The 72,089-nt window shown below is 38.9% G+C and overlaps 4 protein-coding genes across 5 annotated transcripts; all 4 read right to left on the reverse strand.

Annotated features, from left to right (window-relative positions):
• Positions 1–11,164: 11,164 nt before the first annotated feature.
• Positions 11,165–12,357, reverse strand: LOC122724548 (serine/threonine-protein phosphatase 7 long form homolog). The gene is made up of 6 exons (XM_043959804.1): positions 12,321–12,357; positions 12,131–12,275; positions 11,965–12,052; positions 11,614–11,885; positions 11,487–11,538; positions 11,165–11,401 (listed from the first exon to the last, which is right to left on the reverse strand). Exons 1-6 carry the CDS (start codon positions 12,355–12,357, stop codon positions 11,165–11,167), a joined length of 831 nt encoding a protein of 276 aa, XP_043815739.1.
• Positions 12,358–18,372: 6,015 nt separating this feature from the next.
• Positions 18,373–20,770, reverse strand: LOC110623705 (zinc finger protein ZAT3). 2 transcript variants are annotated; one of them, XM_043959502.1, is made up of 2 exons: positions 20,644–20,770; positions 18,373–19,453 (listed from the first exon to the last, which is right to left on the reverse strand). In XM_043959502.1, the coding sequence occupies exon 2, from the start codon at positions 19,416–19,418 to the stop codon at positions 18,516–18,518; it is 903 nt and encodes a 300-aa protein (XP_043815437.1). In that variant the 5' UTR covers positions 19,419–19,453; positions 20,644–20,770; the 3' UTR covers positions 18,373–18,515. The 2 variants fall into 2 exon arrangements, with proteins under 2 accessions (XP_043815437.1, XP_021624415.1); XM_021768723.2 differs by lacking the exon at positions 20,644–20,770 and having other exon boundaries at positions 18,373–20,414.
• A 77-nt stretch (positions 20,771–20,847) lies between these two features.
• On the reverse strand, positions 20,848–25,389 carry LOC110622175 (haloacid dehalogenase-like hydrolase domain-containing protein 3). The gene is made up of 6 exons (XM_021766597.2): positions 24,977–25,389; positions 24,271–24,377; positions 22,731–22,839; positions 22,480–22,641; positions 21,664–21,837; positions 20,848–21,067 (listed from the first exon to the last, which is right to left on the reverse strand). The coding sequence occupies exons 1-6, from the start codon at positions 25,277–25,279 to the stop codon at positions 21,038–21,040; spliced, it is 885 nt and encodes a 294-aa protein (XP_021622289.1). The 5' UTR covers positions 25,280–25,389; the 3' UTR covers positions 20,848–21,037.
• A 4,237-nt stretch (positions 25,390–29,626) lies between these two features.
• LOC110623081 (pentatricopeptide repeat-containing protein At3g59040) lies at positions 29,627–47,254 on the reverse strand. Its single transcript, XM_021767947.2, has 6 exons — positions 46,802–47,254; positions 46,327–46,617; positions 44,632–44,880; positions 43,577–43,701; positions 42,761–42,859; positions 29,627–30,411 (listed from the first exon to the last, which is right to left on the reverse strand). Exons 1-6 carry the CDS (start codon positions 47,168–47,170, stop codon positions 29,796–29,798), a joined length of 1,749 nt encoding a protein of 582 aa, XP_021623639.1. The 5' UTR covers positions 47,171–47,254; the 3' UTR covers positions 29,627–29,795.
• Positions 47,255–72,089: the final 24,835 nt, after the last annotated feature.

Genomic DNA, 72,089 nt, shown 5'->3' on the forward strand with positions numbered 1-72,089 from the left:
GTAGCTAACTGGTCCAGACCCACTACGGTGACAGAGATTAAAAGTTTTTTGGATTTGGCAGGTTACTACAGGAGATCTGTTCAGGATTTCTTCAAAATAGCTGCTCCTATGATTAGGTTGACCCAGAAGAATAAAAAATTTATTTGGTATGAACAGTGTGAAGATTGTTTTTAAGAGTTAAAGAGAAGATTGATGTAAGCACCAGTGTTACCTCTGCTTACAACTAGTGAGGATTTCACAATGTTTTGTGATGCATCCCGAGCGGGACTAGGTTGTGTGTTGATGTAGAATGATAAGGTAATAGCTTATACTTCTAGACATTTGAAAAAGCACAAGTTAAATTATCCTAATCTAGAGATGGCACTTGTGATCTTAGCACTTAAGACGTGGAGGCACTACCTGTACGGAGTGAAATGTGAGATCTTTACAGATTATACAAGTTTGCAATACATCTTGAGTTAGAGAAAGTTGAACTTGAGGCAAAGGAGATGGGTAGAACTGGTTAGTGATTATGATTGCAAAATCCAATATCGTTCGGGTAAAGTAAATGTAGTGGTAGATGCTCTTAGCCGAAAATCACTTGACAGTTTATCCCATGTCTCAATGGAAAGGAGAAAAGTGGTGAAAGATTTTTACAAGCTTGTTAATGAAGGCTTATAGCTGGAGTTGTCTAGTATAGTTGCTTTGATAGCCGAAAATCACTTGGCAGTTTATCCCATGTCTCAATGGAAAGGAGAAAAGTGGTGAAAGATTTTTACAAGCTTGTTAATGAAGGCTTACAGCTGGAGTTGTCTAGTATAGTTGTTTTGATGGCATATATAAAAGTGACACATGTGTTTCTGGAACAAGTGGCACAGAAACAACACAAGGACCCAGAGTTGGTAAAAATAGCAAGAGCAGTCTAGCAAAGTAAGAATGGTGATTTCAAGTTTGACAATAGAGGGATTCTTCATTATGGAAACACATTATGTGTACTAGATGACATAGGATTGAAAGGAGACATTAAGAGAGAGGCTAATAATGCGAGATACATTGTCCATCCTACAGCCACCAAGATGTATCAGGATTTAAATAAAGTGTATTGGTGGCCTTCTATGAAGAGAGAAGTGGCTAAGTTTGTGTCCGCTTGTGAGATGAGTCAAATGGTGGATTTGGAACATCATAAGCCAGCTGGAATACTCAACCCACTATCACTTCCAGAATAAAAATGGAAAAACATGGCAATGGATTTTATAGTGAGGTTACCAGTGACGTTCAATAAACACGACTCTATATGGGTAATAATGGATAGATTGACCAAATCTTCTCACTTTATCCCTGTTAGGAGTGGTTACTTTGTGAAAAAATTGGCACAGATCTATGTGGAAGAATTCATCAAGTTGCATGGGGCTCCAGTTTCTACAATGTCAGATAGGGGACCTCAGTTTACCTCCAAGTTTTGGTAGAGTCTGCAAAATGATATAGGCACAAGGTTAGATTTTAGCACTACTTTCCACCCACAGACCGATGAACAGTTAGAAAGAACTATCCAAACCATAGAGGACATATTAAGGATGCATGTGCTAGACTTTGGTGGTTCCATTGGTGGAGTTTGCTTACAATAACAATTACCATGCTAGCATTGGAATGGCTCTCTATGAAACTTTATATAGAAGGAAGTGCATGTCACCTATCTGTTGAGAAGAAGTAGGAGAAATGGCTTTAGAAGGGGTAGAATTAGTGGAGATCACCAACAAGGTGGTGCCCATCATCAAAGAAAGAATAAGAACAGTTGTGAGTAGGCAAAAGAGCTATGTAGTCATCCGTAGAAAGCAAGTTGTTTTTCAGGAGGGAGATAAAGTATTGCTTAAGGTGTCTCCTATGAAATGGGTGATTCATTTTGGAAAAAAATGTAAACTAGCTCCAAGGTACATTAGACCCTTCGAAATCTTGCAAAAGATTGGGAATATATATTACAAGTTAGATTTATCTGCTTCTATGGAGAGACTCCATTCGATTTTTCGTGTTTCTATGTTACAAACATTCGTATTAGATCCGGACAAATTTCTTAGTGAGCTTGATGTAGAGATCCTAGGAGATCTCACCTATGTGTAGCAGTCATTACGGATTATAGACATGCTGATCAAAAAGCTGAGAAATAAGGAAATCGCTATGGTGAAAGTTTTATGAAATCACCATAATATGAAAGAGTATACATGAGAGATCAAAGAGTCGATATTTAGACAGTACCCTCATTTCTTTTGAAATAAGTTATTAGATGATTTTATGTGTTTTCTTGATATGTATGCTATGTGTTAATATGTATGGTTAAACATTTGAGAACAAATGTTTTTAAGGAGAAAGAATGTAATACCTGACTAAATTTTAACTTTTCAACAAAATTTTCGTTAGAATTTAAAATTTTAAAATAAAAAATTTTAGGAGTAAAATGGATTTTTATAAAATAAATTTTAAATATTTTATAATGTGTTTAAAAAATTTATTTTAAAAAAATTTTAAATTTCGCCCGCTAAACTTTCGGTTCAACTGCAAGTGGCTTCTCAAGCTATTATAATGTTTTAGAAAAAAATATAATGATGAAGTATATTTTAATATGAGATCACATTAATAAATGAAAATTTTATTTTAGTTATATGCCAATAATTAATTAGAAGCGTGTGGTCAACGGGAGAAGTTCTCTTGCGATACTTCGCGGCCCAACACAACCGCTAGTCGGCACAACATACAATTCAAACGGTAATCATATGCTTAGAAAATTGAGTAGTAGATTCAACCAACAACCTTTACTAGAGTTATTTAAGAAGGCTGTGATTCACAGTAGTCAATGCCCTTCTAAGTCAAGGCCACGTATGAATTGGAAGAGGAAGATTGTGACCACGGCTTGATGGCATTTTGTTGAGATTGACCCTGCAGAGAAAATTGCAGAATTTATCATATCTTTTAGAAATTCTAGTTTTATATTAGCTTAAAAACATTGAGACCAAGTATTCTCCTTGAGTAATTTTAATATTACTTCTGAATATTTTAAAATAAAATTGAATATTAATTAATAAGATTTAGAAATTTTGAAGTTCAAAAGTAAGCTTCACGTGCTAACGACTTTGATCATAAAATGTTTTGTTGTGAAAGGTTTTGGATGTCTCTGGCCGTCTTGCTATTTATTATGGTGTTTATTGATTTGTGGTAGATTTTGATGGAAATGCATTATGATTTTGGAGATTACTTTGACTCGAAAAAGTGATTACGTTGGAATTAAATTGATATAAATGTTTTTTAAATTTATATAAAAATTCTTTTAGAATATTTAAATTCAAATCACGCGTACAGTTTAATTGAGAATAAATCGGACGATTTGTATGTGCTAATATAAACTTAATCCATTTAAATTGATATGATGAATTGAAGTTTAATATTAAAATTATATGAACAAAAACTAACTTTAACTGAAAGTAACATTTTAATATGAAATTACTTGCAACCAATAAATTAATCAGACTGTTGACTTTTGTATCATGAATTCAGTGGACTAAATTGAAAGCCCAATAGACTCTCGGTTCGACTCAAAGTAGAAAAAAAAAAAAAAAATTTAAAGAATTTGTTTTGAAAATAGAAGGCAAGGGCTCCAGTACTCCAGTATAGACTGCTTATTTTTTTGCTTACAAGACTCAAATTTATTTGGGCAGGAAACACTTAAGTTGTAGGGTTTGGAATTCTAGAGACGATTTTTTTTATGTATTAACCTCTTGTATAGTAAAAGGTATTGCTCTTTGTCATAACACCAACATTCTCTTTCACCCTAACTTACATGCATTTAGTTCGTTCAAATTAAAAATCTCTCAATTAATAAATGTCGTTAATAATATATAAAATGACTATATTATTTTTAATTAAATTAATGACATTTAAATTAAAACTAAATACCTAACTAAACTCCTTCTCCTCTCTCTCTCTAATCAATATTAGACAAAATACTAGGCAGGATTGCAAGAAAAATAAAATTTAAAAGAAAATGCATTATCAACATTCTAGAAAAGCAAAGTTAAAATCAAAATAGTTATTGCATGAGTTAATAACATGAAGTTATCAGATAGTTGGATCTCAAAAGGATTCAACATTCTAGGAATTTTGTTATGTGCTGTTGTGGGTAAAACTTGAAAACATGAGAAAATGATTTGTCTTTTATTGAATTTGCATATAATAGATCCATTCATTCTTCCACAGGTTATTCTCCCTTTGAAATTGTTTATGGTTTTAACCCAATTATATTGGATTTGTCACCTCTTCCTTTGAGTGAAATATCTAACTTACAATGGAAGGTAAAGGCAGTACGTCCTAGACATCTAAAAGCGAAATAGTACATTGAAGCAAATAATAAGGTGTATGCTGAGAAAGCTAATCGTGAAAGGCGCCAAGTGATCTTTGAACCTGGTGATTGAGTATGGATATATCTTTGCAAAGCAATAAAAATCTAAGTTAGATCTACGAGGAGATGGTCCATTCTAAGTATTAGAGCACATAGCCAATAACGTTGACCGTATCGACATACCTGGTGAGTATTCTATTGCTGCTACATTCAATATTTCTGATTTATCTCCTTTTGATGTTTCAAATTCGAGGTCGAATCCTTTTAAGGAGGGAGGAGATTATGGGAACATGGGAGATAAGCACGTAAGCAATGGAATAGACACAAATATCAAATTACCTCCTAGATCAATAATAAGGGCACGCACAAAGAAAATTAAAGCATCACTTCAACACTTAACACAACAAGTTGTTCGCGAAGGAATGAAGGCATGCGAGGAAAAGCCCAAGTTCACGACATATAAAAATCCACGAGATAAAGTATTTGTGAATATGATTGAAGCAAAAGGAGTAATAAAGCTGGAAAAAGAAGCCACATGGGCTAGTTGCAGCACACTTGTGGCCACATAGCATGTTGAGCCCGAATTGCACTTAGGCTCATTTTATTATTTTGGTATTTTAATAGATTTATTTTAAGTTAAATAGGCCCAAGCTAGGTGGCTAAATTCGTGCAGCCCATAAGGAAAAAGAGTTATCCTAGTCCAACTAGTAAAAGGATCTTTATTGTAATCTTTATTGAGAAAGGTTTGACTGTTTGACTAAGAATTCTTCCTACATTGGATTTAATCCTTTTACCACTAGGATTAAGGTTTTATAAGACTATAAAAATCCCTCTAAGTAGCAGTCATGAATTTCAAGACATATTTTGTGAACAATATTATTTTATTTGGTTAATAAAATTCTAGAGAAAATTTTATTTAACTTTGTGTTCCATCAAGAATTGGCATCTTATTGAAGTTAGTAATTTCGTGGCGATTTCATTCTTATTTTCTTGTTCGATTATTGATCAAGCATAATTTAGCCACATTTTTATTATATTTATTACTGTTTATTTACACATTTTTCTAGCTTAATTTGTGTTTTTGTCATGTTTTTACAGAAAAGGAAGAAATTGGAAAGTTAGAGAAAAAGTGAAGAAAAAGCTGGAAAAGTGATTGGGTCAAAGTGATTTGCCCAAATCACTCGCAGAAACTGGCCAAATCACTCGCAGAGACAAAGACAGAAACTGGACTGAACCCCAGGAAGCGATTGGGGCAAATTGAGCAAGTGATTTGCCCAAATCACTCGCAGAATCTGCCCAAATCACTTTGATAGCAAAAAATACAGCAGAGGCGGGAAAAGAGCAGAAAATCCAAATTCAAAGGAAAGAAGTCCAAACCCACTTCAAACACTACAAGATCAATCCCAAGAGCCACGCCCCTCATTTAGAGAGTTCCATTCTCAATCAAACACAAAATTCAAAGAGGAATCAAAGACTACAAAGAAGACCAAATCAAATTGAGATTACAAAACCCTAATCAAATTGGACTTGGGACTCTCCAGCTATAAAAGGGCAGCATCAAAGGCATCTCAGCATCTTTTTCAGCATCTGCCATCCTCGGAAATTCTCCAGCAACACAGCAGAAACTTTCCTTCTTTCTTTTCTTCTTTATTTTTGTATTTTAGTCACCATGAGTGGCTAAATTCATTATTTTCTAGTTGAAGTTGAGAATATTTAGATTTGTGATGAATTGGGAGGTTTAATACTCCATTGTTGAACTCTTGCTTGTTTCAATATTTATGCAATATGATCTTTTCCATAATTATTACTTTGCTTTTAGAATCAATAAGGGCCCATTGCTTTTAAATTGCTTAAGTGATAAATTGTTTGAATGATTTAGGTCCGTAATTGCTTAAATTGTTTGAACATAAATATAATCAGTTGCATAACCTAGCCTTGACCACGCGGTTGGCAAGGATAGAATTGGGTTTCTCTAAGTCTTAATGCGATCAACGGTTGTTCGATACTAAATGCCCCAAGGACGTTCCTTGGCAACTTGTTGATCAGTGTTTGATTAGCGAACGTTTCCTAATCAAACTAGAACTAAGGAGGAATTTGGATTGTGAGAAGCGTCTTCCACAACCAAAACTGATTTATTGAAATCAAATAGGAGTCTTTAATAATCAATGATCAATTCTGAACAAACTGAATTAGGCTCACACTTCAGCTAGAATCTCTTTCCCATTGATATTCTCACTTATTTAAATTATTCTTCTCTTTTGCTTTTAGCTTTTAACTCATCAAAACAAACCCCCCCTCTTTTACTTATTTGTTATTACTTGCCTTAGTCATTATTAGGAAGATACTTAGTGTCAATTTCCTGTGGTTCGACCCTATTGCCACTATCTGCAAATTTATTTGTTGATTGATAATAGATTATTTTTGACGGCTTCGACAACCGCTTATCAATTATCTACGTTCTTGTTTATTCATTATTCAAAAGTGTAGTAAAACGCTTAAGAATTAATTTTGGCATGTGATTTGATATTATTGTGTATTGGAGTTTTAAATTGCATTGTTAATATGGCGTTCTACATCAGTAAAATTATGGCTCATACATACTTTCTCCGTGAAAGACTTAGGATGAGAAACCTATACTTTTAAAATTTGACACTATAAAGATAGATAAAAAAGAATAATGGGTCTCTCTCAAAGTCTATTTGGAAAAGGTGTTGAATCAATCCAACATCCTTTGATTCCAAGACAGGATTGTTATTAGTTAGGCATGGTATCCATCTCTCTAAGCAAATGTCTCCCAAGATGCATGAAGAAATAGAGATGACCAAGATTCCATATGCTTAAGCTATTTGAAGTCTTATATACAATATGTTGTGTACTCAATCAGATATAGCCTAGCGGATGTTAATCTAATCCTAGTATGGAACGCTGGAGTGTCTTCAATACTATCTTCAAGTACTTAAGAAGGATTAAAGATTTGATCTTGACTTATGGAGGAAGCGACCTACAGGTTGATGATTTTACAAATTATGATTTTTAATTAGATGTAGATGATAGAAAGTGCAGGCAATGATAGCAGACTCCACTAGAACTTGAATATGTTGCTTCATCGAATGCTGCAAAGGAAGCAGTTTGAATAAAAATTTTCATCATTAAACTAGGTGCGGTTCTTATTATTGAGTCACTAATTCTCTCTTATGTGATAATAGTGATGTTATAGCTCAAGAAAATAAACTAAGATCTCACCAAAAAGTCTAAACACATTGAGAGGCACTTCCACGATGTAGTCATGCAGAAAGTAGCTTTAGCAGACAATGTTGCTGATCCACTTACCAAAGCTATAAGCCAACAACAACTAGAGAGGCAACTAGAAAGAATAGGCCTTAGATAATGTAGGGATTAGTATAAACGAGAGATTTTTGTGTATATATATGCCTTAGAGCCATATATTTTCACTTTCCTTAAGGCAATAAAATATATTTTTTATTTATATATTAAAAGTTGTTTAATTTAACAAAGAACCTATTTCCATTAGTATTTGGAAGATATTTCATTCCAAAAAAAGTTAGAAATAAGAATGACACAATAGTCTTATATAAATGATTGTAAAATAGTTCAAAGTCGTAGGATATTTCACTAATCATGATTCATCCAAATTAGATTGCCACTTTGTCTATCTTTGCTAATTTGCATAGTAATATTAGTGATAGTAGACTAGTGAGTCATTTGCTATAGGACATAAGATGTATAGATAGACATGTAAGCTCTTGTGGTATTAAGTGGTCCGAACACATGAAAATATGATGAGGAACACATGGAATTTTCTCTTATCAATGTTCGCTAGTCAAGATCATAATAATGCATATGATCCTTACACCCGACAAAAGACTTATCTCACATATAGGTAATTTAAATTTAATACCACTTATATATTTATACTATGTATGGGTATATGGTGAATATTGGCTCAAGTTATTAATATGTGGATATAAGAGGTTAATCAAAATGAGTTTTGTTACTTTGGGTAAACAGGTGATATGACCATATTAATTATTTTTCATAAAAAAAATTCCTAGCCAGGATAATTAGATTTAATTGAAAAATGTGCCTTCTATGTAAGTTTTGTTAATGAAGAATTTGAATTAAGTGTTGGTCATATGATTCAAAGTAATAAGTTGTAACATAACTATGACATTAGTTTGAATCAAGATTCTGTAATAAAAGGTAGATGCATGATAAATTATGATTGAGATTTTTTAAAAAAAATAGCTTGTATATATTCATTGTTAATTGGATAGACATGACGTGTTATACTAGATGCTAACCATGATTTATGAGAGTTTAGAATATTAAAGGAATGTCATTCTAGGTTAATAGAAAAAAAATTTCATTTTCATTGTCAATTAACTGTGAACCCAAGTAGTCATACACATAAGAATCGATCTCCACAAGTTTATATATTTTTATTAATTAATTAAGGAGTTAATTAATTAATTTGATTAACAATTTGATTGCAAAGTCCTTATCATAACTTGAACTAAATTCAACTTGGATGGTGTTACTCAAGATTATAGTGAAAATAATTAATTTCATATGTGATATGAAGTTAAGAGAGGCAAAATCTCCCCAAATATTTTGAGACAATTTTCAAGTGTTGATGGAACCAAAATTAATTAATGTGATTAATGAAGTAATATGTTGATTAATTAATTTTATGGTGATTAAATTAATTTATTCAATGATTTTTTTTATTAAATTATAATTTATGTAGGATATACATTATTGTCCAAAAAAATTATTAAAAGAAATAATCCTAAGATTCTCCAAAATACTATCTAGGGGTAATTTAGAGATTTGGAATCCTTAATACTCTTTAGGAGTATTTTAGCAGAAATTTGAAGTTTATGAACCCCTAACGACTTTTAGAGTAGTTTAGAGGTTGTGAATCCCTAAACTCAGTTTAATGGTAATTTAAGGATTAGAGAATTGTCGAGAAATGTTAGGGACACTTTAGAGGTTAGAGATTTGAGATCTCTAAACAGTAAAGTCAACTTTTAAGGTGGACTAATGGGAGATGGGCAACTCAAAAAGTATACCCAATGAAAACTTAACAACTCAAATGGTGAGTAGTGATAGTTGTTAGTTGACCATGTCTCTCTACAAAATTGTCAATGGAAGACACTTCCTCTCTCTAGTAGCTGAACTTGTTGTCTTCCAATTTTCTCTTCTCCTTATCTTTCACTTGAGAGGATTCTTCCATCATTAATTGTTTAGTAATTTTGAGAGCTTTTATTCTTCAAGAACAAAAGTCTTGTGTTTTTCAAAATTTTTATACCATAACCAAGCAAGAAGAAAAAGTCTTTTGTTCCTTTCATCAAGTGGTTCGACCAAGGCTTCTTGAAGGGCAAAGGAGTTTGATTCTAAAGCTTGGAGCTTGTGGACAATCGATTCATATAGATGAATCAGAGGGTCCACATTTAATGGCCTAGAATTGATAATCTAAAGCTTAGGGAGTTACAAGAGTAATTATCTTTAATTTCTTCTTTAGGATAATTTTAATAGCTCTTATATCATTTCAAATGGCTAATGGGATTCTAATTGATTTAAACATATGAGATATATTAGTTTGTGTTCCCTCTTGATATGAAATTTCAGTTATACTTCTTGATTCCTGTAGAGTACTTCATTAGTTTCATAAAAATTAGTTTGATTGCGGGGTTTTTGCAAATTTAGGGGCGGGGCAATTTAATTTTGCGGATTTGGGGTTATGAAATTATAATTTGCCGATTTGGGGTTCGCCCGCCACGTGGCGGGCGAAAAGAGAGTCTAGCGCTTCTTTGAGAAGCGCCAAACCCTGGCGCCTCTCAAAGAAACGCCAGAATGTCCTGACGCCCTGGCGCTTCTTTGAGAGGCGCCAGGGCCGCCACTCTGGCGCCTCTTAAAGAGGCGCCAAGCATGTCCTAGCGCCTCTTGAGAGGTGCCATGCATGCCATGCCTGGCGCCTCTCAAAGAGGCGCCATGCATGTCCCATGCATGGCCTAACGCCAGATGTGGCCTTGAGCTAAAAAATAAATATATAATAATATATTGATATATAAATTTAATTTTAAAAAAAATAACAATAATAATAATTAAATTTAATTATACAAAAATGTACAATAATATTTTGAATGATATCTAATGCTAATGATGACTATGCAAATGATCGCCCGTGCCACAATGTCTTGGTCTCCTCTCATGAGGACGTCTTGTGTTATACCGACGCCCGTCAAATGATGGCTCCTGTTGAGTTTCTTGAGAATTTCCAACATCATCATCAGCCATAGATATATTTAAATCAGGAGGTTGAGATCGATGTCTTGAACTCTCCCCAACAACTGGATCCTGAGTTGCAAAACCGAAATCTCCTGAATAAGGGGTTGCCGAAAATAATTCAGGAAAATCCGAGGAAAACAAGCTAAGTCTGCTTGAGGGATCATCCAGTGATTGTCGAGGGAATGCTGGAAAAACAGACTCTGATGGAGTATGTGGTTGCGCAGGAGAGAAGAAGTCGAACGATGTGGTAGCCATGCCTTCCCCTCCAGTCTGATCGTAATTGGAAGGAGTTGGAGTAAACGACTGAAAAGGCATAGAAGAAGGCCCTGGTGTCCATCCTGTATACTGACTATGAAAATCGTCTCCATAAGTTGGCATTTGTGAAGATTGACCCAATTCTGTATATGAGCCGTATGGATGGAATGCAACTGGTGATGGTATCTGCATTACACCAAGATTTGGCGTAGGCTGTGGAATTTTCGTCTCCCTTTATGGCCTGGTAGTGTGGCGACGTTGTCGTGGAGCATTCCTGGAGGAGGAGGGTGCGTCATGTACGTCATCCGGAAGCGGTTGGGAAGGTGGCGCCGGCTGTGGAGGTGGTACTTGGGAAATGCGATCGAACAAACGAAGTGCATAAAACATTGAATTAATTGCATTTCCAATCTTATCTACTGTTGGGTGACGAACTTGACTCGCCCATAAGCTGCAGTTCTCCAGACCATCCTCCTGCAAAATGTATTTATTAAGATATGTATCCCAAAAGTTAAGTAAAAATTTTTATAATTAATAAAAAAATCTTCGCGCCCCTTACCACAGCGCCGATTGATGCACCCTTTTGAGACACCCACCGACGTGCAATCATTCTGTACCATTCCATATACTATGAGTGGTAATGTAATGGCTGTGTCATAGTATTGCTGGCCACAATCCGTCGGTACCTTGACTCCCAGAGCGTAATCCAATGTTGGTTCTCGGTAATCCAGTTGGTAGCTGAAGAAGTTAATTTTATTGAATGCATATCATCTGTTTGACGTGGTGGTTGTGGAATGGGTTGAGAAAATCCAAATTGTCTCAGCACCCTGTCAGGTTGATGCCACTCAACAATATGAAAACAAATCAGTGGAACAACCGATCTCCATATTTGTCTACCCTGTAGACAGTAATCTGGCATAGCGTCCACCACATCATCAGAGTATGGCTCCCATATAAACTGTGTAGATAAGATAATGTCAAAGGTAAAAATGATATAATTTGAATTGACATGTAATTTAAAGGTATACAATGATGACCTCTTCGGCTTCCATGCGGTCAAGTTGGTACCGAAGTTGCACCAGCACATGCGTTGTAACTTCGGTAATACTTCTTGCATTACTCCACCTACACAATTTAGAGTTTGGAATTAGTTACAAGATGCTGGATTTCATGGTGTAGTTGTACAAAATTTACAGCACATACCGACTGCCAATTGGTGTATCTGGAAGGGGATGTATCTGGGAGATGGTAGGGGCTATTGTCTTGATTCTGTCCCATGCCCAAATCTGTAAAATATGAAGTGGCCCGCCAACTTGCTGCACTTGTGATGATGTTGCTCTGCAAAGCTCTTTATAAAGTCAAGCAAGGCAGGCTGCACCCCAACTATATTGACCGCAAGTATTGAAATTAGCGAGTAGTGGCAAAAACATTAGATTGACCCTATGAGCAGACTGATCAACGAATAGCGATCCACCAATTAGGCGTAATAGGAAGCTCGAGCATGCCTCTGGATAGTGACATCATCAGCGTACTCTGGAATTTGGTCAAAGTTATCTCTCAACCAGGTGAGTGCAACAGTATTTCCCTTCATAACTTCATGATCCGGGACCAACCCAAGCAAATCTTGACATAGTAATTGCCAAGGCTGTCCTGTAGTCCCAGTAACTGCATTGCCATCAATAGGTAATCCAGATATCAGACCCATATCTTGAAGTGTAACTGTACACTCCCCATGGGGTAACATGAAAGTATGTGTTTCTGGTCTCCATCTCTCAACCAAAGCTGTTATGAGGTGGTGATCTAAATGGAAGAACCCTAATCGAACAGCTCCATAAAATCCACTAGCACGGAGATAAGGGATTAGTCTGTCATCAATATCATGACCGTGTAATACAGTAGATGATCGTCGGCATGTGATTACACCGGCCTCTTGTGGATCATCCCACACGACTTGGGACCTATGAGATGCTTGGAGATATAGCAATGAAGTATCACGTGGTCCTGGGTTAATAAATAATCTATTGTCATTTGAGCTGTCCATTCCTGCAAAGGGTTATTACAACTGTCAATTCCTTATGTCAATAATTTGTATTGCTATACATGAGGATAACAAATATATGGTTAGCAAAACCTTGTTCCAAACAGGCATTGATTTGTTGATTTGAAAAGCATCGCTTGTGACCATACCATGAACAATTGTTTGGGTCAATATATTTGTGTATTAGAGTGTTATGACTACTATATTTTCTCTTTCCTCTGCTTGATTGGCATGCTGATGCCACACGAAAATCATCCCAACAGGCTGACATTTTTCTTGATGTAACATGCGTAAAATGTCAACTGGATAAATATCAGAAACAATCAATGAATCACAACAAATTACAAATTTTATCATAAAATAGGCATGTCAAAATCATAAATTTTTGTTCACAGTACATGTCTTTTTATTATGTCCCGACTGACCACATATAGAACAGTGACTTTTTGCAGGAATATTAACTTTCGCACCCCTCCAGTCCATTTCATTTTGAATTCTCGATGACTTCGGTCACCCTTTTTTCCTTATTCGGTTCTTGTTTGGAAAAAGTGGTAATTCATAATCTGCAGGCCAATAGTCTGAATTACCTAATGGACTGAACATGTCTTCGTAACATTTAATTGACCTTTCGAGAGTGTAGTAGCTATCAACGAATTGCTCATAATCCACAGACCTCGACGTGCAGGCTGCTATGGCATGTGAACATGGGATACGCATCTCTTGAAATTTTCCGCAAGTACAGGTCCCTTCTATAAGCTTAACAACTTATTTTCAAAATTTCGTTTATTTTTAAATTATGTTTATTTTTTATGTATAGGTATTTCATTTTTTATGATTATAATACTTCAAATATAAATTTTAAAATTAGTCAAAAAATTAATTATGTAGTAATGTGCATTATAAAATAATAGAACATTCAGATTTTTTTCTCATTAATTATCAAAATTAATTATTTATTAAAAATTATAATTTTTAATATACTTTAAATTTTCAATGCATTTATAATTATTTACAATTAAATTAAATATTTTTTATTATATTTTAAACTTTATTATTTAAAATCAATTACTTACATATTATATTTTGTACTTTTCATTATAAGGACAGTTTAAGTTATTATTCAATTACATATTTACAAAAAATTTAAAAATAAAAATATACATTTAAAATAAAAAAAGATATTACAAATTTAAAATACTAACTCATTACATATATTTTCAATTTTCTATTTATTTTTACATTTGCCAAATTTGCGACCTTCGCTTGAACGTTTAGCGGATTTAAATATTCTTCCCCTTCTCTGTTCCAAATAATCATACATATTCGCTTTATAACTGGTACGTTCACCTCCTTCTGAAATTAATAAGTCAGTTAATATAATGTTAAAAATAAACATTACATTAAATATTAAATTTAACTAAATACGTACCTCTTAATCTTCTATTTTCTCTTTTACAAAATTCTTTTTGCGAAATAGGAAGACTGTGTTGTAAACGCATCCAAGGTGCATAATCTAATTTTTCATAAATACGAAAATAATAATTAACTATATCAGAATAATTTTTAATTTCGGGTTTTGACCAAATAAAATTTTAAATTTTAAAATAACATAATGGAACAGTTTCGATCAAAACATTCACCATTTCTATATTCCGCATATTATAACCAGAACAAATTATTTTTTGCAAATAATAATTAAGCCATAAAATATGTTGATAAAAATTATTTTCAGAATCTATTCTTAATTTATATATTTCTCTCCACATTTTTTTCACTCTATTTTTAGCTAATTTACCTCATAAAACTTTTGGAACAATATAAATATAAGCCATAAATTAATTAAAACACAATAATAAAGATAATAAAAAAGTGTGAAAATAAATTATCAGAAAAGAAATAAATTAAAAGAGATGAAAAATATGAAAAACAAGAGTAATCAGATTTGTGGTGGAGGAGTATTAAGTAAAAGGAGAGGGAAAATACGAAGAAGAGCAAGGAAATCAGAGTGAAATTACAACGGTGGTGGAGGGGTATTTATTGGAGCGGGGCACGGGTGTTGGCGCCTCTTTAAGAGGCGCCAAGTCCGTGTCCCGAGGCCTGACGCTGGCGCTTCTTATACAAGCGCCAGCAGCCTCGGGACACAGACTGAGGCCTCGGAAAGCGTCAGGCGACGCTTCCCGAGGCGCCAGGGTCATGCTGGCGCCTCTTAAAGAGGCGCCAGCCTGACCCGGCGCTTCTTTAAGAAGCGCCAGGTCACCTAGGCGCCTCTCAAAGAGGCGCCAAGACTTCAAATGGCGCCTCTTTGAGAGGCGCCAGGGTCTGGCGCTTCTCAAAGAAGCGCCAGACTCTCTTTTCGCCCGCCACGTGGCGGGCGAACCCCAAATCGGCAAATTATAATTTCATAACCCCAAATCCGCAAAATTAAATTCCCCCGCCCCTAAATTTGCAAAAACCCCTTTGATTGCTTGGAAGCTTGTTATTCTCAACCATGCTACAAAAGCAAATATTGAAGAGAAAGAATATAATAGAATGAAAATTACGGTAAAAGAAGGGAAGATAAAAGACAATCCAAGGATTGTACTGCTCTGATACCAACTATTAGGATACTCCTCAACTCAATAAAAAATAGAAGAGATGAGAGAAAGGAGGAAGAATAGAGAAAGAACATAAGAAGAAAAAAAAAGAAGAGAGATTGAAAGAAAGGGAGAGGGTGAGGGAGAGAGAGGATCTAGGGAGAAAATAGAAGATTTTTATTGATTAATTGATATTATGATTTACAACTCACTTTTTATACTTAAACTAACTGTCCTATTAGTTTTCTACACATCGAGCCTATTATTAGATATGAATGTATTGGGTTTTTATCTTGCTTTACATTCTTTTTTTTTTTTTTCTAGTTGCAAGCATTAAAGCATATACTAGATATACATGCAATAGGCTTGTGATAGTGATGTTTATTGTTCTCTAGAGGGTTTTATTTTGGGAGATTTATAATTTAGTCCTTGAATATTGCCATTATTAATAAATCAGTCCCTATATTTTTAGAAACCTATTAAAACGTTCTTATATTTTCTTTCCGTCAACGAAATAGTCCTTCTGTCCTCTTTTCCGTTAAAATTAGATAAAGGAGGAGAGAGTAAATTTTTAAAATCCAATTTTACTCTCAAATAAAACATCTTATTTAGTCCTTAGATATTATTATTATTAACAAGTCAGTCCCTACATTTTCAAAAATCTATTAAAACTTTTTTATCTTTTTTCATATCTATTAAAACGTCCTAATCATTTCTTTCTGTCAATGAAATAGTCCCTATCTTTTCTCATATCTATTAAAACGTTTCTTATCGTTTCTTTCCGTCAACGAAATAGTCCCTCCTTATCGTTTCTTTCTGTCAACGAAATCGTCCCTCCCTATATTTTTCAGAAATGTACTAAAACGTCCTTATCTTTTCTCATATCTATTAAAACGTCATTATCATTTCATTTTATCAACGAAATAGTCCCTATCTTTTTTCACATCTATTAAAACGTCCTTATCATTTCTTTCTGTCAACGAAATAGTCCCTCCTCCTTCTCCTCCTCCTCCTCAAAAAAGAAGAAGAAGATGATGATGATGAAGGAGAAGAAGAAGAAGAAAAAGAAGAAGAAGAAGAAGCAGAAGAAGCAGAAGAAGAATAAGAAGAAGAAGAAGAAGAAGAAGCAGAAGAAGCAGAAGAAGTAAAAGCAAAAGAAGAAGAAGCAGAAGCAGAAGAAGAAGCAAAAGCAGAAGCAGAAGATGAAGCAGAAGAACGAGAAAGAATTGATGAAGAAGAAAAAGGAGGAGAAGGAGGAAAAGAATGGGGTAATTTGGTCTTTTACTATATTTTTAACAGCAAAAATAGACGAAATGATTATTTTGTTGACGGAGAGAAAAGATAAGAACGTTTTAATAGATTTCTAAAATTACAGGAACTGACTTGTTAATAATTATAATACTCAGAGACTAAATTGTAAATCTCCCTTTTATTTTAGCAATATTAATATCTTTAAGGTCACACTCTCTTTGTTCTCATGGGTATTCGATTCTCAAAGACAAGAAGAAGCCTACCCTATCACTCTTTAGGGGTTCAAAGAGGTGAGATCTATAGTTTTATTGGGTGTTTGGTTTAACATTTGGATACAACTAATAGTTGATAGATATCCAAACAGTTAAACCAAATAAAAGGGAGATTTGGATGCAGCTGATAGTTGATGGATATCCAAACAGTTAATAATGATAGAATTTTTAAACCAAATGTTTAATACACGCCATGAACCCAAATTAATAAATAATTTTTTTAGCCCTAAATGGAAAAAAGTCTGGTATCATACCATTAATAAATAACAATAATTTTTAGATATCATCAAATATGTTGATATAAAAATTCTATCATAAGATACTAATTTAATACAAATTAAAGTACAAACTCAAAATAAAAATAAGTAAAATCACATTATATTTTTTTATATTTTTTTAATTAACAATTATATTTTACATGTCCCATCAACATTTCTGGAAAGAGTTATAAAATTGCCGCTATTTGCTAACGACACAATGTCATATGTGCTATTTTGACAAAAATTAAATTATAAACCCTGAAATAAAAATAAATAAAATTACAAAATATTTTTTTATACTTTTCTCTATTTCTTATATAAATACGACATTTTGTTTTTGTAAATGAGGGGTTTAGTTATTTGTTGTGTCCCGTGCTTTGTGAATTTAGGCTTTAGCAATGGGTGAGGGATGGAGGCTTCAAACGACATCTTTTGTGTCCAAAACGTGCGCTGGACTTTGAAGATTAGAAAAAACTAATCAGTTATAATCAAATAAAACTGGTTTATTTTGATTTAAATCGGTTCGATTTGATTTTTTTAAAAAAATAAAATTTAATTTTCAATTCATTCGATTTGATTTGATTTCAAACCAACCGACTGAATACATACCCTTAACTCTTCCGGCTACGAATGCTACATCTTCTGCTACTTAGCTCTAGGGCTTTTCTAATTGTGTGTCTTGGGCCTTGTTATGTATAAAGCCTCTTAGTTTGGGCTTGTATTTTTCATCTCTGCATAGGGCCATTTGTTCATCTGGCTTGCAAGAGTCTGATCTGTATCAATTATTCATCCATGAATATTTTACTTTTGGTAAAAAAATAAAAAAACATGTGATAATAGTTTAGCACATGGTGTGTGTTATATAAATACCAATAATATAAAGTAGAGTTTGCAAATTTTAAATTAATCATCAATTATTTTTAATAGTTGATAAAAACATTTACTCTTAAATTTTCATATTTTTGTTATGAAATCGGATTATTAAGTCTCCAATCGTTAAAATCTAATAATCAATTATCAATAGAAAGCTTTCATCATAATCTGTAAAGTGTTAGAAAATAATCACAAGTTTTTTCCCAAGCTTCCTATGTATAACACACATCTATGCTTCCCAATTTTGGAGCATCAAAATGAACATATATAATACTACCAATACAAGTCAGTTTTCATATGAAACACCCAAGATTTCTCTCTTCAAAGCCCCAATCTCAAATCGACGGCGAGGTCTAATGAATAAGAAGATGATGATTCATCTTCAAGTGGAGCAGGCAAGTTCAGGTCCAACCCAGAAGCTTCCTCCTTGGTCGCAAGTACTCCTCCTTGATTCATTGATGAAGATAACGTTTCCTCCCCTTTCTCCCAATGGCACCTCTTGTGACCACCCAGTGCCTGCCCACTCGAGAACACCCTCAAACAGATACTGCATTTGTGCCCTAACACCATCAACATCTTATTATCAACACTATCATCCTCCACATTCTCCTTCAGACCACCGTCACTACCACCGCCACAACCACCGCTTCCATTATGATCCTCAACCATCTCACAATTCAATGCAAAACAACCCTTCACGTTCTTGTGACTTGCCCTATGACCTCCTAATGCCTGGTGCGATCCGAACACCTTCTTGCAACTCGAGCACTCAAAACGACAATTCAAATCCTCTTGACCGTGAAAACTACTCCGACTAGCACCATCCCTACCGCCAATGCCACCTCCACATTCAGTCTCGGCCAATGTCGTTGCACCGTCACTGTTAGCCAACATCAACAAACACGCAGCCGCCTCATTATCCTCCGAATTCAATGCAGCTTCCTCTACATTACCCATCTCTCGAATTGGCGAAACGGTTCTGCGATAATGAGGTGGTGGATTAATCCCACGCCATAGACGCTCAGGATGGCACCTCATGTGGCCATAGAGTGCCTTCCAGGACCAAAACTTTTTACCGCACTCGCTACAAGGCATGGTGATCTTTGGAGCAGAAGGGTCATGTTTTTTACCCTGATATTTTGGCTTGGAGACAACAGCAACGCTACTCGTAGAAGGAACTAACCTGGGTTCAATCTTGATCAACTTGGTATGTTTCTTTCGCATTTTCTGATGATGGTGATATGGAATCGCAGCAGGGACTGAAGAAGATGATGGGAAATTGAAATTCAGGGAAGCATCAGTGTTTTTGTTGGTCATCTTGGTAAGGAAATGAAAGGACAGAATTGTTTAAGGTCGGAGAGGCTGAAAAAACTGAAAAATGGAGGACAGATTTGACTGTATAGTGCAGTTTAGGCAGTTAGTGGACAACGTGAGAAACTGAGAGAAGATTGAATCGAATAGAAGCGGTTTTCTTTCTCTAAAGCTATGATATGATACGGTGCCTACTAGGTTACGTATATGTCCTCTTTAAGACTCAGCCGTTGGATGTGGTGGGTTTACATCTTAGACGTTGAATTTGCTCTTTCTGTGGTGATGAGAAATTAATTATTTTCTCATAAGCTGGAATTTTTGCAAGATCTTGGTTGAAATTTTGCCATGTTAATAGACTTTTGCTTAATTTCTGCATCAATCTTCTCCTCGTACACTGCTTATGTTTATGGTAATTGACTCTGTCACCTTTGATTTTCTAAAAGTTTTCCTTTTTCGTTTTCTTAATGTAGATTAATTTTTAGGAAATTTTCTTTTGAAAATTAAATTACAATGTTCTCATAGTTTAAAGGGTTGGGTTGATATTGGCTGATAGTTATTTATTCTTGCAAAAATATGATAATTGTTGGAATGTAGCCATTGGTTATCATTAATGGAGTCATTTCGGGATTGAAATGCAGAATTGGAGTTCTGCATATAGAAATGCGATTCTGCAGTAGCAGAAAAACTATGATTTCATAGAATATTCAAATTTAAAGATAGCTTGATCATGAAGTGACAAGGATTCCCAAGTCCACTAATATGAACACACATGAACCAAGATTCTGTTGTGTTGTAGGATTTAGTAACTATATTATATAGAAATTTATCATTGATATTTTGAAAAATAAGTTAAAATATTATTGATATTTTAGAAATTTGACTATTAATTTTTATGTCTTAATACGAAAAACTAATTAAGTAAACTTTTACAAATATAAAAAATCAAACTAATGAATTTTTTTAAATCATAAACACTAACGGTAGAACAACTAAAATTAATAAAATGACTAACTAATAAATTTTTTAAAACGTTAAAAACATTTTAATATACCTTTTAAAATAGAGAAACCATCTAATAAATTTTTTTATAATAAAGAGACTAAATAATAATTTTAGTGATTGAAGACATATTACTCACTTGCAGACTCAAGATCGAGCCTCCATTCCCATAATCACATGCAGAAAATGCTTATATATTCAGAGATATTTAAGGGAAGAGCAGTGCTATCCTCTTCATCGTATCATCATCTCCTGGTATGCATCTGTGTATGATCAACAAGAAGAAAAACGCAAAGGTAATCCGCAGAAAAGGGGAAGGAACTTCAAAGAGAGAACACAATCATTGGGCAAAGAGAAGGCTATATTATTCCTCAAGACCTTTATTCTAACTGTTCTGTTGTGAAACTAGTTATGGCCTCACCTCTCTCCCCTCTACAAATTACAGCCACACCACTATCAACAACCTCTTCCTAAGAGCTATAGTTCACCTGTACACAAGTAAAAACACCCAACATGCTGCATAAGAAAAACGCTCAAACATTCACCCCAATCCTTCGGGCAACCTGCATCAGCCAAAAATCAGGCATACACCCTTTTGTAAGTATGTGCAACAAACATGATGATGAATCAATGAATGTATTGATGATAGATGATGGTGAAGATTATGCAACAAATGAGACAGCCATAGAGAGCAAGAATTCCACATCATCTATAATTTGACTAGTTGCTGAGAGTAGCAACAACAGAAAACTGTGATCTTAGAATTTGTTTTCCTAGGAAGGAAAGTCTACTTTGTTATTGACTATCATTGAATGAATTGATAAAATCTAATCTAATGGTGAAAACAATAAAGTAGAGACAGAGTTAAGAAGAACTGAAGAGAAAAAAGATCATAATCTTCTTAAAATATGTAAATAACAAGTTACACTGATGTAACATGAAACTAAGAAAAACTTTTCTCCAATTGCATATTATTTAACATGTTCTTAGACTTCAAATTATGTTCTGAGTTTCTGACCTACATTCAATTGTTAGATTTTTCCAGAATCCAGACTGTGAACATATATATATATTGGGAAGTGATTCTCTTCCTCCAAAATGGAGTATCCTTTCCCCGCTTTCAATTTCGACTCATTATTACTGAATATAGAGAGCTTACCTCCTTAAAGGAGTGGACATCACTTCCCCAGAGCCAAGCATCACAGCCTGCATCTCTTGCACCCCATATATCATTTCTACGATCATCACCTACATGCACAGCATCTTCAGGTTTTACTCCCAATAGCTCACAGGCTTTTAAAAATATCGTTGGATTTGGCTTCTCTGCGGCAACCTGTTTAGAGAGAGAGAGAGAGAACAGAAGGTTATCAATAATAAAACTTCATCAAAAGACAGAAGAAATTTTGCCTAGTAAAACTGTTTTTGGTACAAAAGAAAAGCACTAAAGCTTGAACATATGATCTCTACCATATCCCTGATCCCACTTACCATCTGAGATAGACTCATTGCCAAAATCACCATGATAAATGGAAGGCTATGTCCTTTTGGTTTTGTAATAGAGAAGTATATGAAATATTATTATAATGTCGCTGAGTGTATGCAATTTGCACACATAACCATTTAAAGAATAGGCTGCTTTAAGGACTTGGATTTTTAACTTCTTTCAACTTTCAACAAATCATCTCACTTTTTTTTCCTCGATATAGTAACTGATATCATCACTCTGTACCAATGAATCATGCAAGAAATAATATTCTGCCAATTAAGCAAATCAACAAAGGAGATAAGGATAGACCTAATTTCTTTGTTTCTAATAGTTTAAAAGAAGCAATAAAATTTAATACTGATGGGAAACCTACAAACAGGACTCTGAAAGTGTCCAAATACAAATTTACAAAACATAAACAGCATAATTGTCACACATATTCTCCATTTAATGTCAAGAGAGGAAGGGAATAAGAGAACTGTTTCTTACTTCAGCTGAAACCGCCACTGCATCAAACCAATGATCACAATCAAGAGCCTGCAGAAGAGGTCTAAGTCGAGTGTCAAAATTAGACACAACAGCCAACTTCACACCTGCCTTTCTAATAGCCTTGAATACATTCTCAGCATCAGGATCATAAAGGTGCCAAGCCTTGTGATGAAAACAATAAGCAAAAAGTTACCACTGGCTATTTAAATATTGAAAAATATCTATGGTCCCAATTAGTCAAGCTTAACTACCTTTTCAGTGGTATAGTAGTTATAAAGTTCTTCAAAGTACTGAGAATCTGAGCAACCAGTAGAAGAACTGACTATGAATTGCCAGAAAGGCCTTCCATCATTTACATATCTGCAATATTTATTAAAGAAAGAAAAAAAAAGAAAAAGGAAAAATAAAGGGATCAAGCTATTGAGAACTGAGATTGAAAACAGAAGGCATTTCAATAATCTGCAGAACAGTAGCCAGTTTGGAACAAATGTTATTATTAGCGGGTAGCTGTTGCTAATGCATATAATACGTAATTTATGTCGAGTGTTCGATAAAACATTGTAAAATTGTAGCTATTGATATGTAAATTAATTAAAAATGATTTATTTACATAATTTAATTTTACTATTAAAATAAATTGATAATTTTTAATTTATTATATCAAATCATTTATTTTATTATTTAAATAAATATATAATGTTTTATCAAATTATTTTTTATTATTTAAATAAATATATAAAAATTAAATAATAACAATTAGAAAATAAAAATACTAGTGTGTATAAATATATTTCCTACATAATATAGAGATGTATAGCGAGTGATTACAAACAGTTGTAATTTCTCAGCTTTTCTAACTTCAACAGTTCAGTGGTCTATCAGCTGAATAGCAACTATATGGTCCTTTTATTAAACGGGTACGGAGTAACTGTTAGATGACAAACATCCATCAGCTGCCCAAACCTCTAAACCGAACACCCCCTTGAAAGCCCTGTTTCATGCCCACCACTCCCACACATGCATATACAAATCTTGATTCATTATATTTTTTGATTCTCCACCAAAATATTCCCCTCTATTATCAACATTACAATATTCAGCAAAGCAGACATCACTATATGCTTATATCAAACTGTTGTGAAAATTAAGATAGCATGCTTAAAAGGACAGCAAAAAGTTACAAGCAATAGGTCCCTTAATATGCTATCCTAAAAGGATATGCAAAGATTAAATCACCCGTGTACAGTATCTGATCCTTTTCCACCACAACCATATACAGAGATTATTAATTGCTACAGAATCTTTCTGCAAGAATATTACTTTGTATTTGTGAACAATCTTGATTCTCAAGATTCCTCAATCAAGCTCTTAAAAGCATGCATGCCATTGATAGGAAAAATATGGTGATACTTGATTAATCAAGTATCACATATTAAATTATAGAATTGAGAAAGTAGGATCATGGGGGCTCTGGGTTTAAATTTTGAAAGGTTAGTGGAAATTAGGACAACAGAACATAAAGTCAAATCAACTGTCAAAAGCTACCACTAAAATGATCAAATACATAATTTAATAAAAAGAAACTTGTAAATCACTTTACAAATGTTATTATTGTTTTAATGTCTTTGTCTTTTTGTTCAAAATAAAAGTTACATCTAAATTTAGGTAATGGGCAAAAAAAAAATTAAACAAGGAAATGGACAACAGAAATTTAATAAAAAGGAAAAAGAAAAAGAAAAAAGAAGAAGAAGAAGAAGAAGAAAAGAGAGAGAAAAGGATAAAGGAACAGACCTGAGCCGAGATCTACCCCAAGGCTGCTCATAAGCCCTTCTATATCTGTTCAGTATCTCATCCTCTGAGTACTCCACTCCATACTTCTCTCCTATCTTTCTATATATCTACAATAACAAAATAATATAACATCAGAACAAATTTATACTTGTATATGCTTGACCTGGTTTCAAATCCCAAATTATTTAACCAGAAGAGGCAGGTGAAGGAAGAATAAGTCATTCACCATATATAGAACAAATTACATAGAAAAATATATGAACTTAAATATTTCCAGCGTCTGAAGACAGAACCCAGATTTTACACAAGGAAACAACAAAAAGAGTCAAATATAGAGATAAAGTACAACCAATCTAGACGCACAAACAATCAGTTCTCTGTTCCAAAAGTAAAAATTTTAAAAATATATATATAGAACGAAACTAGAAGCTGTGAAACACCACCCTTAATTGGAGAAGTATTAGTATAATAGATGAATTGATTAACCTCCCTCCACGCAAAAAAACAAAAATCGCAGTCTACCGGCTGAGATATCTACAGAAAGTGAGGGAGACATTAAAGCACAGGAAACAAAAATCTTCAAAACCTTAGGACAGAAGATAATCTTTCAAAATTCCGAAATTATATGCACAGTATCCCGGAAAAACCCAGTAAGAAAATACATTAAAAAGTACCTACATGATCTTGTACAAGAAAGAATATGTACCTGGGCCATGGGCTGCGAAGGAACAACAAGGGTACCAACAGCATCAACAAGCAAAGCCTTATGAGTAATTTCACCATACAAAGACCTCCTATAATCCTCATAATCTTTCAGTCCCAATATCTCCAACCCAACTCCTCTAGCCCCAACCACATCCGGATCCGCCGCAGTAGCGGACGTCGAATGCAGAGCGAACCCAGAAAAGCAAGTCTCGGATCTTGTGGAATTCAGGATTTTGTTACTGTTATTATTAACAAAATTAGAAAGAAACCTTGTGAGTTTTGCTCTTGTCGCCATTATTCCCATTTTGTTTGCTACATTCGGCAAATGCTCAGTTATTCTTGGATGGAGTTCTTATTCTGTGATGAGAGTGGCAAAGTGACCATGACTTGAAGAACGCTGGATGCCAAGAACTTAAAAATGGAAGGGCCTACACGTCCAAGTGTCTTGTCCACTCGGTACTGTAATGTCCTCTGCAAATTCTCAATATTACATTTTTACCTTTCCAACCTCTCGCCTTCTCCTCTCTTCCCGCGTCTCATCTCCCTGGATGTGATTTCCGGGATTAGGACAACAAAATCGGGTTAGTTAATGACGGGTTAATGAATGAAAGTGAAACTTCTCTCTGGACAGTGGAGTGAGAACTTCTTTCTCTAATTGTATTTTAATTTTTGAAAAAAAAATAAATTTATCATTTTTTTCAAACAATCATAATTTTCAGATATCGTTAAAAAATATTAAATTAAAATAAAATTATATATTTTAAAATAAAAATAATTAATAATTATATTTTATTATATAAATTTTTTTATTATTGATATCTAAAAATTTTCATTATTTATTTAATGGTATAATATTATAAAAGTTTTGTGTTATATCTAGATTGCAGCGTTTATTTAGACTTTTAATGCAAGTCTTACTGCATGATAAAAAAATACTTCTTTTACCTTTTTATATTTGAGTATTTTAATTAGATATAATTATTTAAAATTTTAAATATTTATATATTAATCTCTATTAAAAATTAAATCTCTATTTACAATAAAAATTTCATAAAAATTTAATTTGTTATAATTAATTTTTTTTATTTAACAGGAAAAGGTTTAATTTACTTTAATATTAAAATATTATTTTAAAATAATTAAAATATTTATAATTTTATAAAAAAAATATTTTTAAATGAATCATTTCAAATCAGATATTGTGAGAAGATAAATTGAAAAGTGAAGCTTTTATTATACTTTTTTTCTTAATTTTTATTTATTTTATTTTTTCACATATATAAAAAAATATAATTTTTTAATTTTTTAATTATATTTATATTAAATAAATTAAATTTTATTAAATATTAAAAAATATTTTAAAATATTTTTTTAAAAATAAGCTAAAATTAAATAAAATTATAATTAATTAATTAATATGTTATTATAGTTTAATAAATAATAAATAAATAAAAATTATACGTGTTTTTAAAAATTGAAAAGTGGCAATTCTGTGATTAAATTGAATAGTTAGTCTATATTGATGGTCCTTGTACGTATATCTCGGAGTTATGAAAGAGCAACACGTGGCACATAATAAAGGCCATTAATAACACGTCATCAAATTCTATGTTGCCCATTAACGGTTTTAACATCAGCGTGGGCCCCAATATATTGGGCTCTATTTGAGCGGGCCCCACAATGTTCGTCAATCATCGCCGCTTGCCGATTGGGCCTACGCGACAATAGCCGCTTTACCTTTGAAATTAATTCTAGAATTTCGTGCCCTTATTTTTTAATAATTTACATCTTTCTGAGATTTTATTTTAATTAGATAATATGCATTTTTTTTAATTATGATGTTAATTTTAAACTATTAATTTTAATTATTTTTAAAAATTAATTTCAATATTAAAAAATTATTATGTAATAGTATTGTAAAGCTTAAAAAAATTTATACACTCAATAAAATAAGATTTAATTTAAATAATATTTATTCAATATCTTACAATAAAAAGCCAAAGAAAAATAGAAAAAATGACACGTTGGAATTTGTTTCCTGTTGTGAAGACATCAAACATTGAAGGCATTCTTTAATGGAGTATTATTGCTTAGGCTTCATTTGAACCGCCTCAAATAAATTTATGGAATGCTCTTTCGGCAGACCCAACATAAATAAATAAATCAAAAGTTATCTAACCTTAGCATATATAATTAAATTCTTGTCAATCACTTTTTAATAGAGTGGTAACCGAATTAAAAAGTCATCCCGAATAAAAATATCGTGAACGAAGGAAAAAGAATATTATTTATGAATATTAAAAATTTAAAGTTAATAGCTAAAAAATTATATATTTTATTTTTATTATAATCTCATTTTATAATTTATATTAAATATAAAAACGCTGAGGTTAAAATATATTCAATATTAAAATAATAAGAATGATCCAATTAAATCTAAAACTTAAAATCTCAATGACTATTTAGATTCTGTTGAAGATAGGAGGACGTTCACTGCCACCGGTGACTCGAAGCTCCGGCTTTGTTAGAATCTTAACTAAAACAGAAAGCATAAAAGCACCCTCAATATTCAAACCTATTAATAAAAATTAAAAAAGACATTAGAATAAAAGAGAAAAATAACATAAAATCATCTAAAATAATACGAAAAGGAAAATCTAACTACACAATCTCTATCAAATTTCATCAACTCAACCTACCAACAACTAAAAGAGAGACTAGCGCCACAATAGTTTATTCTATAATAGCTATAATGAGCCATTAAGAAATCCATATCTCTAATGCCTATTCTACTATACTATCGCCTTACCTTATTATTGATACTAAAAATAAAAAATTAATTCGACCGCCTATAAAAATTAAAACCACAAAACTATAATACCAAGTTCAAAAAAGTTTTCAAAAAAAGAATGTAACCTATAAAACAATATAAAAATATACATAGCTAATTCTCTCTCTTCTTTTGCTTCTTTTTTGTTTTTCCACGAAATCATCGAAAAAATATTTATGAAATTGTTCACCTAGTCTAATAGCTGAGGGGGACTTAAAATTTTTTTTATATTTTTTAGAAAATAAAACATTATGAAACATTAAGATTATGTAAAATTCTTATTGTATTTTACTCCACTTTAATCCATACGTAAGCTCTATTTGGCAAAAAAAAATTAATTAGTATTTAGTATTTTGACTTAAATATTTAAAGGTTAAGGAAGAGGATAATGAAACTTATTTCTTGTAACTTTTTGGTAATCCACTGTCAGAATCTCTAACTAGGAAAAAATTGTTTTAACAATTATTAAAATAACTAGTGTTAGTGAGTAGGACCATAGTATTAGAGCGATAATTAAATTAGTAATTAATTAAATAAAATAAAATTATATTTAAATAAATTTTAAAAAATTACTATTTAATTTTTATATTATGAAAAATTTTATTAGTTAACCATTTAATTTTAAAAAGCCTACTATTTAGTCTCTTTTTTAATTCTATTCATTAAATATTTTATTATTAGTTTTAAATCAGTCAAGCAATTTAATGAGTTTTTTTTTCTTTTAAAATATAAAAAAGTGATTTTGAATTTAAATCTTTCATTTTAATTATTTTAAAATAGTAAAAAATGAGAATAATATCCTCTGTTATATCGTCTCTACTAATTATATTTTGATTTTTATATTTCATTCAAATAGAAATTTAAGATTGAAGATGAAACAAATGGGGAAAAAGAAGAAAGACCGCAATGAAGAAAAAGACATCCGTATTTTTTTCTCCATAGAAAAAGACGTTGTTATGAAAACGGAGGACATAGAGATGAACATTGAAAGAAGCCTCAGAGAGACGTTGAGAAAGAGAGGGAGAGATAAAATTGGTGACCACCACTTCCCCAAAATCTTGAAACTTATGCATCTTTCAAAAGGAATTGAAAAAAAAAAAAAAAAAATTCATTTTTGTGTAAATGTGGGGCCCAATTCTTTATCCCACGCCTCATCATCTCTTCTTCTCTTCATTTCATTGCTTTTGCGTGTAGATTACTGCTTTAGCATTTAGGGAGTGGGACACCACCCAGACCTGCATATACATAACAGCCTTGTTATTCAATACTTCATAAGACTCGAGTATTTTTCTAATTTATAAACAATAATATTTAATTTATATAATAATTAAATTTAATTTTAATTATTTTTTTAAAAATTCATAATAATTATTTTTTAAAAAATTAAGTAGTAAAAAATTATTTATTTAATATTTTAACCTTAATATAATCTAATCTTTTTATATTATTAAAAATAATATACTATTATCACTGATTATCGATTGGACTATCAGCTTCGGCTATGAAAATGCAATAGATTTATGTTATAAAAACTATATATATATATATACATAAAAAGATAAACCGATCCAATATTTCTTTCAAAATCATTGGGTTGATGTGATATTAAAAAGTAAAGAGCACTAAGAATTCAATTGATAAAAATAATATCATTCAAAAAAAGATTAAAAAATAAAAATGTGACTGAATTGACCTTAGTTCTTGGAGATAAAATGGCTGAAAGTCTCTTGTCAATTGTATCCATTTCCCTTTTTCGCCCCTTAATGAAACAAAGAACAGGACCACATACAATGAGATATACAGTGTTTTAATAAAACTAAATATGGAGAATTTTAACAACTTTAAGTAAAATGACAAGAACAATTCCAACACAAGCGAAATTTCTCTTATATTACATATTCTGCGATCAAGACAACATTCTATCTTGATAGCCAATAACTAATCTGATCAAAATCATTTTTGAAACTAAGTACTACAACCAAAAATTTACTTACAAACCAACAACTTTAAGAGCATGTAGGCCTTCTCCATTTCTTTGATTATCTTTATTTAGAGCTATCAATTCTTTTTGCTCTTCAATACTAGAAGTTGCATCTCCTGCATTCTCTAATTCATCATTGTCATCATCCCAATCATCGTCATCATCATCATTAATCCTTGAAGCCCCATTGATGCTCTGTACAATGCAAAAACTATCTCCATGTCCTACAAGTAGATTAGCTTCTTTCTGTTCATCAGCCGTTTTGGCCAAAGACAAGAGAATGTTCTTTGCTTTCTGGTCAGGAGGAACCCCATGGTTCTCCATTTCCTTGTACCAAATAACAGCACTTTCAAAATCCCTGTTCTTACCGTATGCATCCATTATTGTAGTGAAAATCGTTTGATTTGCTTTGATACCATTTAACTGCATTTCTTCATACTTTTCCATCATCTTCTCAAGATTATTTATCTTAGCATACCCTTTGATCAATGTCCCATAAGTGACAACATTGGGTTCAAATCCATCTTGTTTCAGTCTAATGAAGAATTTTTCGGCACCGTCCAAGTCAGATGAATTCACATAGGCTGATAACATTGTCGTATAAGAGCAAAGATCTGGTGTGTACCTGCAAAGAATATAATCATAAGACATACCATTTTCAATACAAAGCTGTACAAATAGTCGAAAAAGAAATGTTTGCAACAATATAGCGATCCGTAATTTATACTGATTCTCAATATGCATGAGAGATGTTCAATGCATCATTTGAACTAATTTCATATCCTTATTGCCACAAACATAACAAAGAAAGCACCTTGCAAATCAAGACTCTCATCCCCAGTTATTTGCATTGAACTAGTAAAAAAGGGGGGGAAAAAAAAGAGAAACAGAAAATGGTATGCCACTCTCATGAAATAGTACAAAGGGGCAATTTATACCCACAAGTTATGCAGATTATTTAACTTGCATAAACTAGCTCTGCGTGCCGAGTTGGAATATAAGGTGTAATCTTGATAGGCTTAACGTGAATAACTTTTTTGTGCTGATTACACTTTCAAAAACGGCTGGGAAATGAAAGAAAGAAAATTATATGAGGTTACCAAAATGTTTGGCAGTTGAATCGGTTGGCAGTTCCCACCGGGAAGTTCCTGGTGGTGAATGTGGATCACCATTTCCTAATTTAAGCAGTGGGTTGTGATAGTTGTAACAGCCCGGAAACCGAACTGCCACCGGCACTAGGATCCAGATCGACTTAAGGTCGCCGGGACCCGTAGTAAGCCTGCTATCCTGTCTGTAGACCTGTGAACTCCCATACATGATCATACATTTTCTGTAAAACCATAAAACTTTTCTTTAGTCCAAGGCTTAACCTGTGCATGCACTCTCTCTGTGCTCTACTAATCCCTACTAGAGCTCCTCATGGCTCTAGGCGGATCAAGCTCATAATGTTAAGCCTGGTTTTACTCATAAACATACAACAATAAAGAAACATACATAAACTGATCATGTGACTCCAAGGGATTACAAGTCTTATAAATCAAGCACCATTCTATACACTGTACATATACATTATCTCTGTCCAAATACATGTCCACACTAGCTATTACAAAACTCTGTACTCTTCCTGTACCCTGCTGAGTTCTCTCTGATCTCTGAACCTGCACAACTGAAGTTAGGAGAGAGGGATGAGCTACAATAGCCCAGTGAGTAGAATAGGCAAATACAGGTGATAAAACATGCTCTCATGGAATGCAACACATAATCACATAACCTCGGCCGGACGGATCAAAACTCCCTCTATCTCATCTGGGGTACCTAAGTACCATTTGCCTGGTCCCCGTAGGGCTGTTCCAGGTCTTTATGCCTGGTCCTCGTAAGGCTGTTCCAGGTCTTTCCTCTGAGGGCTAATGAATCCTCACGAAGTCCGTGCCGTCTCACATAAGCAATGTACAAGGAGCAATGCCAAGTACAAGGATCAATGCAATGCATCATCTTTGTGTACACTAATGCACTCACCCTAAAGCATATTCATGATGCATGAAGCATGATAAAATATCAGTTTTCATATTAAAACATTAAGTTAAATTCCACTCACCTGTAGTTCTCTCTGAACTGACTCTGCAGGTTCTGACACTGAACTCACTGCTGATGTCCCTGATTCCTCTGGTCCGTACCTACACAGGTGGACTCAAATGAGGGACTAAACTCACTCAAGAACATCTCTAAGAAACTCCCCAAAACCCCTCTAAACAATCCTCAAACCATCACATAAAACATGCAAAAGGAAGCTGGACAGGGCACTTTCGGCGGCAGGTTCGGCGGCCGAAACCCCACTCCAGAGACGAAACTCATGCATGTTCGGCGGCACCTTCGGCGGCCGAAGGTCTCGTCCAGAGACGAAACTCACACACTTTCGGCGGCCGAACTCCCTCTTTCGGCGGCCGAAAGTCCCTTTCTAAACCGAAAGCCTAGCTTTCGGGGGCAACCTTTGGCAGCCGAACTGCCTCCACAAAGGGTTCGGCGGCCGAACCTTCCTTCGGCGGCCGAACCTGGTTTTGCCCGAAGGGCAGAACCCTGCTCTGTTTCATGCAAACTTTGCCCAAAAACCTACCAACATGCATAGCAACTACTCCCAACTAGCATATATGCACAAAGGGGTCTAAAACTATCCTAAAACCCCAAACAAACATAGCACATAACACTTAATCATGCTAGAACACCACAAATCACCAAAACCTCACCTAAACCTAAACATGCATACTACCCATACAAACTTCATAAAACCTTTCAAAATCATCAAAGAAGCTCAGGATCTTCACTTACCTCTTACACAACTTGAGGATGAAGGATCCTAACGTGGAGATATGAAGAAAAGCTCTTCCAAAGCTCCAAGCTTCAAAACTTGGTTCTTTTGCTCAAAACCTTCATAAATCACCAAAACTCTTAAAACTCTTGAAAGATTTGATGAAAATCATGGAAAACAGGAAAGTCAACGTAGGAGAGGCTGGAACTCACCTCTGGCTGCAAGTGGAGGAGAAATAACCTCCTTCCACCGACCCTTGGCCCTTTTATAGGTGGCTGGCCAGACCACCTTCGGCAGCCGAACGTGAAGCCGCAACCATGCAATGTTCGGCGGCCGAAAGTTACCTTCGGCGGCCGAACCTTTGCATTTCTCCCTTGTTGCTTTTCTTTCAAAACTCAAGTCTTTTAACCCTTCAAACCATGAAAACAAATGAAAAGACTTTAGAAAACATATGCATTACCCTTCTCGAGGGTTCCGACACCCGAGATTCCACCGGACTACAGGAATTCCGATGCCGGACTCGAGCCGGGTATTACATTCTCCCCCCCTTAAGAACATTCGTCCCCGAATGTCCCTAACACAACATAAACACATAGAAAAAGGGAAAACTAACCTCAAAACAGATATGGGTATTGCTGGAGCATGGACTCCCGAGTCTCCCAAGTGCACTCTTCTAGGTTGTGGTGGTTCCACAAAACTTTCACCATTGGTATCTCCTTGTTTCTCAGCTTTCTGATCTGGGTGTCAAGGATCCGCACTGGCTGCTCTACATAGGTGAGATCACTTAAGATTTCCACCTCAGGTTCACTAAGAACCTTCTCTGGATCTGACACAAACTTTCTCAACATAGAAACATGGAATACCGGGTGAATTCGTTCCATAGAAGCCGGTAAATCTAGCTTATACGATACAGGCCCGATCTTCTGCAAGATCTCAAAGGGACCAATGTACCGTGGGGCTAGTTTACCCTTCTTTCCAAACCGAACCACTCCCTTCATCGGAGACACCTTAAGCAATACCATATCCCCCTCCTGGAACTCTATCTGCTTCCTACGGATGTCTGCATAACTTTTCTGTCTGCTTACAGCTGTTCTGATCCGCTCTCTGATGATAGGCACTAACTTGCTGGTTATCTCAACTAACTCTGGCCCTGCAAGAGTTTTCTCTCCTACTTCTTCCCAGCAAACAGGTGTTCGGCACTTCCTCCCATACAAAGCTTCATAAGGGGCCATCCCTATGCTAGCATGATGGCTGTTGTTGTAGGCAAACTCCACCAAAGGTAGATGCTGCCTCCAAGAACCGCCAAAGTCTAACACACACATTCTCAACATATCTTCAATGGTCTGGATGGTCCTCTCAGACTGACCGTCTGTCTGTGGATGGAAAGCAGTGCTGAAATCCAACCTTGTGCCCATTTCATTTTGCAGACTCCGCCAAAACTTGGAGGTGAACTGAGGTCCTCGATCTGATACTATCGACACTGGAACTCCATGCAACCTTACTATCTCGTCTACATACACCTGCGCCAACTTGTCCACAGAGTAGTTACTCCTGACTGGAATGAAGTGAGCAGATTTAGTGAGTCTATCCACAATCACCCATATGGAGTCTAGTCTGTTAGACGTCGCCGGTAACCCCACTACAAAATCCATAGCTATGTTCTCCCATTTCCATTCTGGGATCGGCAGTGGGTTAAGCATTCCAGCCGGCTTCTGGTGCTCTAGCTTCACCCTTTGACATGTCTCGCAGGCTGACACGAACTGTGCCACTTCTCTCTTCATTGCTGGCCACCAATACACCTTTCTCAGATCTTGATACATCTTGGTGGCTCCCGGGTGAATGCTATACCGCGCATTATGAGCTTCCCTCATAATGTCTGCCTTCAAACTGCTATCATCTGGTACACATAACCTCTTACCGTGCCGAAGAATCCCCTCACTATCAAATCTGAACTCTGTACTGTTGCCCGACTGAACAGTCCTGGCAATCTTCACTAACTCGGGGTCTTCGTGCTGTTTCAGAGCCACTTGCTCTAGAAACACTGGTGTCACTCTCATCTGTGCGATCAAAGCACCCGTACCAGATAACTGCAATTGTAACCCTTCTTCTACGAGCTTGTAGAAATCCTTCACCACCGGTCTTCTCTCTACTGCAATGTGGGATAAACTGCCAAGTGACTTTCGGCTTAAGGCATCAGCGACAACATTAGCCTTACCCGGATGATACTGGATCTTACAATCATAATCACTGAGCAATTCTACCCACCGTCTCTGCCTCAAGTTTAACTCTCTCTGACTTAAGATGTGCTGCAGGCTCTTATGATCCGTATAGATCTCACACTTTACCCCATAGAGGTAATGCCTCCACATCTTAAGTGCAAAGATAACAGCTGCCATCTCCAGATCGTGTGTCGGGTAATTCAGCTCGTGCTTCTTCAGCTGTCTAGAAGCATAAGCTATCACTCTATCATTCTGCATCAACACACAACCTAATCCCACTCGGGATGCATCACAGAACACTGTGAAATCTTCATCACTGATCGGCAGCGCTAACACCGGTGCTGAAGTTAACCGTCTCTTCACCTCTGCAAAACTTTCCTCACATTCCTCTGACCACACAAACTTCTGATTCTTTCTGGTCAGTCTGGTCATAGGAGCAGCTATCTTCGAAAAGTCCTGAACGAACCTCCGATAGTAGCCTGCCAAACCCAGAAAACTCTTGATCTCGGTCACCGTAGTGGGTGTAGGCCAGTTGGCTACTGCCTCTACCTTTTTGGGATCTACGGATATACCGTCCTCTGATACAACATGTCCCAAAAAGGAAATGCTCCTTAACCAGAACTCACACTTGGAGAACTTGGCATACAAGCCATGCTCTCTCAAGGTTTGCAGCACTATCCTCAGATGCTGGGCATGGTCCTCTGCATTCCTGGAGTACACCAAGATATCATCAATAAAGACGATCACAAAACGATCCAAGTACTCCCTGAAAACCCTGTTCATGAGATCCATGAATGCTGCAGGGGCGTTAGTCAACCCGAACGGCATCACAAGGAACTCATAATGCCCATATCTGGTTCGGAAAGCAGTCTTGGATACATCTCCTTCCCTGATCTTCAACTGGTGGTATCCGGATCTCAGATCTATTTTAGAAAAACAACCTGCTCCTGCCAGCTGGTCGAATAGATCATCGATCCTGGGTAAAGGATACTTGTTTTTGATAGTGACTTTGTTCAACTGTCTGTAGTCGACACAAAGTCTCAGAGGTCCATCCTTCTTTCTGACAAATAATACTGGAGCACCCCAGGGTGAGGTACTCGGGCGGATGAAACCCTTAGCTACCAAATCCTGTAACTGCTCTTTCAACTCTCGCAACTCTGCTGGTGCCATCCTGTAGGGAGGAATAGAGATCGGTCTAGCATTGGGCATCAACTCAATCTCGAACTCTATTTCCCTATCTGGTGGCAATCCTGGAAGCTCTTCAGGAAACAAATCTGGAAAGTCTCGAACAACTGGTACTGAGGATGGTTCCCTAACCTGACTGTCTAGCTCTCTCACATAAGCTAGGAACCCCTGACACCCCTTCCTTAACATTCTACGAGCCTGGAGGGCTGATATCAAACCCCTAGGTGTCCCTCTCCTGTCTCCTCTGAAGACACACTCTGATCCATCCTGGTCTCTGACACTGACTACCTTGTCTCTACAGTTCAGGGTAGCATCATACGTAGATAACCAATCCATCCCTAGAATGACATCAAAATCTGTCAACTCTAGAACCACCAGGTCAGCTGGAAGGTATCTACTCTCTATGCACACTGGACTGAACCGACAGACTGACTCTGCCAAAGATGGATCACATTTGGGTCCACTGACCCATAGAGGACACTCTAACTCAGACACTATCAGACCCAACCTCTCTGCAGCTCTAGAAGAAATGAAAGAGTGAGAAGCACCGGGGTCCATTAAAGCATACACCTCTGAACACCCAAGGATGAGATTACCTGACACCACTGTGTTCGACGTGTCTGCCTCCTGCTGAGTCAGGGTGAAAATCCGTGCTGGGGCTGACGGACCTGCACCTCGGGAACCCATCCCTGATGAAGAGGCTGCCCCTCTTCCTCTTCCTCTGCCACTGCTTGGTGGTACGGCTGAAGCTACGGGCTGAACTACACTGCCCGTACTCATCTGCTGGGATGGTGCAACCAAAGTCGCCTGAGGACATTCCCGTGCATAATGTCCCTCCTGCCCACATCTATAGCAGGCTGTGGATCCCAACTGACAAGCTCCTCTATGCTGTTTACCACACCTCTTGCACACTGGAAAATCTGCGCCAGAACTGGAGCCACTACTCATTCCTAGACCCGACTTAAGCCTGTTCCAGAACTTGCCTCTCTTTCCTCTGAATTTCTCCCATCTTCTCTTACTTGCACTTACTGTACCCTGTGAGGAGGAACCTGGTTTACCACCAGAAGACTGTGCCTTGACTACACCTTGACTTATGGCACTGGCCTCCATCTTTCTAGCAGCATCCACAATAGAGTGGAAACTTTCCTTCTCCGCATGAAGAATCAAAGAGAAATACCTGGGATGAAGCCTTGTGGCATATCTCTTTGCCTTCTTCTGATCTGTATCATATGCTTGACCGACATATGGCAACAATTCCAGGAACTTATCTGTATATTCATCAACGCTCATCACCTCCGTCTGTCTCAACTGCTCAAACTCCACAACCTTTAGTTCCCTAGAACTGTCAGGAAAAGCCCATCCAGCAAATTCATTGGCGAACTCTTCCCATGTCATACTCTCAAGTCTCGGGTCCACATAGTTCTTGAACCATTCTCTAGCTTTCTTGCACTTTAACGTGAACCCTGCCATCTCAATGGCTCTACCATCATCTGCTCCCAACTCACTTGTTATCATTCTGACTGCACTGAGATACTCAAAGGGATCATCTCCTGTATTGAATTTCGGAGCATCCAACTTTAAGTACTCGGTCATCTTCACCTTACTTCCCCCTGACGAACTGGGTTGCTGTGCTTCCACAACAGGGGCTACTGGTTCAGGAGGTGGTGGTGGAGGAACTGATTCCCTCACTTCAGGCTGTACTGGACTTGGATGAACAGGTGGGGGTGGATACATGTGATAGGGTGGATAAAAGGAAGGATAGGGCATATATGGCATGTAGGGTGGATATGGGGCAAAACTGGAGTAATCCGACGTGCCTCCCATCGGATACTCTGGGCCCTGTGGAAAGGGTGGATAGCCAAATCCCGAGGCCTGCATGCCTCCCTGGGACTCCCCCATACCTTCTTCTGACCTTCCTATACCCATGCTTGCATCTCTACTCTGATCCTCTTCCCTCACACCTCTTTCTTCTACTGACCTTCCCCCTCTACTTACTCCTCTCCTGCTCTCGTCAGAAGACCTTCTAGGGTCTCGTGACGTTCCTTCCCTGCTTGACCTGTGAGATCTTGCCCTTGGCAAGGCAGGTGGACGAGCAGCTGTACCCTCACTTACGGGTGGGACTCCTGTCAATCTCGCGGATCGACGAGTTCCTCGCATCTTCACTCTCTGGAACACAACATCACATAACACATCAGCAACACATCAAAAACATGCACATGCATAACTCAGGGCATTGCACATCAGCATATAGACAGGACTGACATCCTATCCTAGTGGACATGTTTTCCTATGGTGCTTGACCTACTACACTTCTCTATGAGCCCAACTCTCTCTATAGGTCCGACCATGTGAACCTAGGGCTCTGATACCAATCTGTAACAGCCCGGAAACCGAACTGCCACCGGCACTAGGATCCAGATCGACTTAAGGTCGCCGGGACCCGTAGTAAGCCTGCTATCCTGTCTGTAGACCTGTGAACTCCCATACATGATCATACATTTTCTGTAAAACCATAAAACTTTTCTTTAGTCCAAGGCTTAACCTGTGCATGCACTCTCTCTGTGCTCTACTAATCCCTACTAGAGCTCCTCATGGCTCTAGGCGGATCAAGCTCATAATGTTAAGCCTGGTTTTACTCATAAACATACAACAATAAAGAAACATACATAAACTGATCATGTGACTCCAAGGGATTACAAGTCTTATAAATCAAGCACCATTCTATACACTGTACATATACATTATCTCTGTCCAAATACATGTCCACACTAGCTATTACAAAACTCTGTACTCTTCCTGTACCCTGCTGAGTTCTCTCTGATCTCTGAACCTGCACAACTGAAGTTAGGAGAGAGGGATGAGCTACAATAGCCCAGTGAGTAGAATAGGCAAATACAGGTGATAAAACATGCTCTCATGGAATGCAACACATAATCACATAACCTCGGCCGGACGGATCAAAACTCCCTCTATCTCATCTGGGGTACCTAAGTACCATTTGCCTGGTCCCCGTAGGGCTGTTCCAGGTCTTTATGCCTGGTCCTCGTAAGGCTGTTCCAGGTCTTTCCTCTGAGGGCTAATGAATCCTCACGAAGTCCGTGCCGTCTCACATAAGCAATGTACAAGGAGCAATGCCAAGTACAAGGATCAATGCAATGCATCATCTTTGTGTACACTAATGCACTCACCCTAAAGCATATTCATGATGCATGAAGCATGATAAAATATCAGTTTTCATATTAAAACATTAAGTTAAATTCCACTCACCTGTAGTTCTCTCTGAACTGACTCTGCAGGTTCTGACACTGAACTCACTGCTGATGTCCCTGATTCCTCTGGTCCGTACCTACACAGGTGGACTCAAATGAGGGACTAAACTCACTCAAGAACATCTCTAAGAAACTCCCCAAAACCCCTCTAAACAATCCTCAAACCATCACATAAAACATGCAAAAGGAAGCTGGACAGGGCACTTTCGGCGGCAGGTTCGGCGGCCGAAACCCCACTCCAGAGACGAAACTCATGCATGTTCGGCGGCACCTTCGGCGGCCGAAGGTCTCGTCCAGAGACGAAACTCACACACTTTCGGCGGCCGAACTCCCTCTTTCGGCGGCCGAAAGTCCCTTTCTAAACCGAAAGCCTAGCTTTCGGGGGCAACCTTTGGCAGCCGAACTGCCTCCACAAAGGGTTCGGCGGCCGAACCTTCCTTCGGCGGCCGAACCTGGTTTTGCCCGAAGGGCAGAACCCTGCTCTGTTTCATGCAAACTTTGCCCAAAAACCTACCAACATGCATAGCAACTACTCCCAACTAGCATATATGCACAAAGGGGTCTAAAACTATCCTAAAACCCCAAACAAACATAGCACATAACACTTAATCATGCTAGAACACCACAAATCACCAAAACCTCACCTAAACCTAAACATGCATACTACCCATACAAACTTCATAAAACCTTTCAAAATCATCAAAGAAGCTCAGGATCTTCACTTACCTCTTACACAACTTGAGGATGAAGGATCCTAACGTGGAGATATGAAGAAAAGCTCTTCCAAAGCTCCAAGCTTCAAAACTTGGTTCTTTTGCTCAAAACCTTCATAAATCACCAAAACTCTTAAAACTCTTGAAAGATTTGATGAAAATCATGGAAAACAGGAAAGTCAACGTAGGAGAGGCTGGAACTCACCTCTGGCTGCAAGTGGAGGAGAAATAACCTCCTTCCACCGACCCTTGGCCCTTTTATAGGTGGCTGGCCAGACCACCTTCGGCAGCCGAACGTGAAGCCGCAACCATGCAATGTTCGGCGGCCGAAAGTTACCTTCGGCGGCCGAACCTTTGCATTTCTCCCTTGTTGCTTTTCTTTCAAAACTCAAGTCTTTTAACCCTTCAAACCATGAAAACAAATGAAAAGACTTTAGAAAACATATGCATTACCCTTCTCGAGGGTTCCGACACCCGAGATTCCACCGGACTACAGGAATTCCGATGCCGGACTCGAGCCGGGTATTACAATAGTGTTATTGGAAAATGGTCAGTCCCAGCTTGGTTTAGGAAAATATTGGAACACTATTGTTACAATCTTACAATTCAACTCGTTTCAATCCAATTCCTATCTAGCGATTCAAATCTATGGGCTGAGCTTTCAATGTACTAGAACCATGTGATTCTCAATTTGCTTCCCTATGCCTAAATCAAGAAATAAATCAAAAGAAACTAGTGATTTGAGTGGACCAACATGAACTAAACGGTTCTTCACCTGATTTAAATACTTTTTCTAGAATATTGCTAGACTTTATAGCTTCAAAATTTAAAATTGTACTTTATTTTCGCTTAAGACTAATTTTCTTACAATGGACATTCTTTTCCCTCCCTCTTTTGTTTTTTTTTATTAATTTTCTTCTCTAATTATAGTTGTGAAATTCTGATATGATGTATTAATATATTTGACATTTTAATGTAATCTGCCAGCCTTTTTATCATTAATTATTTGACCAAATTTAAATGAGAGTTTCAGTACATGCACAATGATACTACAATTCAAAGGTTCATAATTTTTTAATATAAAACAATATAATATAATAAGAATATACTATTACTCTATTCCAGCATACTTGTATATTGCTAAATGATAATTCTGTCCGTCAAAATATATAATTATAACATGTTTTTTTTAGAAGATATATTATTTTTGGGAAAAACTACTTTTTAGTCCCTCAAGTATGGTATAATTAACGAATGTGTCCCTCTGTTTTTAGCATCGAACATTTCAGTTCCTTAGTTTTCGTTCCATCTAAATTAGAGGTCCTTCGGTCTAAATAATCTGTTAGTCAACTTCTCAAATTTGGTAAAAAGAAAGAACTAAAATTTAATTCCAATTATACCCTCAAATCCCTAAAATATCATTTTCTCTTTCGCCTACCCATTTCTTCTCTTTGCAATCTCCCACATGTGATGTGTCAATACCCTCCTTACCCCATCCCTTCTTCTGCTTTTTATTTTTCTTCTTTCTCTTCTTCTCCACTAATCCGGTAACTATTTGCAAAAATCATTGCAGTATCGTGCCGCTACCTTGTTGTCTCATATCGTTACCTCTATTTTCATTTAGGGAGGGTAATACGGAAATTGCAACATATCTTTTGGCTTCGAAAAAAGAACATTCTTGGCAATAACTAGTTCAATCAATATGATTTTACTTGCATGATAATGGTTCTAACATATAGACTGTAGTCTAGCATAAAAGGAACATAAATATAGAAATTATGGCTTCCCAACAATAACAACTAAGTCTTAAATTTCATACTCTTAATACAAAACTAGTTGAGATCAGGTACATGGATCATTTTTCCTCATTCAATTCTAACTGAAATGAATTCCAAACCAATATTTAAAAATCGTAGGTCTTTCCAAGTTATTTTAGGTCTCCCCTTTCCTTCCTCACTCTTTCACTGCTAAGTTATCGCATTTCTCTACTGGAGTATTTAATGCTATGAAGTCTTTTAGAGATTTTAGGATTTAGGATTTAGGAAGAAATTTTTTGAAGTAAAAGTTTAATTTGAAGTTGTTTTAATTTAATAATTTATTCTTTCTTAATCCTACTGCTGGTAGGATTAACAATTATAACATAGATACCTAAGTCCACAAGGTAATTTTAGTGAAGTTTTATTCATTGCCAATTAATTTTAAGAATTAACAAAAAAACTTGTGAATTATTTCTCATCCCTTTGAGTGTTGTTTGTGGTTCTACATCATCAAGTCATGTTGCAACTTGTCTTGCATCAAAAGAACTAAAACTACATATCCAAACTTGGATGTCTCAGGTTCAAACCCAACTTAGTGCAGTTTTGCAGCCCAACCAATTAGATTTAGAAAAAGGGGATACAAGATTCAGGTGTCAATCAATAAACATTTTATATCAAGGACTTCAACTCACTAAGGATCCACCTAAAAGATCTGCAATAGGTAGCTCATTTACTCTTCTGGCATGATAAAAATTTTACAGCACAAATCAATAAAAATGAAATATGTAAAATTCCAAATTCCTATTGATTAATTGGTCAAAATCATAGGTGAGGTCCTAAGAAAAATTCAAGCATAACCTCACATCAACAATTGTTTCATGTATTAAATTTTTTAATATGGGAAATAAAAAATTCAAATAGGTAAAATGCAAATTATAAGTTCTTAGAACGTGCATCTTACAACTTATGTTGCAAATCAGGAAATATTTACCTATTACAACTTATGTTGCAAATCAGGAAATATTTACCTATCTCTTCTCATGCTCTTGAACACCACTCTAGCTTGCTCCACCATTCCCGAGATTGCAAAGGCATCAAGCAAAATGTTATACGCTTTGTGGGTTGGCCTACAAATGACAGAATGAACACAGTAATCTTTGAAGTAAATGATACAACATTGAATTTAACTGGCTACATCTAGAAATGGAATAATTATATACAGATTTAGCATGATAACAAGCAAAATTCAAATTAGACATGGGACAAATTAAGCTTCTATCTGGAACATAACTGCAACAGAAGGGCAGCCAACCGAAAGGTAATTCTGTAAAAAATATTTAGGCTCAGCATATAATGCTTAATAGGGTGAGGACAGCTGGCCTCACATCTGGTTCCTACATGACCCAACTCAAACAAGTTGCTCCTGCAACAGATCTCCATCCAGAAAGCACAACTATTTGATGACGTCTATGAATGATTTGGCAATTTGATATATATTCAGAAAAGAAACATTTTGAGCTGTCACTTGTCAATGACAAATATCAAATTTGAGGATTTCAAAATTTTGCTTTTTGTGCATCTGTTCCATGTTTTGGAGGATCCTGGTGGAGATGATCAGCTTTGTCCAGCAACAAAAGCAAACAGAATATGGCATGACAAGCTAATTTCTTTTTTTTTTTTTTATTTGGATTAGAAAAATCTAATATCTTAAGAAGCTCTACTTGCCTTTTAGTTCGACAAGTATTTGGTGATTGCCAAGTTCAAGTGATTCAGTTTTTAAAGACAACTTTTAGACAATGATCATTCTTTATAACATTACAACAAAAATTGCAGCATACACACACCTGACACCTGCATCCAGCATCTCCTCAAAAACAGCTAAAGCTTCTTCTTCCCTCCGAGCTTTTCCATAAGCATTGATGAGTAATGCATAGCTTACTACATCAGGTTGAAGACCAGATCTTTGCATCTAAAATTACGCATTTACTTCAATGTCTGATTTTATTATCAACAATTTATTAAAACAGAAGGAAAAGAGGGAACAATAAGGAACACAAAATCCAAACTTTCAAGAATATGAAAACGTATGAAAACTCTTTCAACATTTTTAAGAGAACAGTTGCACTCATGCACAAGCAATTACATTCTTCACACAAAATGCATGCTAGCATGTTCACGTTATGCAACTGTCAGTTAATGGCTCGATTCAACAAAACAAACCAAGGCAGGGACTGTGAGAACATAAATTTTCTCCACAGAAACATGCATGAGTATCCATGACAGTAAATATCTAGACAGGCGGCCTAACGTCTTTGTGTGTCTCTTAAGATGGATATTGTTCAAATCATGATTGACGGAGAAACACTAGCAGTCAATACATCAATTCAAAAGAAACAGTGGCAGAGTCTGATCATTTAAGACTGCCCTTAAATGTACATAATTCGACTGCAACCTGCGGAAATTTTAAGACTGATCTTTATTTTTTACTGTTACAAAAACCTAACTCTGGCAGCTCCAATCCAACCATGACATATCCTCACCAAAAACTCAATAAATGTGCAATCATCCATATCTGGCATGCTACTGAAGAGAGTTTTTTTTTTTCTTTTTCTTAGAGAGAGAGAGAGAGAGAGAGAGAACAACCAATGATTGCAAATGAACATCCAAGGAAAAAGATGGCATTCCATTTCAGATCATCAAGAGATATGAATTAAAAACTCAAGTTAACCAGAAATTCCACAAGATAAAGGGGAAAAATATCAAGGAGACCAACTGAAACAAGACAACTGAGTTAGTCTTCAAGACAATCTTTTCTTGATTATTTTCAAAACTATGCAATGGTCAATATTTGCACAGCAATTCAGAAATATAGACATAAAACACCTCTTTTAAATTTTACCTGGTCATAGATTTTTGAAACTTCCTTGTAATTGGTCTCAAATGACATCAGACTATTATATGTGACTGTAGAATGTGGGACTCCCCGCTCTGTCATTAGTGAAACTATCTTACGAGCTTTTTCATAATTCCCAGCTTTTCTATGCATATATATCATCATGTGGAACATTTTCTGATCAGGTCTCAAAGGTGATTTTTCCTCATTCAAAAGAGTCTCAAAGACTTCTTCAGCTTCCTTGAACTTGTTTCCCTGTAGAAATTCCAAATATCTTTATATTATACTGCAAGATGCATCAGATGACAGCATGCAACCCAAAATGCATAGCAATACAAAAAAATATGACCACAAGTAGAAACTAAAGATTATTGTGAGGAATACATGTACAATTTTATAGTAATCCTAAGAATGCAACAGAAAAACCTCAATCAGGTCATTTCCATAGAGAAATTAGTTAGTGATCAGCACATGATCCCTCCCTCTCACAAGCATATAGATCCCACCATGTGTGAACACAACTCATGTAAGCAAGGAAGAGCATGGCCAGTCACATCTAATATATTTCACATTTCTATAAAACAACAAGCCAATACAAACATAGAATTTTGATCAGCCTAAATGAATTTTTCTTATATTTGCCACAGGTTCAACCCTACAGACTCATGCACATGCATGTAAACCGTGGTGCATTCATTACAGCTGCCTAATTCTAGTACAAATAAATCCATCTATAAAGCTTAACTCACAAAGACTTATTTGGAGTGTACAGACTGAAAAGAAAAACAATGCTTTTGAAGTTTCTTTGGAACATATTTCAGTGTCAGTGCAAAAAAGTTTTAATGATGCAGAAAACTGTATGAATAATGAAGAGAAAATGGCAGAAATATGGATTATGTACAGTGGAACAGCTCATAACGAGATTATATTTATTTTATTTTATTTTATTCACGTGTGTTCTAAAGTTGTGACAGAAAGTTCAGTGTGAATTGCACTAGAGAACATAGACCATTCTATTCTGAACAATACTGCTAAATTTAGAGGAAAAAGTAAAACTTCATCGCCAATGACTGCTTGAGGTTTCCAGAATTAAGCTATTCTCTTATACTCTACAAAAGCATCAGAAGCTTACATTCCCAATCTTGTTTTTCCTTATCAAAAAACAGAATCAATACACCTCCCATGCAAGTCCAGAATAAGAGTCAATAAAAAAGGATATCGCTGTAAATCATGATATTGATGTAGCTAATCAATAACTTATACAGGAAATAGATGGAAACAGACATAAACTTAAGAAACACTGAAGCTTATAGGAACGCTGATGTATCTCTACTTTTCATGCATATCCCAAATATCACTCTACCTTGCACTTCCCAACTTCACCCCCAAAACCTTCCAGCCACAATTGCAAGGTTCAACAACAAAGGAAAGAAGTTGATTATATTGGTAAAACATTTCCCAAACTTTGACTCTGTTCCAGCAAGATATTTTAATGTGTTCAATAGAATTATATTTTTGTGTGTGTTGAAATTGAAAAGAAAGCAAAATAACATATAGATCAACTAAAACTGATGTAAAGGATATAATAATTTCAGAAAAAACTGTCACAAACAAGCAAAAGCCTATGCATACATGTCCAAGTATATACATAAGCGAGCACATGCAGGCATATCACTATATGCCTGACGAAAGATAGGCTACCTCAACAAATATTTTTAGTATTATTTGATACGTCACTGCAGAAGGCTTTGGGCCTGACAATTGCATCCTACGGAAGATGGCTTCAGCATTATTATATCGACCTCCTCTTCCATAGGCCTCCATAAGGGCAGTATGGGATACAACATTTGGCACATAACCCATCTTTTTCATATAGCTCAAGACCTTCTCAGCCTCGTTGAAGTTCCCCAGCTTTCCATGAGCTGTTATAAGCATAAGAAAATCCATTTCGTTGAAGTCCCACCAATGCTGTGTCCGAAGCCATTCCAAAATCTAGCAAATAAAACAAACAATAATCAGAATGAGAGCGCAACAATGAGTTCAGAACAGAAAAACATATTATCTTACAAAGAAATCAATTCAGTAATCCAACTCTCTTACAGGATTTACCAAAACCTCTTTGTTAACCATTCAATCTCTACTAATCAATATAAATATTTTACATTTAATTACAAACCTCCGCAACAAGATTCCATTTCTTTAGCTGCTTAAATCTAACCAAAGTACCCAAAACGAGGTCTTTAGGAAGAGCATGATTCTGGGTCCTCTTGCTTTTGAGAACTGAAACAGCAGAACCCGTATCCTCAATTTGCTTCATAAGTCTCCTCCAGTTCTTCTGGTCTGCCTCATCCTCTGCGTCTTTGAATACTTCCACTTTCCTTCTCTTCTGCAAAAATTTCCTTGGAGACAACATACCCATAGCTACTACCTCTAATCTTCCACTGATTTTCGCATTCGAATTGAGAGGATTGAGAAGCACTTTCGGTGGGCTCCAATTAATTGAAGGAGGTGAAATCCAAGGCTTGAAGTAAAGCGTTGGAGCCATTTCTGCAGAGGTTTCGGATTACATGCTCCGACTCATGTATCTGTAGAGGGAGATATTTGCAGATTGGCAACTGCGAGACATGAAGGCAAAACGACAACTAAACGATTCTTAAACGTCATCCATGAGCAGCGACTTAAACGGCAGCGTATTTCTTCATTTACGAGTGAGCCCTCGCGTAGGGTAAACAGGAATGATTATTCTTTTTTTTCGAAAATGAATAAATGATTGATTAGTTTGGGTTAACATAGTGGGACATAAGTTAAAATTATGATTCTAACCGGAAAATTTTAGGTGGACTCATATGGATTTAAGGGTTATTGAAGTGGGTTTAAAATTTTTTTTCTATGAAAGGACCACTTATTTATTGCAAAATATTTTGGTTTATAGTAAATTCGGTGCGGATAAGTATTTCCTCTATTTTAATACGGTGAGTTTTTATTTTTTTTAAAAAGTGCTTATGTATTGTATAAATTGAAGATATATGATTATTTTATTTTTTTTAACTCATTCAAGTCTTTACATTTATTGCATATTTAATATATAATGAATACAGATATAATCAAAAAAATTTTCCACCCTCTCCCTACTATTTTCTAAGGAGAGATTTTTCTATGGATTTTCTTCTCTAATTGTTCATTGATTTTTCTCTCTCTCGAAACACTTCTTTCCTTTTGCACGGAAAGTAGGTTCCCCTCCACCTACAAGTGGTGGATCTAAGAAGAATAGAGAGGTTTCTATCAATCTACCTTTATATTTTTTTTGTGTGTTTTTTCTTAGAAAAATTGTTGTATGTAGTGTGGTGGTTTCCTAATTCAATACCTAGATTTGCTTTTCTAGACCGACAAAGATGACTTGTGATCACTATGGAGATAGTCTCTGAAGGTACAAATGGATTGCCAAAAAGTGAGCCCTTCCTCCTTGGTGGACATCTTCGAGCTGTGCAAGTTACCCTTGATCCAGATGGAGATGTTTTAGTTTGGATGCTCCTCCATTTTCACTCGATTTTTTCTCTCCTGGTGTTACATGCCTCAAATTTGGAACTTGATTCTTCGCTTGGGTTTGCTATCGGTTTGCCTTGAGTCAATCTCTATATTTCTTTTGGCTCCTAGGACTTTAGTGTGTTGAGAAACGCCACCTATGGTTATTATTTACAAAAGCTCTTTGACCTTTAAGGCTCTCGGTACTAATGGCTGGCCTACTCGATGGAAGAGAGGCTCTGATGTTTGCTTTATGGATCTTTTTTTTTTAGTCAAGTTCGAGTTTTGGGTTAGGGCTCTAGGATTTCTTGGGATGGACTTCAATTGGCTTTCTTTCTTATTTTCTTAGGCTTAGAGATTGGAGATGTATCAATTTGAGTCTTGGACCTCATCATATACTATTTGTTTTATATCAGTGAAACTATCATCTTTTGATAGAGAAAAAGAAGAATAAAATAATACAATTATAATAATGCTTTTTTAGCTTTAGACTATTGTTTTGAGAACCTCGTCTTGCCTCTATTCTATTTGAAACGTTCTCTTTCACCTTTTTTCTGATTTTTAGCTCCTTTGTCTCTCACTTCTTGATCTTTTTGTCTCTCACTTTTTTTTTTTTTTTTGCCTTTTTTTTATCCTTGTCTTTCTTTCTTTCTTTTTTGTTTGTCTCATTTTTATTTCTATATGGTACTCTCTTTGGCTTAATTTTTTAGCACTCATTATACAGATCCTCGAATTAATGTCTCTTATCTAGAACCTAAATTTCAATGACCAAACCCTTAACTTGGAAGACGATTCAGTATAATCTCATAAATTCCAACAGGTTGCTCTAATTGGAAATTATTTTCAACCATATCCTTTAGTCCCACAATCATTCAAACTATTTTCTAAAAAGTTTGGCAATTGAAGCAAAAGTTCTCTATCACTCCAAAAGGCAATCATCTGTATATTTTTCTACTTTTCTCACCCTTAAGATATTAATTTTGTCTTCTAAAATAGGCCACGGTTAATTAATAATAATCTTATTGCTCTCAAAGAATGGCCAACAGATGTAGCATTTGAAGACTTACGTATTAAGAATTCCCTTTTTTAGATACAGGTTTTAAGCATCCCTCCAAACAGGATTACACACCGAAATGCTACTATTATTGGGAAGTTTCATGGAACTTGACAGTAAAAATTTGTCAAATATAGGTCTATCACACTAATAACTCTAGAAATAAAGTATGGCCAAATGTATATTTAGAAACTTGTACTATTGAGGTTTTATCTATTACACACATTAACTAATTAATGACCTATTAGACACCTAAAATCACAAATTTTATTTGATATGAAGAATTGAGAGTAGTTATCTCCTATTTTAATAGGAAATTTTTGTCTTCTATTTTGAATAGAAAATTTTTTTTTCTATTCCTATGTTATTTGGAATTCCTAGTTAAACTTTCCCACTAGTTTTATTTTAGTTTTAAAGATCTTTTATTTTATTTAGGAAGCTATTTTATAAATTCTACATTAGTTAGGATTAGTTTATTTCTATTTTGATAGGAGTTGTTTTTCTAAATTATAGAGCTCTATTCCTATCCTAATTAGGATATCAATTAAAACTCTATAAATATCCTATTATCTTATATTTTAGAATTCAGTTATCACTTTAATAAAGCATAAAATAGAGAATTTCTCGCCTCTCTAGTTTTTTGTTTTAGTTTTCAATCACCCTTTTGTCCTCTCTCAATACTTAGACTTTGTCATCCAGCTTAATGTACTTCTGGACTTTGTCCATCAGCTGTTGGTACGTAGCTACTAGGTTTTTTATTAAGGAATCCATGAACTTGATGTTGTGTGTTTCCTTCTTCAATACTTCACACGCTATCTCATGATTTAATTGTATTGTTTTTGCATTAAACCGTGAGATAAAACTCCTTAAAGACTCGCCCTCTCCTTGGCGAATCTTCGGCAAGTCAAAAGAGAGCTTTTTATGAGGTATATTAGTAATAAACCTAGATTTAAATAACATGAAAAATTGCATAAAGTTCTAAATTAAACCTAGGCTCAAATGTTGGTACCATTTTTGACCCAAACCTGTGACAGTTAATGGAAACACTCAGCACAATATAGAGTCGTTGACATCCTGAAGCTGCATGGTCGTCCTAAAGATCACCAGGTGACTTTTTGTAACAGCCCGAAAACCGAACTGCTACCGGCACTAGGATCCAGATCGACTTAAGGTCGCCGGGACCCGTAGTAAGCCTGTTATACTGTCTGTGTACCTGTGAAATCCCATACATGATCATACATTTTCTGTCAAACCATTAAAAACTTTTCTTTCCTCCAGGGCTTAACCTGTGCATGCACTATTTCTGATCTATCAACTCATAATGTTAAGCCTAGTTTTCTCATATGTAGTAACAAGAAAAGAAACATACATAAACTGATCATGTGTCTACAACAAGGGATTACAACTCTTATAAGTCAAGCACAAAGCTACACACTATACATTATCTCATTACATGTACATGTCCACACTAGCTATTACATAACTCTGCTTCTTGCAAACCCTGCTGGACTCCCTCTGGACTCTGAACCTACAAACCTGGGGGATAGGGGAGAGGGATGAGCTATACAAGCCCAATGAGCAGAACTATAAAACATGAGTGGAAAACATGATCTCATGGAATGCATAACAGCACATCATCTCAGGGATAGACATGACCACCAAAAATCCCACTATAAGGATGCCTGGCCTAGCCAGGTCTTACAACCTCTGTCTGCCTGGCCCGGCCAGGTCTTACACTCTGCCTGCCTGGCCCAGCCAGCTCTTACTATCTCTGCTGCCTGCTCTAGTCAGGTCTTACCTACAGATGGCTGCCTGGCCCGGCCAGGTCTTATAACAGAGTTTGGGCTATTGGAGTCGCCTTGGTCTATCCACAGCCTCATACGCATCGTATTATGCAATGCATTATATTCGTGAACCTAATGCAATCATCCTACTAGACTTATTATGATGCATGATATATGCTCAAAGCAGTTTAAGTCTGAAAAGAGAAGTTCCACTCACCTCTGGCTGACTCTGTACTCACTCTGCAGGTTCTGAACCTGTGCTCACTGCTGCTCTCTGGGATTCCTCTGGTCCGTTCCTACACAGGTGGACTCAAATGAGGGACCAAACTAACTCAAGAACATCTCTAAGAAACTCCCCAAAAAACCCTCTAAAAGATCCCCAAACAATCATATAAAACATGCAAAAGAAAGCTGGACAGGGCACTTTCAGCGGCAGGTTCGGCGGCCGAAACCCCTCTCCAGAGACAAAACTCATGCATGTTCGGCGGCACCTTCGGCAGCCGAAAGTCTCGTCCAGAGACGAAACGCAACCTTCGGCGGCACTTTCGGCGGCCGAACCTTGCCTCCAGAGATGAAAGTCCCAAGTTTCGGGGGCAAGCTTTGGCAGCCGAAACTGCCTCCACAAGGGGTTCGGCGGCCGAACCTTCCTTCGGCGGCCGAACCTGGTTTTGCCCGCTGGGCAGAACCCTGCTCTGTTTCATGCAAAACTTACCCAAAACGTACCCAACATGCATCTCAACTACTCCCAACTAGCACATACCATCAAACATACATAAAGAGGGCCAAAACTAGCCTAAAACCTCAAACAAACACATCAAACAACACTTAACATGCTTGAACATAACATCTCCCAAAACCCAAAACCTCACCTAAACCTAATCATGCATACTACCCATCAAACTTCCATAAAACCTTTAAAACCCATCAAAGAAGTTCAGGATCCACCCTTACCTCCTTAAGAACTTGCGGATGAGTGATCCTAATGTGGAGATATGAAGAAAACCTCTTCCAAAGCTCCAAACTTCCAAACTTGCTATTTTTGCTCAAAACCTTCAAAACACACCAACACTCTTAAAATCCTTGAACGATTTGGTGAAAAACATGAAAAACATGAAAGTCAACTTGGGAGAGGCTGGAACTCACCTCTGGCTGCAAGTGGAGGAGAAATATCCTCCTTCCACCTACCTTTGGCCCTTTTATAGGTGGCTGGCCAGACCACCTTCGGCAGCCGAACGTGAATCCGAAACCATGCAATGTTCGGCGGCCGAAAGTGACCTTCGGCGGCCGAACCTTTGCATTTCTCCCTTATTGCTTTTCTTGCTTTTCTTTCAAAACTCATTTCCTTTAACACTTGAAAACATTCAAAACGCTTAAAACACACATGAAAACATATGTCTTACCCTTCTCGAGGGTTCCGACACCCGAGATTCCACCAGACGATAGGAATTCCGAGGCCGGACTCGAGCCGGGTATTACATTCTCCCCCCCTTAAGAACATTCGTCCCCGAATGTTCCTCAAACAACGAAACACATAAACACATATACATAGAGAAACGGGGAACAACTAACCTAAAACAGATATGGATATTGCTGGAGCATCGACTCCCGTGTCTCCCAGGTGCACTCTTCTAGGTTATGGTGGTTCCACAGGACTTTCACCATTGGTATCTCCTTGTTTCTCAGCTTTCGAATCTGGGTGTCAATGATCCGCACTGGCTGCTCGACATAGGTGAGATCGCTTAAGATTTCCACCTCAGGCTCACTAAGAACCTTCTCTGGATCTGACACAAACTTTCTCAACATCGAAACATGAAATACCGGGTGAATTTGTTCCATCGATGCAGGTAAATCCAGCTTATACGACACAGGCCCGATCTTCTGCAAGATCTCAAAGGGACCTATGTACCGTGGAGCCAATTTACCCTTCTTTCCAAAGCGAACCACTCCTTTCATTGGAGACACTTTCAGCAATACCATATCCCCCTCCTGGAACTCTATCTGCTTCCTACGGATGTCTGCATAGCTTTTCTGCCTGCTTACAACTGTTCTGATCCTCTCTCTGATTATAGGCACTAACTTGCTGGTAATCTCAACTAACTCTGGCCCTGCAAGAGCCTTCTCTCCTACCTCTTCCCAGCAAACAGGTGTTCTGCACTTCCTCCCATACAGAGCTTCATAAGGAGCCATCCCTATGCTAGCGTGATGGCTGTTGTTGTAGGCAAACTCCACCAGCGGTAGATGCTGCCTCCAAGAACCGCCAAAGTCTAACACACACAGTCTCAGCATATCTTCTATGGTCTGGATGGTCCTCTCTGACTGACCATCTGTCTGCGGATGGAAAGCAGTGCTGAAATCCAATCTTGTGCCCATTTCACTCTGCAGACTCCGCCAAAACCTGGAGGTAAACTGCGGTCCTCTATCTGATACTATCGACACTGGAACTCCATGCAGCCTCACTATCTCTGCTACATATACCTGCGCCAACTTGTCCACAGAGTAGTTACTTCTGACTGGAATGAAGTGAGCAGATTTCATCAGTCTATCCACAATCACCCATATGGAGTCTAGCCTGTTGGACGTCGCCGGTAACCCCACTACAAAATCCATAGCTATGTTCTCCCATTTCCATTCTGGAATCGACAGTGGGTTCAGCAGTCCCGCCGGCTTCTGGTGTTCTAGCTTCACCCTTTGACATGTCTCGCACGCTAACACAAACTGTGCCACTTCCCTCTTCATCGCTGGCCACCAATACACTCTTCTCAGGTCTTGATACATCTTGGTGGCTCCAGGGTGAACGCTATACCTCGCACTATGAGCTTCCCTCATAATGTCTTCCTTCAAACTGCTATCATCTGGTACATATAATCTCTTACCGTGACGAAGAATCCCCTCACTGTCAAATCTGAACTCTACACTGTTGCCCGACTGAACAGTCCTGGCAATCTTCACTGCCTCAGGATCTTCGTGCTGTTTCAGAGCCACTTGCTCTAGAAACACTGGTGTAACTCTCATCTGTGCAATCAAAGCACCTGTACCAGATAACTGCAACTGCCCTTCATCCATGAGTCTGTAAAAGTCCTTCACCACCGGTCTTCTCTCTACTGCAATGTGGGATAAACTGCCAAGTGACTTCCGGCTTAAGGCATCAGCTACAACATTAGCCTTACCCGGATGATACTGGATCTTACAATCGTAATCACTGAGCAATTCTACCCACCGTCTCTGCCTCAAGTTTAACTCTCTCTGACTCAAGATGTGATGCAGACTCTTATGATCCGTATAGATCTCACACTTTACCCCATAGAGGTAATGGCTCCACATCTTAAGTGTAACGACCCAAAAATCGGACCGCTACCGGCGCTAGGATCCGGGTCGGCTTAAGGCCGCCAAGACCCGTAGCAAGCCTGACATACAACCTGAAAACCTGTTTAATCCCATACATGATCAACAACATACATAAAAATTTAAAACTTTTCTTTCACTCATAAGCCAAACTCAACCTGCGCATGCACTGAACATACTCATAATCATAATCATGACCCCTCTGTGGGATCTCATCAATGCCCCAATGGGCGATACATCATAAGATGAGTTGGCTTACATGAACATCATAAAAAGATCTAAGATCATGCTTTAAAAGGGATACCTCATACATAAAGTCAAGCACAATCTCTAGTCCTCAATATCATTACATGACTGAAACTGTACTTTTACATAACATCAATACATTTATCATGTCCACACTATCTATTACATATACCAGACTTCATTACTCTTGTAAACCTCCTGGTCTACCCTGTACCTGCAATCCTGGGGAAATTTGGGAGAGGGGTGAGCTACTAGAGCCCAGTGAGCAGAATAATAAAACATTTAAAACATAGGATAACATGGAATGCATCACATCACAGCTAAACACATCAAGGATGAACCTGTCACCAATAGCCCTCTACATGGTCCAACTGTGCCAGAACGTAGAATGGGTCATGGTCTTTCCCTTACATATCATAACATAACAGTGTCCAACTGTGCCAGAACGTAGAATGGGTCCTGGTCTTTCCCTTACATAGTGCCAGCGAACGTAGAATGGGTCCCACTGGTCTTACATTCCGTACCGTACATATCACATCGTCATATCATAGATCGAGGGCTATGGATCATCCAACATTCATCCACATCAACATTAAAAATATGCAATGCAACATATTCGTGAATTCTAATGCAAGCAACCTAATTCATCACATGGCATTCATGATGCATGGTCATGCTCAAACCTTGCAATTTATTTGCTTAAAAACATAAAGGGTTATTCCACTCACCTCTGGATAGCTCTGACCAGACACTGGGGCAACAGACTCACTACGGGGGTCCTCGGTTCCTCGGGTCCGAACCTACACAGGTGGACTCAAATGAGGGACCAAACATACATGAACATAACTCTAAACTACTCCCCAAAAACCCCCTAAAACATCATGAAACAATCATAGAAAAACATGCAAGAAATGGCTGAACAGGGCACTTTCGGCGGCAGGTTCGGCGGCCGAAAGTCCCTCCAGAGCCAAAAGTCAGGCAGGTTCGGCGGCACCTTCGGCGGCCGAAACTCCCAGACAGAGGCGAAACTCATGCATGTTCGGCGGCACTTTCGGCGGCCGAAAGTCCCAGACAGAGACGAAAGTCTCCTTTCGAGGGCAAGCTTCGGCAGCCGAAGGCTGCCTCCACAAGCATGTTCGGCAGCCGAAAGTTCCTTCGGCTGCCGAACCTGGTTTCTCCCAGAATGGCAGAAACTCAGCTCCCCTATGCATTTATGCCTCCAATCTCATCCAACATGCATAAACCTATTCTACAACATTCCCAATCATACACAAGCAAACATACAAGTTCCTAGGGGCATCAAACCAACAAAAACCCCAACTACAACACACAAGCAACTCACATTGTTCAAAATCACCTCAACAACCCATAAGCTCAACATAAGCTACACTTGCATTTTCTACCCCATGAACTTGCATAAAACTTGCTTAAAACATAAAGTAAGCTAGAGATCGACTCTTACCTCTTGAAGATCGAGGGTAGAGGCGATCTAACTTGGAGTTGGAAGAGATTTGAGTTCTTGAACCTCAAAGCTCCAAAACTTGCTTAAAACTCAAAAATCTTCAAAACAAGGTAAAAACTTGTGAAAAACTCGAAAGATCTGAAGGAAAAGACTCAAGATCGGTGAGGCGTGGCGGAGAACTCACCTTGGCCGAAAATGGGGAAAAAGCTCGCCCGTTTTCGGCTAAGGGACCCTTTTATAGTGGCTGGCCAGGCCACGTTCGGGGGCCGAACGTGCCTCCGCATACATGCCATGTTCGGCGGCCGAACTTGAGGTTCGGCGGCCGAACCTGGACTTTCCTCACTTATGCTTTCGGGGGCCTAAAGGCGCTCCCGAAGGCATGCATGTTCGGCGGCCGAACTTGAGGTTCGGCGGCCGAACCTGAGTTTTCCTTCAAGGTTGTTTTCATGCAAAAACTCACTTCCATTTTACTTAAAACCATAAAATACCTTAAAACATTTTATGAAAATATGATTCTACCCTACTAGAGGCTTCCGACATCCGAGATTCCACCGGACGGTAGGAATTCCGATACCGGAGTCTAGCCGGGTATTACATTCTCCCCCCCTTAAGAACATTCGTCCTCGAATGTACCTCAACTAGCACATAGCATGGCATAAAACATAACATACATACATTGCACATAAACACATAGAGATCTAACCTTAAAAGAGATGAGGGTACTGCTGGAGCATAGACTCCCGTGTCTCCCAAGTGCATTCTTCCAAATTGTGGTGGTTCCACAGGACTTTCACCATCGGGATTTCCTTGTTCCTTAGCTTTCTGATCTGGGTGTCTATGATCCGTACTGGCTGTTCAACATAGGTGAGATCCTCTTGGACCTCCACATCAGGCTCACTAAGAACCTTACTCGGATCTGACACAAACTTCCTCAACATCGAAACATGGAAAACCGGATGGATTCTTTCCATTGAAGCAGGTAAATCCAGCTTGTACGACACATTCCCAATCTTTTGCAAGATTTCAAAGGGTCCGATGTATCGTGGGGCTAGTTTACCTTTCTTCCCAAAGCGAACCACCCCTTTCATAGGAGACACCTTGAGCAATACCAGATCCCCCTCCTGAAACTCTAACTGCCTTCTGCGGACGTCTGCATAACTCTTCTGTCTGCTTGCAGCAGTCTTGATCCTTTCTCTGATTATGGGTACTACCCTGCTGGTAATCTCTACTAGCTCAGGCCCTGCCAAGGCCTTTTCTCCAACTTCTTCCCAGCAAACAGGTGATCTGCACTTCCTTCCATACAAAGCTTCATATGGAGCCATCCCGATGCTAGCATGATGGCTGTTATTGTAGGCAAACTCCACCAAAGGTAGATGCTGTCTCCAAGAACTGCCAAAGTCCAGCACACACATTCTGAGCATATCCTCGATAGTCTGGATGGTCCTTTCTGACTGTCCATCAGTCTGGGGGTGGAAGGCAGTACTGAAATCCAACCTAGTACCCATGGCATTCTGCAGACTCTGCCAAAATCTGGAGGTGAACTGGGGCCCTCTATCTGACACTATCGAAACAGGAACCCCATGCAGTCTGACGATCTCATCGACATACACCTGCGCCAACTTGTCCACAGAATAGCCACTCCTGACAGGAATGAAGTGAGCAGATTTGGTGAGTCTGTCCACAATCACCCATATGGAGTCTAATCTGTTGGACGCCGCTGGTAACCCCACTACGAAGTCCATAGCTATATTTTCCCATTTCCATTCTGGAATAGGTAGCGGATTAAGCATTCCAGCCAGCTTCTGATGTTCCAGCTTCACCCTCTGACACACTTCGCAGGCTGACACAAACTGTGCCACTTCTTTCTTCATAGCCGGCCACCAATAAACCTTCTTCAGATCTTGATACATCTTGGTGGCCCCGGGGTGAATGCTGTATCTTGCATTATGAGCCTCTCTCATAATGTCTCCTTTTAGCCCTATGTCATCTGGTACACATAGTCTGCTCCCAAAGCGGAGGATCCCCTTGCTGTCGAATCTGAACTCACCATCGTTGCCTGACTGAACAGTCCTGGCAATCTTTACTAACTCCAGGTCCTCATGCTGTTTCTAAGCCACCTGCTCCAGAAACACGGGCCTCCTCTCTGCCGATATGTGGGATAAACTGCCGAGTGATTTCCGGCTTAAGGCGTCTGCCACAACATTCGCCTTACCCGGATGGTACTAAATCTTGCAATCATAGTCACTCAGCAGCTCCACCCATCTTCTCTGTCTCAAGTTCAAATCTCTTTGACTCAGGATGTACTGCAAGCTCTTATGATCCGTGAAGATCTCACATTTAACCCCATAGAGGTAGTGCCTCCACATCTTGAGTGCAAAGATTACCGCTGCCATCTCCAGGTCATGTGTGGGGTAATTCAACTCATGCTTCTTCAGCTGCCTAGAAGCATAAGCGATCACCCTCTCATTCTGCATTAGTACACAACCCAGTCCCACACGGGACGCATCATAAAAGACTGTAAAGTCTTCATCACTAGATGGCAGAGCTAAAACTGGTGCTGAAATCAACCTCTTCTTAAGCTCTTCAAAACTCTCTTCGCACTGGTCGGTCCACAAAAACTTTTGATTCTTCCTGGTTAGTCTGGTCAGAGGAGCTGCTATCTTTGAGAAGTCCTGAATGAACCTCCTGTAGTAACCTGCCAAACCCAAGAAACTCCTGATCTCCGTCACTGAAGTGGGTCTAGGCCAGTTAGCCACAGTTTCTGTCTTCTTGGGGTCCACCTCAATCCCATTCTCTGACACTACATGCCCCAAGAACGAAATGCTCCTCAGCCAGAACTCACATTTAGAGAACTTGGCATACAAGCCATGTTCCCTCAAGGTCTGCAAGACCACTCGCAGATGATGGGCATGCTCCTCTGCATTCCTCGAATACACTAAGATATCATCTATGAAGACAATAACGAAGTGATCCAGGTATTGGCTAAACACTCTGTTCATGAGATCCATGAATGCTGCAGGGGCGTTGGTTAACCCGAACGGCATTACAAGGAACTCAAAATGCCCATATCTGATCTTGAAGGCTGTCTTCGGCACATCCTCATCCCTTATCCTTAGCTGATGGTACCCCGATCTCAGATCTATTTTGGAGAAACAACCTGCTCCAGCTAGCTGGTCGAATAGATCGTCGATCCTTGGCAGAGGGTACCTATTCTTGGTAGTGACTTTGTTCAACTGCCTGTAGTCGATACAAAGTCTAAGGGATCCATCCTTCTTTCTCACAAACAAGACCGGAGCACCCCAAGGTGAGGTACTCTGTCGGATGAAGCCCTTCTCTACCAGCTCTTGCAACTGCTCTTTCAACTCCTTCAACTCGGCTGGGGCCATCCTGTAGGGAGGGATAGAGATCGGTCTAGTTCCAGGCACCAACTCTATCTCGAACTCTATCTCCCTAGCAGGTGGTAAACCTGGAAGCTCGTCTGGAAAGACATCCTGAAACTCTCTAACAACTGGCACCGAGGCTGGCTCCCTGACCTGACTGTCTAGCTCTCTCACATGAGCTAAGTACCCCTGACATCCCTTCCTAAGCAACCTACGAGCCTGAAGAGCTGATATCAAACCTCTAGGTGTGCCCCTCTTGTCTCCTCTGAAGACGACCACTGACCCGTTCTGATCTCTGAACCTGACTACCTTGTCCCTGCAGTCCAAGGTAGCACCATGGGTAGATAGCCAATCCATCCCTAGAATGACGTCAAAATCTGTGAAATCTAGAACCACAAGGTCGGCAGAGAGGCATCTTCCCTCAACAAAAACTGGACTGCACTGGCAGACTGACACTGCCACTAACGGGTCACACTTGGGTCCACTGACCCATAGGGGACACTCTAACCCAGAGACTATCAGACCCAACCTCTCAACGGCTCTCGGAGCAATAAATGAATGAGATGCACCCGGGTCCATTAATGCATACACATCAGATCACCCAATGACGAGATTACCTGACACCACGGTGTTGGATGTGTTAGCCTCCTGCTGAGTCATGGTGAAGATCCTGGCTGGAGCTGATGGACCTTCACTGTAACAGCCCGGAAACCGATACCCCTCTGTAACGGTACCAAACTGCTCGGCGCTAGGATCCAGATCGGCTTAAGGCCGCCGGGACCCGTAGCAAGCCACTAGACATGCTAACCTTCTGGTCTAATCCCATACATGATCAAACTTTTCTTGAAAACTTAAGCTTTTGTTTCCGAAAAACCTTTAAACTTGTTTTCCTTACCTTCGCTTGACCTATGCATGAAAACATAGAACCTCATACCAGATGGGTCATCAAGCTTGCTTTAAAACCATGTCCGCTTTGGGTCAAGGGATTGAAACCCTTTCTTCCCTCACGGGCCATTCAAATCTCATAACATTAAAACATTTCACATCATGAAAACCTTTAACTCTTTAACATCAAGACATTTTTTGAAGATCATGTAAACCAAGGGATCAACCAACTCTAGGGTCAAGCACAACTCTATACATCACATGACATACTATACTTTCCATCCTCTAGCTTTTCATTACTCTTTACATACATCATCATATCATATCCTTTATATACATCATGTCCACTACTATACTATTCAAGCATACAAACATAACATCTCTTTATGTCCAGCTTACTAAATATATACATGCTTTTTCCTTTACATAAACTAATCTATACTATTACATCAAGACACGGCAACCCAAGCTTAAATTCTGCTTTCCCCATAGCTTACTCTGACTTACTCTGGCTTAACTTAGCTCTGGCCCTGCAAAACTGGGGTTAAGGGAAAGGGATGAGCTACAAGAGCCCAGTGAGTAGAAACAGATAAAACAGTTCATTCATTCATTACATGCTTTCATGATATGTGTCACAACAGAAACATTTCACATCTCGGATTAGACATGACCTCAAAACTCCCTCTGTCGGTGCCCGACTCCTCCTATGGAGCTCACACAGGACTTTCACTGCCATTGACAGATTATGGGCTATTGATGTCGCCTTGGTCCAATCCCCACTATCAGTAAATAATGCAATGCACCATAGTCGTGATTCCAATGCAATCACCCTAGTACATAACATGGCATCCATGATGCATGAACTATGCTAAAGCATTCCATTTTTCAGTATAAAAGATTAAGTTTAGTTCTACTCACCTGAAGCCACTGCTCAGCTAACTCTACTGGGCCAACTAGCACTGAAGCTAGACACCTCGATGTCTCAGGTCCGATCCTACACAGATGGACTCACATGAGGTACCAAACAACTCTAACATAGACATAAGCATCTCCCTAAAAACCCCCTAAAACATCCTTAAAACATGCATAGAACATACTCATGAAAAGGCTGGACAGGGCACTTTCGGCAGCACTTTCGGCGGCCGAACCCTTCCTCCAGAGACGAAACTCGAGCACCTTCGGCGGCCGAAAGTCCCACTCCAGAGACGAAAGTCAGGCACTTTCGGCGGCCGAACATTTCCTTCGGCGGCCGAAAGTCTGCTTTCAAGCCAACACTCAACTTTCGGAGGCAAGGTTAGGCGGCCAAACCATGCATCCAAAGACAGGTTCGGCGGCCGAAGCCACTTTCGGCGGCCGAACCTGAGTTCTTCCCAGAAGGGCAGAACTCAGCTTCTCATGCATTCAAGCCTCCCAAACCTTTCAAACACCCAAAAACAAGCACCCAACCTAACCAAAACATTCAACATAGCATCATATAAACATACATGAGCATCACACAACATATATTGGGTATAAAACCCACATAAATCCTAACATGCATATCTACCCATACTCTACCACTAAAACCTTCATAAAACTTCAAAAGACACTAGGAAAGCAAAGATCTACACTTACCTCTTGAAGATCGAGGGTTGGTGCGACCCAAAGCTTGAGGTGTGGAGAACCCAAACTCTTAAAGTCTTCAAGCTCTCCAAACTTTGATCCAAGCTTGAAAACTCTTCAAAACAACCATGGAACTCATGAAAACATGAAGGAGATGAAGAAAAATATGAAAACGACCAAGGGAGGACAAAAACTCACCTGAGCTCGAGAATGGGGAGAAAACTCGCCCATTTCCGATCTGAGGGCCTTTTATAGGTGGCCTGGTCAAAGACATTCGGCAGCCTAACGTGCCCCCTAAACTCATGCATGTTCGGCGGCCGAACTTGACTTTCGGCGGCCGAACCTTGTCTCGTTCAAACAAGACTTTCGGAGGCCAAAGGCGCTCCCGAAGCCTTTCCATGTTCGGCGGCCGAACTTCACTTTCGGCGGCCGAACCTGGCAATTGCCTCCTTGGTCTTTTCTTTTCAAAACTCAATTCTTTTCCATTTAAAACCATGAAATCAGTAAAAACATTGTAGAAAAACACATTTTACCCCTCTAGAAGCCTCTGGCATCTCCAGAATTCCAGATTCCAACGGAGATTCCGCCGGAAGGTAGAGATTCCGATGCCGGAATCTAGCCGGGTATTACATTCTTCCCCCCTTTAAGAACATTCGTCCCCGAATGTTCCACAAACAAACAGGCATCTCAAATCATAGCATTAATCATACATGAACATGCAAGCAAAACCTAAAACCTCTCTCCTAAAAGAGAGACACACGGGTACTGCTGGAGTAAGAACTCTCGGGCCTCTCAGGCACACTTTTTCATAAGAAACACCTTAGCAATACCCAACCTTCTCCTGAACTCCACTGGCTTCCACTGCGCTACTCTGATCCTTACTCCTTATCCCTTCATCTATACTAACTGGCTTCTTCTCACTGCTAACCCAAAACTAACTCTAACTCTCACAGGTAGTACCCGGATTTCAGATCTATCTTGGAAAACAACCAGCTCCTACTAGCTGTCCCAATAGATCATCCATCCTGCATGGGAATATCTGCCCTTGGTAGTGACCTTGTTCAACTGCCTGAAGTTAACACAGGGTCTCAAGGATCCATCCTGCTTTTCCCACAACGACACTGGAGCAATCCAGAGTGAGGTACTAGGTCGGATAAAACCCCTGTCTACCAAGTCTCACCTCTACTCTGACTACTACCTCTCTCTATGCAGGCGCCATCCTATAGGGAAGGACAGAAATGGTTCTGCGTCCAGACACCACTCCTATACCAAACTCTAACTCCCTGTCAGATGGTAAACCTGACAACTCGCCTGGGAATACATCTAAGAACTCTCAAACAAGAGCTAGAACCCTCTGACAACCCCCCTACGCACCCTACGAACCTGACAGGCTGACATCAAACCTCTAGGCATCCCTACTGTGTTCCCTCAACAGACTACCTCTGACCCATCCTGTCCTCTGAACTTGACTACCTCGTCTCTACAGACCAAGATAGCACCATGAGTAGAAAAACCCAGTCCAACCCTAAACTGACGTCCAGACAGTCAAATCTAAGACCTCAAATTCGGGTGGAAGGCATCTACCCTCAACTGTCACAGAACTGAACCGGCAGACTGACTCTGCCCCAGATGGATCACACTCGAGTCCACTGACCCAAAAAGAACACTCTAGCCCAGAAGCTATCAACTCAACCTCTCGACGGCTCCTAGAGCAACTAAAGAAAGAGAAAAACACTAGGGTTCACAAAAACACACACATCAGAACATTCAAAAGTGAGCGTACCTGGCATCACCGTGTTCGATGTGTCAGCTCCACTTCCTTGCTCACTGGTCTGAGCCACATTTCTTGGAGCTAACCGCTGGGACCGTACCATCCTGGGTGCAGTAGGACACTCACGTGTGAAGTGCCCTTCTTGTCCGCACCTAAAACATGCCGTAGTCCCTGCCAGACAGACTCCTTGGTGTGGCTTGCCACACCTCGAACATCTTGTAGTGCCTCGACCAGAACTCGAACCATCTTCAGCATCTAGCCTAAACCTCTTCCACAACCTACCCTTCCTAGTTCTGCCCCATTGCTTCGGGGTTCTTCTCCCCCTTCTACCTCTCCTGGCGGCTGTACTCAGCATGGAGGGATCAACTTCCCCTAAACTTGAACTCTCAGAATTCTTAGACTTTTCCCCATTTTCTTCATCCATATCCACTTGCAGACCTACATCCCTCCTCTGCACCTCCATCTTCTCTTCTCTGTTGGCATCAACAGACCTTCCAGGGTCTCTTGATGTTTCCCCACTGCCAACTATACCTGACTGTACTCCTGGCAGAACGGGAGGAAAGGTCTTCGTACCTTCCCACTCAGACGGATCTGACTCCACAGATCGACTAGCACCTAGCATCTTCAGCTCTTCTGAAAACACAACAAACGCACCGGTACACATAAGCATCACATCACATAGCATGGCATCATAACATATAGCATGCATCATATCATATGGTCCATGTGACAAACACATGACCCTTCATGCAACATGTATCATGGATGAACCTGTCACCTATAGCCTACAACATAGCAGAACATGCCTTGACCAACTGTGCCAAAGGCCATACCTGGTCTCTCAGCTCATCTCATATCAGTACATATCATGCCATCTCGCAGCTAAGGGACTATCAACATCCATAATACAAACACAAATGCACATGCACCACACATGGCATTACACATCATCAAACAAGACGGGACTCCTCATCCGATCCTAGTGGACATGATCTTGATCTTTCTTAATGTGCTTGCCCTCCTATAACATCTAGCACAACCTCCTTCCGATGTGCAACACACCGTACTCTCGAGGCCCAAAGCTCTGATACCAACTGTAACAGCCCGAAAACCGATACCCCTCTGTAACGGCACCAAACTGCTCGGCGCTAGGATCCAGATCGGCTTAAGGCCGCCGGGACCCGTAGCAAGCCACTAGACATGCTAACCTTCTGGTCTAATCCCATACATGATCAAACTTTTCTTGAAAACTTAAGCTTTTGTTTCCGAAAAACCTTTAAACTTGTTTTCCTTACCTCCGCTTGACCTATGCATGAAAACATAGAACCTCATACCAGATGGGTCATCAAGCTTGCTTTAAAACCATGTCCGCTTTGGGTCAAGGGATTGAAACCCTTTCTTCCCTCACGGGCCATTCAAATCTCATAACATTAAAACATTTCACATCATGAAAACCTTTAACTCTTTAACATCAAGACATTTTTTGAAGATCATGTAAACCAAGGGATCAACCAACTCTAGGGTCAAGCACAACTCTATACATCACATGACATACTATACTTTCCATCCTCTAGCTTTTCATTACTCTTTACATACATCATCATATCATATCCTTTATATACATCATGTCCACTACTATACTATTCAAGCATACAAACATAACATCTCTTTATGTCCAGCTTACTAAATATATACATGCTTTTTCCTTTACATAAACTAATCTATACTATTACATCAAGACACGGCAACCCAAGCTTAAATTCTGCTTTCCCCATAGCTTACTCTGACTTACTCTGGCTTAACTTAGCTCTGGCCCTGCAAAACTGGGGTTAAGGGAAAGGGATGAGCTACAAGAGCCCAGTGAGTAGAAACAGATAAAACAGTTCATTCATTCATTACATGCTTTCATGATATGTGTCACAACAGAAACATTTCACATCTCGGATTAGACATGACCTCAAAACTCCCTCTGTCGGTGCCCGACTCCTCCTATGGAGCTCACACAGGACTTTCACTGCCATTGACAGATTATGGGCTATTGATGTCGCCTTGGTCCAATCCCCACTATCAGTAAATAATGCAATGCACCATAGTCGTGATTCCAATGCAATCACCCTAGTACATAACATGGCATCCATGATGCATGAACTATGCTAAAGCATTCCATTTTTCAGTATAAAAGATTAAGTTTAGTTCTACTCACCTGAAGCCACTGCTCAGCTAACTCTACTGGGCCAACTAGCACTGAAGCTAGACACCTCGATGTCTCAGGTCCGATCTTACACAGATGGACTCACATGAGGTACCAAACAACTCTAACATAGACATAAGCATCTCCCCAAAAACCCCCTAAAACATCCTTAAAACATGCATAGAACATACTCATGAAAAGGCTGGACAGGGCACTTTCGGCGGCACTTTCGGCGGCCGAACCCTTCCTCCAGAGACGAAACTCGAGCACCTTCGGCGGCCGAAAGTCCCACTCCAGAGACGAAAGTCAGGCACTTTCGGCGGCCGAAAGTCTGCTTTCAAGACAACACTCAACTTTCGGGGGCAAGGTTAGGCGGCCAAACCATGCATCCAAAGACAGGTTCGGCGGCCGAAGCCACTTTCGGCGGCTGAACCTGAGTTCTTCCCAGAAGGGCAGAACTCAGCTTCTCATGCATTCAAGCCTCCCAAACCTTTCAAACACCCCAAAACAAGCACCCAACCTAACCAAAACATTCAACATAGCATCATATAAACATACATGAGCATCACACAACATATATTGGGTATAAAACCCACATAAATCCTAACATGCATATCTACCCATACTCTACCACTAAAACCTTCATAAAACTTCAAAAGACACTAGGAAAGCAAAGATCTACACTTACCTCTTGAAGATCGAGGGTTGGTGCGACCCAAAGCTTGAGGTGTGGAGAACCCAAACTCTTAAAGTCTTCAAGCTCTCCAAACCTTGATCCAAGCTTGAAAACTCTTCAAAACAACCATGGAACTCATGAAAACATGAAGGAGATGAAGAAAAACATGAAAACGACCAAGGGAGGACAAAAACTCACCTGAGCTCGAGAATGGGGAGAAAACTCGCCCATTTCCGATCTGAGGGCCTTTTATAGGTGGCCTGGTCAAAGACCTTCGGCAGCCTAACGTGCCCCCTAAACTCATGCATGTTCGGCGGCCGAACTTGACTTTCGGCGGCCGAACCTTGTCTCGTTCAAACAAGACTTTCGGAGGCCAAAGGCGCTCCCGAAGCCTTTCCATGTTCGGCGGCCGAACCTGGCAATTGCCTCCTTGGTCTTTTCTTTTCAAAACTCAATTCTTTTCCATTTAAAACCATGAAATCAGTAAAAACATTGTAGAAAAACACATTTTACCCCTCTAGAAGCCTCTGGCATCTCCAGAATTCCAGATTCCAATGGAGATTCCGCCGGAAGGTAGAGATTCCGATGCCGGAATCTAGCCGGGTATTACATTCACCTCGGGAACCAGAAGAAGAGGCTGCCCCTCTCCCTCTACCTCTGCCACTGCCCTGAGTTGTGGCTGGAGCTGCTGGCTGTGCCACACTACCAGAAGCTGTCTGCTGGGGCTGGCTCATAAAAGGTGCTCTAGGACACTCCCGAGCCATGTGTCCCTCCTGTCCACATCTGAAACATGTATTAGTCCCAGCTCGACACACTCCCCTGTGCGGCCTTCCACATCTCTGACATTCTGTACCATCTGAGCCTGAGCTCGAGCCACCGCCAAATCCCAGACCGGACTTCAGCTTATTCCAAAACTTATTCTTCTTTGGCTTCTTGGTGGTGTTGTCCCACCTCTTCTTACCTGAGCTCTGAGAAGAGAGACATGGCCCTCCTCTGCCTGGAGTCTTAACCCCTGAAGACTGGGTCACTGACTGCTTCACTGACCCCTCAACTATAGCACTCGCCTCCATCCTTCGAGCCATATCCACCACAGTGTGGAAACTTTCCCTTTCAACTGACTGGATCAACGAGGAGTACCTAGAATGCAGCTTCATAACATATCTCTTGGCTTTCTTCGTATCTAAATCTAGAGCTTGCCCTGAAAAAGGTAATAGCTCCAAGAATTTATCCGTGAACTCCTCTACACTCATGTGCTCTGTCTGCCTCAGTTGCTCAAACTCAATCATTTTCAGTTCTCTGGAACTGTCTGGAAAAGCCTATCCAGCGAACTCATTCGCAAATTCCTCCCATGTCATGACGTCTAGTCTCGGGTCCACATAACACTTGAACCATTCCCGTGCCTTCTTGCACTTTAAAGTGAACCCTGCCATCTGAATGGCCCTACTGTCATTTGCCCCTAGCTCATCTGTTATTGTCTTCACTACTCTCAGGTACTCAAAGGGGTCATCCCCTGACTTGTACTTGGGAGCATCCAGCTTGAGGTAATCTGTCATCTTTACTTTGCTCCCATCGGCTGAGCTAGGTCTAGGAGGTTGAGTAACTGGGGCTGCTGGTTCTGTGGGTGGTGGAGGTGGGGGTGCAGCATTCCCCGAGGTGGGGTTTACCGGGTTTGGATAGAAGGGTGAGGGTGGATAAGCTGGGTACTGTGTATAAGGTGGATAGAAAGGTGGATAAGGCATGTAGGTAGGGTAGGGGTTAAAGCTGGAGTAGTCCGATGTACCTCCCATCGGATACCCTGAACCCTGTGGGAAGGGTGGATAGTGGGGTGGAAAACCATACCCCGAGGCCTGAACGCCTCCCTGAGACTCCCCTGTCCCTTCTTCCTCCATGCTAACATCCAGGTTCCCATCCCTCCTCTGATCCTCTTCTGTAACCTCCCTCACATCTGAAGAATTTCCTCCTCTATCTGTCCCCCTTCTGCTAGCATCAAAAGACCTTCTAGGGTCCCTTGACACTCTTTCTCTGTTGGCTCTACAAGACATTGCCCTAGGCAATGTAGGAGGACGGGCGCTCGTGCCCTCATCCTCAGGTGGTACTCCAGTCAATCTTGCCGATCGACGGGTTCCTCTCATCCTATTTTCTGAAAAAAAAAAAAAGTACACATCACAAAAATATTAGCATCATATGGTTCATGTGGGCACACATGAACCCTCATCACATATACATCATTCATATCATAGCATCAATGCACATGTATATAATCATGGCATTTCACATCATCATACAAGACAGGACTCCACATCCTATCCTAGTGGACATGATCTTCCTATTGTGCTTGACCTTCTAGAACATCTATGAGCCCGACACTCTAGGTCCGATCCTATGAACCTAGGGCTTTAATACCATTCTGTAACGACCCGAAAATCGGACCGCTACCGGCGCTAGGATCCGGGTCGGCTTAAGGCCGCCAAGACCCGTAGCAAGCCTGACATACAATCTGAAAACCTGTTTAATCCCATACATGATCAACAACATACATAAAAATTTAAAACTTTTCTTTCACTCATAAGCCAAACTCAACCTGCGCATGCACTGAACATACTCATAATCATAATCATGACCCCTCTGTGGGATCTCATCAATGCCCCAATGGGCGATACATCATAAGATGAGTTGGCTTACATGAACATCATAAAAAGATCTAAGATCATGCTTTAAAAGGGATACCTCATACATAAAGTCAAGCACAATCTCTAGTCCTCAATATCATTACATGATTGAAACTGTACTTTTACATAACATCAATACATTTATCATGTTCACACTATCTATTACATATACCAGACTTCATTACTCTTGTAAACCTCCTGGTCTACCCTGTACCTGCAATCCTGGGGAAATTTGGGAGAGGGGTGAGCTACTAGAGCCCAGTGAGCAGAATAATAAAACATTTAAAACATAGGATAACATGGAATGCATCACATCACAGCTAAACACATCAAGGATGAACCTGTCACCAATAGCCCTCTACATGGTCCAACTGTGCCAGAACGTAGAATGGGTCCTGGTCTTTCCCTTACATATCATAACATAACAGTGTCCAACTGTGCCAGAACGTAGAATGGGTCCTGGTCTTTCCCTTACATAGTGCCAGCGAACGTAGAATGGGTCCCACTGGTCTTACATTCCGTACCGTACATATCACATCGTCATATCATAGATCGAGGGCTATGGATCATCCAACATTCATCCACATCAACATTAAAAATATGCAATGCAACATATTCGTGAATTCTAATGCAAGCAACCTAATTCATCACATGGCATTCATGATGCATGGTCATGCTCAAACCTTGCAATTTATTTGCTTAAAAACATAAAGGGTTATTCCACTCACCTCTGGATAGCTCTGACCAGACACTGGGTCAATAGACTCACTGCGGGGGTCCTCGGTTCCTTGGGTCCGAACCTACACAGGTGGACTCAAATGAGGGACCAAACATACATGAACATAACTCTAAACTACTCCCCAAAAACCCCCTAAAACATCATGAAACAATCATAGAAAAACATGCAAGAAATGGCTGAACAGGGCACTTTTGGCGGCAGGTTTGGCGGCCGAAAGTCCCTCCAGAGCCGAAAGTCAAGCAGGTTCGGCGGCACCTTCGGCGGCCGAAACTCCCAGACAGAGGCAAAACTCATGCATGTTCGGCGGCACTTTCGGCAGCCGAAAGTCCCAGACAGAGACGAAAGTCTCCTTTCGGGGGCAAGCTTCGGCAGCCGAAGGCTGCCTCCACAAGCATGTTCGGCGGCCGAAAGTTCCTTCGGCTGCCGAACCTGGTTTCTCCCAGAATGGCAGAAACTCAGCTCCCCTATGCATTTATGCCTCCAATCTCATCCAACATGCATAAACCTATTCTACAACATTCCCAATCATACACAAGCAAACATACAAGTTCCTAGGGGCATCAAACCAACAAAAACCCCAACTACAACACACAAGCAACTCACATTGTTCAAAATCACCTCAAAAACCCATAAGCTCAACATAAGCTACACATGCATTTTCTACCCCATGAACTTGCATAAAACTTGCTTAAAACATAAAGTAAGCTAGAGATCGACTCTTACCTCTTGAAGATCGAGGGTAGAGGCGATCTAACTTGGAGTTGGAAGAGATTTGAGTTCTTGAACCTCAAAGCTCCAAAACTTGCTTAAAGCTCAAAAATCTTCAAAACAAGGTAAAAACTTGTGAAAAACTCGAAAGATCTGAAGGAAAAGACTCAAGATCGGTGAGGGGTGGCGGAGAACTCACCTTGGCCGGAAATGGGGAAAAAGCTCGCCCGTTTTCGGCTAAGGGACCCTTTTATAGTGGCTGGCCAGGCCACATTCGGGGGCCGAACGTGCCTCCGCATGCATGCCATGTTCGGCGGCCGAACCTGGACTTTCCTCACTTATGCTTTCGGGGGCCTAAAGGCGCTCCCGAAGGCATGCATGTTTGGCGGCCGAACCTGAGTTTTCCTTCAAGGTTGTTTTCATGCAAAAACTCATTTCCATTTTACTTAAAACCATGAAATACCTTAAAACATTTTATGAAAACATGATTCTACCCTACTAGAGGCTTCCGACATCCGAGATTCCACCGGACGGTAGGAATTCTGATACCGGAGTCTAGCCGGGTATTACATTAAGTGCAAAGATAACAGCTGCCATCTCAAGATCGTGTGTCGGGTAGTTCAGCTCGTGCCTCTTAAGCTGTCTAGAAGCATAAGCTATCACTCTATCATTCTGCATTAACACACAACCTAATCCCACTCGGGAGGCATCACAGAACACTGTGAAATCATCATCACTGATCGGCAGAGCTAACACCGGTGCTGAAGTCAACCGTCTCTTCAACTCTTCAAAACTCTCATCACAATCCTCTGACCATACGAACTTCTGATTCTTCCTGGTCAGTCTGGTCATAGGAGCAGCTATCTTCGAAAAGTCTTGAACGAACCTCCGATAGTAGCCTGCCAAACCCAGAAAACTCTTGATCTCTGTCACTGTCGTGGGTGTAGGCCAATTGGCTACTGCCTTTACCTTCTTGGGATCTACTGTTATTCCTTCCTCTGATACGACATGTCCCAAAAAGGCAATGCTCCTTAGCCAGAACTCGCACTTGGAGAACTTGGCATACAAGCCATGCTCTCTCAAAGTTTGCAAAACTACCCTCAGATGCTGGGCATGCTCCTCCGCATTCCTGGAGTACACCAAGATATCATCTATAAAGACGATCACAAAACGATCCAAGTACTCCCTGAAAACCCTGTTCATAAGATCCATGAATGCTGCAGGGGCATTAGTCAACCCGAACGGCATCACTAGGAACTCATAATGCCCATATCTGGTTCGGAAAGCAGTCTTGGATACATCTCCTTCCCTAATCTTCAACTGGTGGTATCCGGATCTCAGATCTATCTTAGAAAAACAACCTACTCCTGCCAGTTGGTCGCATAGATCATCGATCCTGGATAAAGGATACTTGTTTTTTATAGTGACTTTGT

Source organism: Manihot esculenta, chromosome 9 (assembly GCF_001659605.2).
Source record: "Manihot esculenta cultivar AM560-2 chromosome 9, M.esculenta_v8, whole genome shotgun sequence".
Taxonomy (NCBI): Eukaryota; Viridiplantae; Streptophyta; class Magnoliopsida; order Malpighiales; family Euphorbiaceae; genus Manihot; species Manihot esculenta.

What these genes read in the sequence shown, in the direction of transcription:
- LOC110623705 (XM_021768723.2), bottom strand. Translation starts at nt 19,511, where the DNA reads ATGACCAACAAAAACACTGATGCTTCCCTGAATTTCAATTTCCCATCA.
- LOC110623081 (XM_021767947.2), bottom strand. Translation starts at nt 47,170, where the DNA reads ATGGCTCCAACGCTTTACTTCAAGCCTTGGATTTCACCTCCTTCAATT. An exon ending in AATGGAATCTTGTTGCGGAG is followed by an intron (nt 46,618 to 46,801) that starts GTTTGTAATTAA and finishes TTTATTTGCTAG; the next exon opens with ATTTTGGAATGGCTTCGGAC. An exon ending in ATGCTGGATGCAGGTGTCAG is followed by an intron (nt 42,860 to 43,576) that starts GTGTGTGTATGC and finishes TGTCATTTGTAG; the next exon opens with GCCAACCCACAAAGCGTATA.
- LOC110622175 (XM_021766597.2), bottom strand. Translation starts at nt 25,279, where the DNA reads ATGGGAATAATGGCGACAAGAGCAAAACTCACAAGGTTTCTTTCTAAT. An exon ending in TGGGGTAGATCTCGGCTCAG is followed by an intron (nt 22,840 to 24,270) that starts GTCTGTTCCTTT and finishes TAAATATTGCAG; the next exon opens with ATATGTAAATGATGGAAGGC. An exon ending in CAGTGGCGGTTTCAGCTGAA is followed by an intron (nt 21,838 to 22,479) that starts GTAAGAAACAGT and finishes CTCTCTAAACAG; the next exon opens with GTTGCCGCAGAGAAGCCAAA.
- LOC122724548 (XM_043959804.1), bottom strand. Translation starts at nt 12,357, where the DNA reads ATGTTTTTGCCACTACTCGCTAATTTCAATACTTGCG. An exon ending in CGCTAATTTCAATACTTGCG is followed by an intron (nt 12,276 to 12,320) that starts GTCAATATAGTT and finishes GACTTTATAAAG; the next exon opens with AGCTTTGCAGAGCAACATCA. An exon ending in GTGCATCAATCGGCGCTGTG is followed by an intron (nt 11,402 to 11,486) that starts GTAAGGGGCGCG and finishes TACATTTTGCAG; the next exon opens with GAGGATGGTCTGGAGAACTG.